The sequence below is a fragment of the Zea mays genome, chromosome 8, assembly GCF_902167145.1.
Source record: "Zea mays cultivar B73 chromosome 8, Zm-B73-REFERENCE-NAM-5.0, whole genome shotgun sequence".
Lineage (NCBI taxonomy): Eukaryota > Viridiplantae > Streptophyta > Magnoliopsida > Poales > Poaceae > Zea > Zea mays.
In genome coordinates this window covers 40,935,521-41,007,609 of record NC_050103.1, presented here as the reverse complement: position 1 = coordinate 41,007,609, position 72,089 = coordinate 40,935,521, and the positions used below count along the sequence as shown (strand labels likewise).

At 47.1% G+C, this 72,089-nt stretch overlaps 1 protein-coding gene across 1 annotated transcript; it reads left to right on the top strand.

The window, feature by feature from the left end:
• The first annotated feature begins 39,742 nt into the window (after positions 1 to 39,742).
• LOC103635111 (protein STRUBBELIG-RECEPTOR FAMILY 5) lies at positions 39,743 to 69,347 on the top strand. Its single transcript, XM_020542958.1, has 7 exons — positions 39,743 to 40,057; positions 68,238 to 68,252; positions 68,370 to 68,440; positions 68,535 to 68,606; positions 68,716 to 68,787; positions 68,956 to 69,027; positions 69,119 to 69,347. Exons 1-7 carry the CDS (start codon positions 39,743 to 39,745, stop codon positions 69,186 to 69,188), a joined length of 687 nt encoding a protein of 228 aa, XP_020398547.1. The 3' UTR covers positions 69,189 to 69,347.
• The last annotated feature ends 2,742 nt before the right edge of the window (positions 69,348 to 72,089 follow it).

The window sequence follows — 72,089 nt, the reverse complement described above, 5'->3', positions numbered from 1 at the left end:
AAGCACTACATGGTATATCCCATAGTGCATCGTCGGTACCAAACTTCAACAGTTGCCACGCTAGGTAGGGGCGACGACATCGATCCTAGATAGCTCCATGGCCATCAACTTCAACACCATCACCAGCTTCACTATAGGGGAAGTTTTCCATTTTGGATCCCTCTCGTGCATCACGAACTAAAATGGCGCACTACACCACGTGATGAATGCGAGAAAGGAGGCCTAGAGGTCTCGTGCCACCACCTCGACCAAGAAGGAGCCCTCGCTAAGGCCTAGGGCGACCTCGACGACGATCACGACCAAATCTCTGGTGGTCGCGATGCGAGCTACGCCGGCTCATGCCCGAGTTCAGGGGCCCCGTTTCATCTATGCGTCGCGCGGGACTACCGTTGCTCTGACCGGACGTAGAACTGCACCAGCACCTCCATCTCGGCCATATGTTACGGCAACTCCAACAGGGTGAACTCTGTATTGACCTCCCTAACTTGGGTCTAGACTCAAATCAGTTGGAAGAGGAAAGGAGTCAAGGGCCCTACCACCATCAAGACCCCTAGAACACGATTGATTAACTCCATGGTCACTCGGCCCGCGGGTCCAATCATCAAGCTAGTGGAGGCAGAGCCTCCCCTCTACTACCCCGACGTCCTATTCATCAAGGGGGTAGACAATGATCCCATCTCTGACGAAGAGCCCACCATACAAGGGGAGGAACCTTCGCAAGCGTGATGCACGTCTCCATCGAAATCGGTAAGCAGGACCCAACTCAACCTATTTCTAGGGACGAGGGGTTCGAGGTTGATGAGTCCCTGAACGAGAGGGGATTCCACATGCAAATGAATGGTAGGCACAGGAACCACCACATCGCTCAGGAGCGTGAGCTTGAGATGGCTGAATGCAACGCTAGGCTCCTGTGCGATCGTCTACCTCTCCCACGGAATCTGTAGCTTGAGTTCGCTCGGGACATGTAGACTCTTAGTTAGGTCGACAGTGTACTGGCTCGGATCATGAACGACATACCTCGCACGACCGACATGGAGGGTTATCGATCACCTTCTTCCACCAGCCCATCCGGAGGACGACATGCACCACTTCATCAACAACCATTGTGATGCGCGGAGCAACATTGAGGCATCACGAAAACGACGGCACAAGAAGGGTACGACCAGAACCATGGCGCCCCAACCATGGGGTGCTAGGGATCGGGCAGACTTCGCCGCTGCCTCGATGAATAGTTTAGCACCATGTTGCTCAACTCATGAGTGGATGCATGATCCGTGACATCATTCACCGCCACGGGATCGATGTCACAATCAAGCCTGGGCGAGCACTCGGGAGCTTGAGGCATGTTCAGGGTATCTGCCTTCATCTCTCGACTACGTGTGGTCCAGTGGCTGCTAAACTTCAAGGTCTCCAATGTTGACAAGTATGAGGCCAAGCAAGACCTGGGCGACTAGCTAGCCGTTTACTCCACGGCTGCCAAAGCTATCGGGTGATGGAGGATGTCATGACATCATATCTCCCAATCGTGATGGGGCAAGATGCACTCCAGTGGCTTCGCCACCTTTCTCACCAATGCGTCGACAACTAGGCTGATTTCATGGGACCGTTTTGTGAGCTTGTCACTAACTTCCAGTCGCTCTCCGACAATCCGCACAACCATGGGACCTCAAATCCATCAGGCGCAAAAATGATGAGTCCCTTCGCTCGTTCCTCAAGTGTTTCCAATCAATGAGGAATCACATCCCCAACATCGGCGAAGCGGCTATGATTGAGGACTACTATCGGGGGTCTCGTGATGGGGCATTCCTCCAAAAAGCTCCGACGACCTCCGAACAGCTCTTCCACAACATCGACATCTATATCATCGCTAACGAGCGGGCCCACGACCTCATCAACCAGTAGAGGCCTGACTTCTAAAGAAGGAAGGGACCTCGCTACAAGAGTGACGTTGATAGAAGAGACTAAGAGAATAAGTCCATGCCATGGGGCCACCATAGGCACGAGCATGTGGCACCCCTCGTAGCAACAATGCACAGACACTGGATGAGATCCTCGATGGCTTGTGCCCTATCACAAGGAGATGTGCCATACTACGCGTAACTGCAGAGACTTCAAGAACTTGTTTGGCCATGGCTAACCGTTCTAGGATCTTCCTCGGCCACCTTCTCGACGAGGCCAAGATCCGCTACCTTAGTGACAAGGAGGCAATGCTCCACCTTTCCCTAACGTTGACAGGAAGGTCAACATCATCTTCTGAGGCCATGGCTCACAACAAAACAAGAGACAACAGAAGCTATTCACTCGATAAGTCCTGGTGGCCACAACTAGCTCGCTTGCGTCATACGGGTGGTCGAAAACCTCCATCACCTTCAGTTGGGTAGACTAGTGGCTTAGCTTTGATCATCCAGTAATTTACCCTCTACTCATCAACCTAGTGATCTAAGAGAGCCGAGTTAGAAAGGTGCTGATGGATGGGGCAGTAGCATCAACTTTACATTCCCCAAGACCCTTCAAGCACTTGGGGTCCCTGTCACCGACCTCCATGAGTCAAACAGTCCCTTCTTCAGCATCATCTCGACCGAGGGGTAGTACCCCCTGTGCCATATTTACTTGCCCATGACCTTCGACATGCCTGATAAATACCTCATTGAGATTTTGTGCTTTGAGGTGGCTCGGTTCAACTGCACCTACAACACCATCATCGGAAGACCGGGGCTAGCCAAGTTCATGGCCATCCTGCATTACCCCTATATGATGCTCAAGATGCTAGGTCCTTAGGGTTTAGGGTTCCATGAAGGCTGACTTTCAGAGCGCTGTAGAGTGCTATCGAGGGGCCATTCAGATGGCCCTCGCAGCATGCACCTCGGTGGCATAGAAGCGACTAGGGGTGACAACAAGCTCTAAATTTTACACTATAAGATTTAATGATTAGATCAGATTAGGGTCGGTCCCTATCTCTATTCATTTTTGAACTAAATTTTATTTAGGGCCTTAATATGTTGTGAAGAGGCATTTGGATCGTGATCCATTACCACCCCTAGAAGCGACTGGTGATGGATGCCCACTCCCGAAGGACAACCTCCTAACCTCGACCTCGAAGGCAACCTTGTCCATTCATCCAGCAGAAGTGACCAAGAAGGCCAACCTTAGCCTCCCTAACACACATAAGACAACGACCATCACTTCCAGCTTCACTCCTAAATAGGAAGACACACTCATTTGGTTCCTGTAGGATAACCTGGATGTGTTTGCATGGCAACCTACAAACATGCTTGGGGTTACCAGGGAGATGGTCGAGCACAAGCTAAAGGTCTATCCTTAGGTGAAATTGATTTGGCAGAAGCTACATTGATTCACCCTTGACAAGAGGGAGGCAATCCGAGCAGAATTGACTCAACTAGTAATTGCAGGATTCATTAGAGAAGTTTTGCATCCTGGATGGCTTGTAAACCCCGTTTTTGTACTAAAAAGGAATAAAGTAGACCGGTGCATGTGCGTCGACTATACTGATCTCAAGAAACACTATACAAAGGATGCTTTCGAACTCTCTAGAATAGACCACGTGGTAGACTCCACCATAGGATGTTCCGTGCTTTCATTCTTAGATTGTTACTCGGGGTATTACCAAATTAGGCTGGTGGAGGAAGATTAGGAGAAGACCACCTTCATCACGCCTTTTGGGTCGTTCTGCTACACCTCCATGCCCTTCTACTTGAATAATGCTAGGGCGACCTACTAGCGAGCTATCCAGACGTGACTGGAAGACCATTGGGACAAAGTGCATCGAGGCTTAAGTCGATGATGTGGTGATCAAGACGAAGGACCTAGAGAATTTTGTTGATGACCTATAGCAGGTCTTCAATAGCTTGAGGCGCTACCGCTAGAAACTTAACCCGAACAAATGTGTGTTCAGGGTATTGATGGGGAAGTTGCCCGATTTTATTGTCAGCCACCAAGGAATTGAGGCAAACCTCGAGAAGATCGAAGCTATCTTATAGATGGAACCTCCCAGATCTCAGAAAAAGGTCCATAAGCTGATAGGATGCATGGCTGCCCTAAGCCGATTCATCTCGCGGCTTGGAGAAAGGAGCATGCTGTTCTATAAGTTACTCAAGAGGGTGGACAAATTTTAGTGGACTCTAGAGGCACAAGAAGCATTTGACACACTCAAGAAGTTTATAATGACTCCTCTAGTTCTCAAGCCACCCAACTGAGCCACCGCAGATCAGCCGGCTGAGGAATTGTTGTTATACATTTCCTTTATGACTCACATGGTGAGCATTATGTTGGTAGTCGAGAGAAAGGAAGAAGGGCAAGTGTAGGCGACTCAGTACCCGACCTATTTCATCAGTGAGGTCCTTAGATCATCCAAGATAAGGTATCCTCACGTTCAAAAGTTGTTGTATTTTATCCTCCTTATTACACACAAGTTGTGCCACTACTATAATGACTACAAAGTCGTAGTGGTCACTGATTTCCCGATTGGTGATATACTACGCAGCTGGGAGGCGGTGGGGAGGACATCGAAATGGGCGTGTGAGCTACAGGCTCATGGCATTAAGTTCTGGCCTTGCACGGTTACCAAGGCCTAGGCTTTGGTTGATTTCATCTTGGAGTGGATAGAAAATTAGGTTCCTGAAAACCCTGAGCCAATGGAAGTCTGGAAGATGTACTTTGATGGGTCCCTAAAGCAACAACGGGCTGGAGTAGGGATTCTCGACATCGCCCCTAAAGGAAAACAACTCAAATACGTGTTGCAACTTCTCTTCCCGGTGTCAAACAATGTAACCGAGTATGGAGCCATGATTCATGGCTTGCACATTGTTGTTTCACTTGGAATCAAGCAGCTGATGGTATATGGGAACTCTTTGGTAGCAATAAGTCAGGTCAATAAAGATTGTGATTATTCCACAAAGGTCATGTGTAAGTATTGTGTTGTAGTCCGCTAGATTGAAGATAAGTTTGAAGGCCTAGAGTTCCATCATATGTGGAGATATCGCAATATAGTAGCTGACACACTGTCAAAGCTTGGTTCCAGTAGAGCTCAAGTTCCTCTTGATTTTTTTGTGCGAGAGATACATCTTCCCAATTTTCCACAAGACTCGGGAGAAGAGTGCAAGGTGATACAGCATGAAATACTCCTTGCAGAAGAAGATCCGACTGACTGGAGAGCGACCATTGTCAAGTATGTCAAGAAAGAAGAAGAGCCAGAAGACAAAGATGCTTTCGAGCGCCTTGCTAGGTAGTCTGCCAACTAAACTCTAATTGACAATGACTTGTACAGACGTGGGGCTATGGGAGACTTTATGAGATGCATTGATACATCTAGCGATAGACACATATTGAGGGAGATTCATGTGGGGTAGTGTGGTGTTCATGTAGCCCTAAGAACATTGGTTAGGAAGGCTTTCAAAGCAGGGTTCTACTGTCCAATAGCCAATCAAGACGTAGTTGACCTGGTTCTGAAATGTGAAGCATGTTAGTTCTTAGCCAAACAACAACACTTGCCTACACAAAAGTTGTAAACTATCCTAGTCTCCTAGCCCTTTGCATGCTGGGGCCTGGATATGACTGGACCATTCAAGAAGGCTCAAGGAGGGTACACACGTGTTGGTGGCCATCGACAAGTTCACAAAATGGATCAAATACAAGTAGATTGTATCACTGACGGCAACCAAGGCATTGAAGTTTATTCAAGAGATTATATTCAGGTTTGGGATACCTAACAACATTATCATAGACCTAGGGTCCAACTTTGTAGGGACAAAGTTCTTTGCTTTTTGTGAGCAGAAGTGTATTTTTCTCAGGTACACTTCAGTAGCTCACAGAGGGCCAATGGTAAAGTGGAGCGAGTTAATCATATGATCCTAGAGGTGTTGAGTAAGTAGGTTTTTGACAAGAATGAGAATCTTGCTGGGAAATGGATCAAAGAGCTCCCATATGTCGTCTAGAGCCTTCGGACTCAACCAAGTCGGGCACTCCAAGGCAACATGCCATTCTTCATGGTATATGGGTCGGAAGCAGTGCTATTTGCAGATATAGCGTTTGGGGCACTGAGGTTGATGTTCAAGGATATAGCAAAAGTGAAGGCAACTCGATTCGAGGAAATTGATACACTCGAAGAAGAACGACTGAACACCATGATCTAGTCGGCTCGGTATCAGCAAATTTTGCGTCGTTATCACGATAGAGCAGTTCGATTCAGAGCTTTTTCAGTCAGAGATTTATTGCTTTGCAAGGTGCTATCAGGAGAAGGACGACACAAGCTATTTCCTCCTTAGGTTAGGCCATACATTGTCACGGAGGTCACTCGACCAGGGTCCTATAGGTTGTCCCATTTGGACAGAACTCCGGTTAGAAATTTGTGGAACATCGAGCACCACCCTATGTTTTACCCCTAATGCTAGAGATGTCAAGATCTCAGAATGACAACCCCAAACCTGTACTCTAAAGCATTATATTCAATAAAGAAGTGTTCTCCACAGAACTTCTAGTTGCATGCATTGAATTGCCTTTTTCCTATTCTATCCACAACCACTGTCATAGATCAAACGACTTAAGTCGTAGACCAACTTAAGCTGGTGTTACATGCTCACGCTTGTGAAACAAAAGGGTGACTTCTAAACCCTATCAAAGGAGCAATTGATATGAATCATCACCCGACTCATACGGGTGCTACATGCTCAAGCTTGCAGAACCTAGGGTGACTTCTAAACTCTATCAATGGAGCAATCGGTATAAGTCGTTACCTGACTCATATTGGTGCTACATGCTCACGCTTGTAGAACCTAAGGTGACTTCTAAACCATATCAATAGAGCAATCGATATGAGTCATTACCAACTCATACTGATGTTACATGCTCACGCTTACAGAACCTAGGGTGACTAAACCCGATCAACGGAACAATCATCCTAAATCATGAATTGGTTTGTGCTGGTGATACATGCTCACATAAACACAACACAGGTAGAATCCAAGCCTTACAACTGACTCAGCTCGGTATAAAGCTTTGACATTGACAAAAGAAAATTCACTCAGGCGTTCTCATTATAGGAACGACAAGCATACAACAGTCTGAGAAAGGCATCAAACAGTTCACAACACAATATAACCAAAAGTTCTCAAACTAACATACTCTAGAACTAAGTATCACTACCCTACACAGCTGTTGGGGGTCTGCTTCATCGCCAAAGGTCCCATAAGAAGAAACACCTTCGGAAGATTGACACAAAGCCGAAGCTATCAATCAAAAGGCTTCGGAGTACATTTCCAAATGCACCGACTTAAAGATGAAATGACCAACCGGCCCATGATAACTTGTATTATGATTGTAAACCTTTGTAAGGGGTATGAGTGTAATTTCTCACAGGCCGTATCCTGTGCCTATAAATAAATGAACAGTACCCCTATACTGTTCACGCTATCCTGTAATCGCTCGCACGCAACACTTGGATTTTTGCCTTCTGTCAAGCCGAAGGTATAGATGTAATTAAATATCGTATTTAAATATCCAAGTTTATATAATAATAACATATGAATGATATTATGTGTTTGTTCGTGTTATCTTTTATGTTCCATATGTTTCATCTTTTATTATCTTATAACCGTGATGATGAAGGTACGTCCTTCATGACCTTCGTCCGAAGATCATTATATCCTAAGGGAAATAATGCTTCGAAGGACGAAGGACTTTAACATTTAATATTTTGTGTTGCCTTGTTCTTGACTCATAGCATTTGAGAACAAGTCCCTAACATTGGCGCCCATCTCCGGTGAACTCACTTCCACTTTTGAGCTGATGGCTTCGTCCAACACCCAAGCTGAAGCTGCTTCGGCTACAAAGCTGGTGCTCCTAATAACAGGAGGTTCATGCTCAGAACCAGCCAACAAGAAGCAGAAGAAGGAGGCTCAGAGAAGGGTACAACATGTTGGGGTGCAGGGACCCTTCATCAAGTCAAAATGGTCCCACATCCCAATCACCTTCTCCCAGGAGGACCTCCAGCTCAAGGATTATCCTCATAATGATGCTATGGTCATATCTTGTGTCATCAAGGGATTTCTGGTTCACAATGTTTTGGTTGATATAGGCAGTGCAGCTGACATCATATTTGCTAAGGCCTTCAGACAGATGCAAGAGTCAGAGGACAAGATTCATGATGCTACACACCCTCTTTGTGGCTTCGGAGGAAGGCAGATTGCAGAGCTCGGCAAAATCACGATGTCAGTGACTTTTGGCTTCGTCCATAATACAAGGACTGAACAGGTTGTGTTTGATATTATTGATATGGAATACCCCTACAATGCAATCATCGGTCGTGGGACACTCAATGCTTTCGAAGCAATACTTCATCCAGCATATCTGTGCATGAAGATACCTTTAGAACAAGGACCCATTATTGTTCATGGCAGTCAGGAAGCTGGTAGAAAAGTTGAAGGAAACTGGACAGATTCAAAAGCAATCCACAACATAGATGGAAATGAAGCTTGTGAACAGTACAAGTACAGAAGAGAGAAGGCTGCTTCGGCTGATCAGCCGAAGCCTATGTTTCTATGTGAAGACATAGCAGAGCAGCAGGTGTTGCTGGGATCTCAGTTATCTGAAGAGCAGGAGAAAACCTTGATAAGGTTTTTATTCAACAACAAAGATGTGTTTGCTTGGTCAGCTAATGATATTTGCGGTTTTAACAGAGACGTCATTGAGCATTCACTCAATGTGGATCCATCTTTCAGGCCAAGAAAACAAAGGCTTCGGAAAATGTCCGATGACAAAGCTGAAGGTGCTCAGAACGAAGTGAAGAGGCTTCTTAGTGCTGGTGTTATCAGAGAGGTCAAATACCCAGAGTGGCTAGCTAACACTGTTATGGTGAAGAAGGCAAATGGTAAATGGAGAATGTGCATCGATTTCACAGATCTTAACAAGGCCTGTCCAAAGGATGAGTTCCCATTGCCAAGAATAGATTCTCTAGTAGATGCAGCAGCTTCATCAGAGCTTATGAGTTTATTAGATTGTTACTTAGGCTACCACCAAATCTGGATGAAGAAGGAAGATGAACCGAAGACTAGCTTCATAACCCCCAGTGGTACATATTGCTATCTTCGGATGCCTGAGGGGCTCAAGAATGCTAGAGGAAGCTTCAGCAGAAAGATAGCCAAGGTCCTTCATTCTCAGATAGGTAGAAATGTGCTAACATATGTTGATGACATCATAGTAAAAAGCACGAAGCAAGAAAATCATATCACTGATCTGCAAGAAACATTTGCTAATTTCAGGCAAGCTGGCCTGAAATTAAATCCTGAAAAATGTGTCTTTGGAGTAAAGAAGGGTAAGTTCCTTGGTTGCCTAGTTTCAACGAAGGGGATCGAAGCTAACCCAAGCAAGATCGAAGCCATACTTCGAATGGAACCGCCAAGTACGAAGAAGGGGGCTCAATGGTTGACAGGAAGATTGGCTTCATTGAATAGATTTATATCTAGATCAGAAGAAAGAAACTTGCCATTCTTTGAAATACTAAAGTCAGCCGAAGTCTTTCAGTGGGGCCCAGCTCAATAGAAAGCCTTCGAAGAGCTGAAGCAATACCTGATTGATCTAACAACATTAACTCCACCTGCGCCAGGAGCTCCGTTACTATTATATGTGGTAGCTTCGCATTCTGCAGTAAGTGCAGCGCTTGTGCAGGAAAAACTCGAAGGACAAACTAAAAAGCAAGCCCCAGTATACTTAGTCTCTGAAGTCCTCAGTTTATCAAAGAAAAACTATACATAATTAGAGAAGGTGCTATATGCTGTCTTAATGACCTCCAGGAAGCTTCAGCACTACTTTGAAGCATTCCATATAATTGTTCCTTCATCACATCCTTTGAAGGATATTATGAGGAATAGAGAAGCTACTGGAAGGATTGGAATGTGGCCTGCGGAATTCAACGAATTCAGCGTTGATTATGTGCATAGATCCTCGATCCAGTCCCAGGTGTTAGCAGACTTCATCGCTGACTGGACGCCAGGGGCTCAGGAAGAAGAAGCAAATAAAGATGCCGAAGCTTGGACAGTGTTCTGCGACGGTTCCTAGGGAACCTTTGGGGCAGGTGCAGCTGCTGTCTTAGTTGCACCTTCCAAAGTCAGAACATGCTATGCAGTAAAGCTTGACTTCAGCTGCACAAATAATATTGCTGAATACGAAGCTTTGCTTTTGGGGCTTCGAAAGTTAAAGGCAATGGGAATAAGAAGGGCGGTCCTTAAAACCGATTCCCAAGTTATTTCTGGTCATGTTGACAAGAGTTGTAGGGCAAGAGACCCGAAGCTTGAGAAATACATGGATACAGTTCGAAGGCTTGAAGCTTCCTTCGAAGGGTTTTCTGCCAAGAGTATTCCACGAGGAGAAAATGAGCACGCTGATCTACTAGCCAAGTCAGCGGCATAGGGGCTGCCTCTACCTTCGGAAGTATTCTTTGAGACAATAAAAGCACCTTCAGTGGAACTTCTTGAAAGAGCAGTGCTCAATATATCTCCTATTCATAGTGAGGATTGGAGGACTGGGATTATATCTTTTCTCCAAGGTAATTGCCTTTCAGATGACGAAGCTTATAACAAGAGAATGGAGGCAAGAACAAGACCATATGTAATAATAGAAGGGGAGTTATACAAACATGGAGTCTGCTCTCCACTTCTCAAGTGTCTATCTAGAACTGAAGGTATAGAGCTGATGAAGGAAATACATGCAGGATTGTGTGGATCTCACATTGGATCTAGACCTTTGCTGGGGAAGGTCTTCAGACAAGGATTTTATTGGCGGAAGGCAACTTCAGATGCAACGGATCTGGTTCAAAAGTGCAAAAATTGCCAAAAATGTGCAAGAGAACATAAACAACCTTCGTCATTAACCCAACTAATACAGCCAACTTGGCCATTGCAAAGATGGGGCCTGAATTTGTTAGGACCACTTCCACCAGCACAAGGCAATTTAAAATATGTTGTGGTGGATGTAGAATATTTTTCTAAGTGGATTGAAGCGAAGCCTTTGGCCACAATAACTTCAGTCACAGTCCAGAAATTCTTTTGGCAAAACATTGTTTGTCGCTTCGGCGTACCAAAGGCTATAACTGTGGACAATGGAACACAGTTTGATGCTGAAACCTTGAAGGAATTCTGTGATCAAATCGGCACGAAGATCCATTTTGCGTCAGTCAGACATCCAGAATCAAACAGACTTGTCGAAAGAGCAAATGATATTATAATGACAGGAATAATGAAGTTAATTTTTAACCAGCCCAGAGGAAAGTGGCCAGAAGAGTTAGTTAAAGTGGTGTGGAGCCACAATACAACTGTATGAAGATCAACAGGTTTTACACCATTCAAGTTATTATTTGGCGACGAAGCTATAACCCCAGAAGAAGCTAGAACAGAATCAATAAGAACAACAACTTCGGCAGAAGACAAAGCTGATTATCATGTGGCAAAAGACACTATAGAAGGGGTCAGACTTCAGGCTATGGAAAATATTAATAAATATCAAGCCGAAACAATAAAATGACGCGACAGAAAAGTCCAACTGAAAAATATCAAGCCAGGGCATTTGGTGCTTCGGAGAGTGGCTAATCCGGACACAGTAGACAAACTACAGCTGAAGTGGGAAGGACCTTTTTTGGTCGTATCTTCGTCAAGGCCCGGTTCTTACAGACTAAAAGATATGGATGGCAATGATATTCCTAGGTCTTGAAATACGAATGAGCTTCGGCGGTATTATGCATAGATCCATGTAATCTTTTTCTATTTTCCTATGGCACCCTTTTCCTTTCCAAAGGGGGAGAAAGGTTTTTAATGGGGCCATAATTTGTAATCTTTTCTTTTCTTATTCAGCTCCATGAGAGCAAAATCCCCCAAAATATGTAAATGTAAAATCTGAGCATGCACCATCGAGTGCAGAGAAAAAAGAAAAAACAGGGAGAAGCTCGAAAGTCGTCCCTAAGGGGATGCAGAGCATGACGAAGCTACAAAAAGCCGTTCCTAAGGGAGCGCAGCGTAAGTTTTCTGCTCAAAAGTCGTTTCTTAGGGAATGCAGAGCCAAATACCGCCGAAATATAAGGCGAAGCACGAAAAGTCAACGCGAATACCGCCGAAATAGAAGGCGAAGAAGTTCAAAAGACGTTCCTTAGGGGATGCAGAACTTACACCGAAAAATAAACGATGCAGCCGAAAAATAAACGGCAAAGAGATTTCAGTCATTCCTTAGGGAATGAAGGTTGTGGATGGAGCTTCGAATGTGTGTGTTCGGGCATTCATTTGCACGATACATTACATCGTACATTGCATACATAAACATTCATTTAGGCATACATAGGTTCATCATCATCATCATATCATACAGATACAGACAGTTGCTTCGGCTCTAAGAATGCAACTTCAAAAGCAGAATCATGCTTCATTGTGTACGAAAAGAAGGGAAGGTGTTTTTCGCCTTCGGCTCAAAAAATACAAGTTTCGTCCACATCGAAGCATTTCATACATTGACGGAAAGGCAAAAATATAATATATTACAAGGTATGGACAAAATTTACAAAGTAGAATCTAATTCTTAATTACAATATTCTTTATAAAGGTTAATACAAGAATTTTTAGAGATTTTCCACAGCTAGGTATTCAAGCTTCATCACCATCTATTGAGCTTCAGATCGTCTGCTAAGCTTCGGCTTTGTGCTCTTCGGCTTCGTCATCCTGTACACATTAAAGTGTTATAAGGAAAATTCAAGTTTAAAGGAAAAGGTAAGCATAAGGTATGATTTTGTTACCGGCTTAAGATGACTTCGAGCTTCGTCACCAGCTAGGCTCCGTCCACCCTTCGTCCATACTAGCTTTATAAATATGTTTCCTATGCTTCGGACAAGACTGGGAATATCAATCAAATCTGCTGGTGATAAGCTAAAGTTTGGTCTATTGACAATCTTCCCATGTGTGCAACCAGATTTCAGGAAGGCAACAGCTGTGCCCCAAGAAGCTACCAGGGCACAGAAATCGCCGTGTCCAGCTATAATTTCATCAAGAGCATCAATTTCACCCTCAATATGTTCGAAGGCCCCTGGCAGGTCTTCAATCAAAGGACTAAATTTTTCATAGCCGGCTCCATCCGAATTGAAGACCTGCTTCAGCCATTGCACACATCGGTTGCTGAACTCCAGACATTTATTTTAAAGCTCTGTCAATGATTTTTGCAAATTTGAACTTTTTTCGACCTCAGCTTAAATTTTGCATCAAATTTCTGCTTTTCTTGTTCGAAGCTTTCTGACTTTGAGAGAAGCTCCGTATTCAACTTTGTAATTTTAGCTTCAACTTCTGCCAGTAAACCCTCTGTTGTCTGAAGTTCGAAATCCTTCTTTTCAAGAGCAGCTGCTTGATCTTTTATTTTTCTTTCTAAACCCTCAATTATAACTTCATGCTTTTTATCTTCAAGATCTTGTTGCATCCTCAAAGCTTTACTCAATAGCATACTCTGTGCAGAAACAACCTTCGTTAGAAAACACCTTAGTTGCTAAAAACAATAAAAAGTTGAAGAAAAGTTTTTTACCTTGAAATTAGAATAGAATAAACTATCGACGATATGCTGTCGTCGGTAGCGGCTAATATCTGTCTCAAGCTTCGGGAAACCAATACTCTTCCATAGAGTACCGATAACCTTCGCTCCAGTTCGGTCTCGGAGACAGCCTAAGCTTTCATCATCCACACCGCCGAAGAGTAGCGCCCCTAGTTCATACCCACAGGATATGGCATAGTCTCTCAAATCTTCTTTCTCAACCTTCAACAATTCTTGTCCAATTAAGTTTTGAAAATTGAAATTTTCTTTTTCAGAAGCATCTTCGGCTATTTCCTTCTCTTTCTCAGGCATTGTGGCCATGGCCTCTTCAGCGGCTGTAGCAGCTTCTTCTGCGGCCATATCAACAAGTATCTTATCAATATTAGAGAGTGTGCTTTCTAGATTTGCATCTTCGACCGGTTCAGCTTCGGCAGTTGCAGCTTCAGTAGGTACAACTTCGGTAGCTGTAGCGCTCTCAATAGCTGGTGCCTTTGAACCCGAAGCTCGTCGTGGTGTCTCTTCAATAGCTTCTGTCACAGTTATAATCCTTCGTTTTTTCGGCCCAGCAGACTTCTTCGCTATTGAGGGCTCCTTCTTCTTCTATAAAAGCTTCGTCAGATGTGGCCCTAGTGGACTTAGCTTGATAGGCAAGGATTCAGTCATTACCTTTAGGATTTCTTCCACGTTGGCAGCAGAAGGTGTTGAAGGAGTTTCTTCTTCCATATCAGTCGCCTTCTACTTCGGAGCTGCAGCTTTCCTTTTCTTCGGAGCCACTGCCTTCGGCTCAGGGCTCAATTTTCTCTTCTTCAGGTTTTCTTCATCTTCTTTTACCATTCTAGCGGCCTGTCTGCCCACAACACTAACAACTCTTTTCCTTTTTTGCCCTTCGGCAGCTTTGTTCAAACGCTCATAATCAGGATATTCAAAATTCAGTGTATCCATTACCCGATTCAATCTTCGCTTCGGACGAGCGCCGAAGGCTGCAGTTAGCAACTGATCTTCTTTTTTCGTATAATTGCCTAAAATCTCATTGCACATAACTTCAATTGTATCCAACCATTCTTGGCAGGGTTCTTTGAAGTGTTTCTTGAACTTGAAATGATAGGGCAGCCGAACGAGTTCTTTCTTCTTTTTCTCTCCTTCAAGCTTCGGCATGCTCCATTCCCTTAGCGTTGGAAATACTCTGTTGGCTAAGTATTCCGGACTAGATCCCTAGTTCCAATATGTTCAGATACAATTCTAAACTCATATACAACATCTGGGCATGGTGTCCCTGGCGTCATGTTGCACTGAGGCCTAGTCAGCCCAAAGGATAGCTCCAGCGGGCTCTGAACTAGCTTCTCCTCTTTCTCATCAATTTTAACATAAAACCATTCAAATTTTCAACCGGTCAGCCATTTAGTACGATAGCTAACCACCAGTGTCTTCATATCCTTCCGATAAGCAAAATTATAGCAGCCAAAGTTCTCATGCAGTCCGTCTTCTCTAGCCTTCGTCTGATAGTGAAGTTCATGAACTCGGCAGAAGGCTTCGGTGAGCGGCTCCACCGCTTGACTTTGGAGAGCCCAGATGTACATGCTGAGCCTAACAATGGCGTTAGGGGTCAGCTGATGAAGGTAAATCTCAAAATTTTCCAAGACATATGCAATCATCCCGTGCAGAGGGAATCTCAGCCCTGCTTTGAAGAAGCTCTTAAAGACCACCACCTCATCATTTTCTGGTTTCGGGATAGTTTCTTCCCCACCAAAGTGAATCAACCCCTTGTCGGCTTCTCTGAAGTAGCCTAGCTTCGTCATCATATCCATATGAGCTTCAGACACAGTCGACTTTCCAAAATCCAAATGGCTGGGCTTTGATGGCATAATGGTATTAAAATCAATCTCTTCTTCACCAGCATCGCCCTCTTCAATATCTGCCTGCTCAACTTCAGTAGCGGGTGTATCTTCGTCAGAAGCGCCCTCAGTTTCAACCAATCCCGACCGCCTCATAACTTTGGAGATCGGAGCAGTTTCAGCAGCTTTGGCTTCCTCTCCATCGCGAGTAACCCTAGCTGTTGAGCGCACCCTGACCATTTGATGTTGAATTTCTTGCGTTTTGACGAAGTTGATAATTTTTATCTTTGCCGAAGCTCCCTCTTGTCACAAAGCTAGAGCAAAATGATCCTTCGATTGAGAATGCAGTGAGCAAGCTTCGGCTGTGGTTAAATTTTTTGGCAGCACAACGATGCAATAGCAGTAAATGCTGTGGTAACTTCACATCTACCTGTCTGTTTATATAGTGCTGTAGGTGGGAAGGTGAATCGTCAAGCCGCTCGCATCCGTTGAATAGTCACCCGCACTCGCTGAACGGTGGACCATAGTGCCCAAGAAGCTGAATCGCCAGATCGTGCGTACCTGTTGCATGGTAGGACCGTCCTTCACTCGGAATATTTTAATCGTTTCTCGGCAACGAGCTCAGAGAAGGTGTTTTTTGGACCTTCGGCATTCTGAAGCCTGAGAGAGTTTTTCACGGTCGAGCTCGTCACGAAAAACGATCTGGCACTGTGAAGGGGCTATTGTTGGGGGTCAACTTCGTCGCCAAAGGTCCCATAAGAAGAAACACCTTTGGAAGATTGACACAAAGCCGAAGCTATCAATCAAAAGGCTTCGAAGTACATTTCCAAATGCACCAACTTAAAGATGAAATGACCAACCGGCCCATGATAACTTGTATTATGATTGTAAACCTTTGTAAGGGGTATGAGTGTAATTTCTCACAGGCTGTATCCTGTGCCTATAAATAAATGAACAGTACCCCTGTACTGTTCACGCTATCCTGTAATCGCTCGCGCGCAACACTTGGATTTTTGCCTTCTATCAAGCCGAAGGTATAGATGTAATTAAATATCGTATTTAAATATCCAAGTTTATATAATAATAACATATGAATGATATTATGTGTTTGTTCGTGTTATCTTTTATGTTCCATATGTTTCATCTTTTATTATCTTATAACCGTGATGATGAAGGTATGTCCTTCATGACCTTCGTCCGAAGATCGTTATATCCTAAGGGAAATAATGCTTTGAAGGATGAAGGACTTTAACATTTAATATTTTGTGTTGCCTTGTTCTTGACTCATAGCATTTGAGAACAAGTCCCCAACAACAGCAGGGGGAGATTCTGGTTTGTCTCGCAAAAGAGCTTCCTCACTGTTAGAAATATGCCCTAGAGATAATCATAGAGATGAGCATATTTCTTTGTATCCATGATATATATATTGCTTAATTGAATATCCATGGAAGGCACCTTGTATTGATTAGCAATTATGTGAATTGTTTGTGAGATTCTTTACTTATATGGTTATTCTAAATGATGTCCCTAGTCAGAGTCGATGACTAGCACATGTATTAGTTGATGACTACATTTCACAAGTCATGAACATGGAGATGTTAAACTAATAATTTGGGCGCATGTATGACATGAGGCTGGACCGACCCAACGTGAGATATTGTAATATAGTTCTCTTCTTGCAACATGAATACTGTATCCTTAGACCTGAGATTGTCGCATGTTCTCAAGATGTGAATTGACTTACTTAGGGACTATCAAACGCTATCCCGTAACTGGGTAGTTATAAAGGTAGTTTTGGGTTTGTCAGGAAGCATGCTGTGAGGCATGGTCAGTCAAGATGGAATTTGTCCCTCTCTTTGTGAGAGAGATATCTCTGGGCCCCTCGAGTGATTGGATCAAGAAATGCATGGCCGTGCTAGGGTTAAGAGTTAACCATTGAAAGGATTCCAATTCACAGTATCGAGAAAGAGAGGTCAGCTTAGAGCCAGACCAAATATCGTGAGACAAAGGGAACAACATGTACGTAATGTCGCAATGGTTCGTCTGATATGATCTTTACGTACACATAGGAGTTGACATGTCTTGCTAGAGGCCGCTGTCAATTATTGGGCCAAGTAAGAGTACTCGGGCTATGTCTATTTATACGTGAACCTATAGGGTCACACACTTAAGGGGAAGGAAGCCTAATTCGGATTAGATCTGAAATTAGACTGGGCTTTAGGGTTAATGATGGGCCTCGGCGTCAGAAGCCCACCATAACGCCTATATAATGAGGGGCGGGGGCGCGGTTAAGAGATAACCTAATTCGCCACCTGCGAACTAACAGCCGCCGCCCACCTCTCGCCCTCGCCAAGCCGCCGTCGCGAACCTAGCAGTTCGGTACGCGGCGCTTCCTCCCTGTACGTGTGGATACCTCGGAGGTGCTGCATCTGGAGCACTTGGACGAACCGTGCGAGGACGTGAAGGACACCGGCGACTGCACGGCACTGCTCGACGCATTCGTCTACATCGAGACGTCTTCCGCTGCTCTGCGCGTCTAGTGGTAATTCCATGACCTATAACCGCAGTAGTTCTTGGTATTATGGGGTTGAAAATTTTGTTTTGCGCTAGTGTAGCCTCCCCGTAATCCTTCAGTGGTATCGGAGCCAGGTTCTGCGTAGTTTTAGGTCTGGATCTAGGTTCATGAGATGGATCTACTTGATGCACGGTTTGATTAGATCAATTGGTAATAAAGGGTTGAAGTAGATTACATCGGATATGACTGGAGAGATCAGTTCATCCTTCTCTGTTATGTGCGCGACTTGCCCCTACCGGCTGGAATCACCATCGGGGCTAACTGCGTACACAACTAGCAGATTGATGTAACAGATCAACATCATGAGTATAATCTTCTTCGGGTCGAAAGTCTCGGATTTGGGTTGATTTGATCAACCGCATGAGATTTCCAGTGGCTATCTGCTGAAGTGGCGAACGTATAGAAACGTGTTTGTCTAACCTGTTTTTGCAGGACATCTTGTGATCGGTATGGCTATTGTGTATATGATGCATGTTAATAAATTATTCATGACCTGCGTGTCGTGACCAGGGCAATACGGCTGGAGCCACATGTATTGTCAATGACCTGCGTGTCAACATGTGATGATCCAAAGCGTATATGTAATTTGTTTACCAGCATACGTTAGATAGGTCTTGAAGGACTCATCACCTGGAGGATGGCATACCTATATCATGGAGATGGAGATCATCGTGATGGACAGATTATTGGAGATGGGGATCACCATGTGACAGCAAGCCATACCGAATCACAACTGTTGTGTGAATGCCATTCTTATTGTTCTACTTGTTTATATTGCATATATGTCCTTGCGTGCGATGTTATAAGTAGGACGATCCCTCATAAATGTTTAAGCTTCAATGCCTCTCCAAACCTTGCACTATCATAAGTCTTGTACAATTGGTGGTGGGTCTATGAAATTAGGGTGCCACCAGTTTTCCTTGACTAGATAGGTTTGTATCGGATACGAACTGCAGAAAGGGTTGGTTAACTTAAACAAAGTCAGCTTAATGGTTAAGGACTTTGAGGCATAAGGTTGGGAGCCGAGACATAGAGATGTCACCCAACAACAGGAGTCATATATATGATATGATTAGCAAGGAGTTGCTTACCGATCTACCTCTTCTAGCGGTGATGCTAAAGCTCACTAGTAGACTTGTTAGTTGTGGGTTCTGAATCACTAAGTATCAATCGAGGGATATTGATTTTAGTGGGAGTAGACTATTAAATGTTTAATATGATTTACTCTGTCATGGATATTTTTGTCTTAGTATTTTGCATTATTTTGTTGTAGATAAATGGCACCTAGCACACCAACATTTACTTTGCGATCAATTCTTGAAAAGGATAAGTTAAATGGAACAAACTATACGGATTGGATCCGTAACCTGAGAATTGTTCTCAGGGCTGAAAAAAAGGAAGACGTTCTAGACACCCCACTGCTAGAGGATCCTGGTGAAAATGCAACTGCTGCAGCTAAAACCGCTTACAAGAAAGCAATGGATACTAATCTTGAAGTGAGTTGCCTAATGCTTGCTTGCATGGAGCCTGAGCTGCAGATGCAGTTTGAGACAAACCATGAGGTGCACGATATGATCGTGGCGCTCAAGGATATGTTCCAGACTCAGGCTAGGACAGAAAGGTTCAATGTGTCCAAAGCCTTTCTGGAATGCAAGCTAGCAGAAGGCGCAGCAGTTGGGCCACATGTAATCAAAATGGTTGGTTATAGTCAGAGGTTGGAGAAGCTAGGCTTCCCAATAAGCCAAGAGTTGGCCACTGACTTCATTTTAGCATCTCTTCCGCCCAGCTATGGAAACTTCATCACGAACTACCATATGCATGGGGCGGAGAGGGGCCTCAATGAACTATGTGGCATGCTGAAAACAGCAGAGGGGGACATAAAGAAAAGCGCTGGCAGCAGCGGCCATGTGATGGCGGTCCAAAACAAACCCAACTTTAAGAAGAAGGGTAAATCTCAAAAGAAGAAGGGCAAGGCAAAGGATACAGTATCCAAGCCAAATCAAAAGCCCAAGGCTGGACCAGCTGCAGATGCAGAGTGCTTTTATTGCAAAGAACTTGGTCACTGGAAAAGGAATTGCAAGCAGTACTTGGCCTCTATTAAGGATCGCGGCGGTAAGGGTACAGCCGCAACAGGTACACTTGCTATTCACATTACAGAAATTTTTCTTGCTGATTCTTATATTAATTCTTGGGTATTTGATACCGGATCGGTTGCCCATATTTGCAATTCGATGCAGGGAATGATAAGAACTAGAAGCGTGAAAAGAGGAGAAGTTGATTTCCGGGTAGGCAATAATGCAAGAGTTGCTGCGTTGACCGTCGGGACGATGCAACTCCACCTCCCATCAGGATTTATTTTGGAGTTAAATAATTGTTATCTAGTTCCTAGTATGAGTCGAAACATTATGTCTCCTTCATGTTTGATGAAGGATGGTTATTCATTTGCGAGTGAAAACAATGGTTGTGTGATCTCTAAGAATGGCATGTTTGTGGCTTTTGCATCCATTATGAATGAGTTATTCATTTTAAATCTTGATGATGCACCTATCTGTAATATTAGTGCTAAAAGGCCTCGGCCTAATGATTTAAGTCCTACCTACATGTGGCACTGTCGTTTGGGTCATATAAGTGAGAATCGCATGAAGAAGCTTCATTCTGATGGGCTTTTAACTTCGTTTGATTTTGAATCATACGAGACATGTGAAGCTTGCTTACTTGGTAAGATGACCAAGGCGCCCTTCACGGGTTTACCGGAGAGGACGTTAGATTTATTGGAACTCATACATACTGATGTGTGCGGACCAATGAGTACGACAGCTAGGGGAGGATTCCAATACTTCATAACCTTCACTGATGATTTTAGTAGATATGGGTATGTCTACTTAATGAAACACAAGTCTGAATCCTTAGAAAAGTTCAAAGAGTTTCAGAATGAAGTAGAAAATCAGCGTGGCAAGAAAATTAAAGCACTGCGATCAGATCGTGGTGGTGAATATTTGAGTCATGAGTTTAGCAATCATCTAAAGAGTTGTGGAATTGTTCCACAGCTTACGCCGCCTGGAACGCCTCAGAGGAATGGCGTGTCTGAGCGACGTAATCGGACTTTATTGGATATGGTTCGATCAATGATGAGCCAGTCGGACCTACCTTTGTCGTTTTGGGGATACGCTCTAGAAACAGCAGCTTTCACACTAAATAGGGTACCGTCTAAGTCCGTAGTTAAGACACCATATGAGATGTGGACTGGGAAGACTCCCAGCTTGTCTTTTCTGAAGATTTGGGGTTGTGAGGTTTACGTCAAGCGACTACAGTCGGATAAACTCACTCCAAAATCGGACAAGTGCATGTTCGTGGGATATCCAAAGGAAACTTTAGGATATTACTTTTACCACCGGTCAGAGGGCAAAGTGTTTGTCGCCCGGAACGGTGTGTTCTTAGAGAAAGAGTTTCTCAAAAGAGAGAAAAGTAAACAAAAGGTGTATCTTGAAGAAGTTCAGGATGAGCCAGTGGGACAAGATTCAACAAGTGATGCTAATGTAGCAGAACAAGTTGAGACGTCTATGGCAAGAGAATCACCACCACAACCACGAAGGTCAGCAAGGCTTCGCGAGGCACGAGGAGAAGTGTTATTGTTGGGCAATGGGGAAGTGATGTTGTTAGACAACGACGAACCTGCAACATATTCAGAAGCGATGATGGACCCAGATTCCGAGAAATGGCATGTCGCCATGAGATCCGAGATAGATTCCATGGGAGAAAATCAAGTTTGGAACTTGGTTGACCCGCCTGATGGTGTTAGACCTATAGAATGCAAATGGATCTATAAGAAGAAGAAAGACATGGATGGAAATGTTCACATCTATAAGGCTCGACTTGTTGCAAAGGGTTTTCGACAAGTTCAAGGAGTTGACTATGACGAGACATTCTCGCCAGTAGCGATGCTTAAATCTATTCGGATCATTCTAGCTATTGCCGCATATTTCGATTATGAGATTTGGCAGATGGATGTCAAAACAGCTTTCCTTAATGGAAACCTAGATGAGGACGTGTATATGATACAGCCCGAGGGTTTTGTCAATCCGATCAATGCTGGAAAGATATGCAAACTTCAGAAATCCATTTATGGGTTGAAGCAAGCATCTCGGAGTTGGAACATTCGTTTTGATGAAGTGATCAAAGGGCTTGGTTTTCATCAGAATGAAGAAGAAGCTTGTGTTTACAAGAAGGAAAGTGGGAGCGCTGTTGTATTTCTGATCTTGTATGTGGATGACATATTATTGATTGGGAATGACATTCCTATGCTGGAGTCCGTCAAGGCTTCACTGAAAAAGAGTTTTTCTATGAAGGACTTAGGGGAAGCAGCATATATTTTGGGCATAAGGATCTATAGAGATAGGTCGAAGAGGCTTATAGGATTAAGTCAAGATACATACATTGACAAGGTTTTGAAACAGTTCAACATGGAACAGTCCAAGAAAGGTTTCATACCTATGTCACATGGTAAACACCTTAGCCAGATGCAATGTCCTGCGACGGCTAATGAGCGGGAGCGCATGAGTAAGGTACCATACGCCTCAGCGATTGGATCAATCATGTATGCCATGATAAGTACACGCCCAGATGTTTCATACGCTATAAGTGCTACGAGTAGATACCAGGCTGATCCAGGTGAGGATCACTGGACAGCGGTAAAAGGCATTCTTAAGTACTTAAGAAGGACTAAAGATATGTTCCTGGTATATGGGGGTAAGGAGGAGCTCGTTGTAACTGGTTACACCGATGCTAGCTTCCAAACTGACCCAGACGAGTTAAAATCGCAATCAGGTTTTGTGTTCACAATAAATGGTGGTGCTGTTAGTTGGAAGAGTTCCAAACAGGAGACTGTGACTGATTCTACAACAGAAGCCGAGTACATTGCAGCTTCTGAATCTGCGAAGGAAGGTGTTTGGATAAGGAAGTTCCTCATCGAGCTTGGTGTGTTTCCTAATGCATCTAGCCCATTGAACCTCTACTGTGACAATAATGGGGCTATTGCGCAAGCTAAGGAGCCAAGGAACCACCAGAAAAACAAACACGTACTGCGGAAGTTTCACCTCATACGGGAATTCATTAGGCGGGGTGAGATAAAGATATGCAAAATACATACGGATTTGAATGTTGCTGATCCTTTGACAAAACCTCTTCCACAACCTAAGCATGAGGCACACGTGAGATCTATGGGTATTAGATATCTTCTAGATTAACTCTAGTGCAAGTGGGAGACTGTTAGAAATATGCCCTAGAGATAATCATAGAGATGAGCATATTTCTTTGTATCCATGATATATATATTGCTTAATTGAATATCCATGGAAGGCACCTTGTATTGATTAGCAATTATGTGAATTGTTTGTGAGATTCTTTACTTATATGGTTATTCTAAATGATGTCCCTAGTCAGAGTCGATGACTAGCACATGTATTAGTTGATGACTACATTTCACAAGTCATGAACATGGAGATGTTAAACTAATAATGTGGGCGCATGTATGACATGAGGCTGGACCGACCCAACGTGAGATATTGTAATATAGTTCTCTTCTTGCAACATGAATACTGTATCCTTAGACCTGAGATTGTCGCATGTTCTCAAGATGTGAATTGACTTACTTAGGGACTATCAAACGCTATCCCGTAACTGGGTAGTTATAAAGGTAGTTTTGGGTTTGTCAGGAAGCATGCTGTGAGGCATGGTCAGTCAAGATGGAATTTGTCCCTCTCTTTGTGAGAGAGATATCTCTGGGCCCCTCGAGTGATTGGATCAAGAAATGCATGGCCGTGCTAGGGTTAAGAGTTAACCATTGAAAGGATTCCAATTCACAGTATCGAGAAAGAGAGGTCAGCTTAGAGCCAGACCAAATATCGTGAGACAAAGGGAACAGCATGTACGTAATGTCGCAATGGTTCGTCTGATATGATCTTTACGTACACATAGGAGTTGACATGTCTTGCTAGAGGCCGCTGTCAATTATTGGGCCAAGTAAGAGTACTCGGGCTATGTCTATTTGTACGTGAACCTATAGGGTCACACACTTAAGGGGAAGGAAGCCTAATTCGGATTAGATCTGAAATTAGACTGGGCTTTAGGGTTAATGATGGGCCTCGGCGTCAGAAGCCCACCATAACGCCTATATAATGAGGGGCGGGGGCGCGGTTAAGAGATAACCTAATTCGCCACCTGCGAACTAACAGCCGCCGCCCACCTCTCGCCCTCGCCAAGCCGCCGTCGCGAACCTAGCAGTTCGGTACGCGGCGCTTCCTCCTTGTACGTGTGGATACCTCAGAGGTGCTGCATCTGGAGCACTTGGACGAACCGTGCGAGGACGTGAAGGACGCCGGCGACTGCACGGCACTGCTCGACGCGTTCGTCTACATCGAGACGTCTTCCGCTGCTCTGCGCGTCTAGTGGTAATTCCATGACCTATAACCGCAGTAGTTCTTGGTATTATGGGGTTGAAAATTTTGTTTTGCGCTAGTGTAGCCTCCCCGTAATCCTTCACTCACCTCTAGCCACATTAGACTCTGATTTCCGAGGTATTTAAGTCATAGTTCCTCTAGAAGCATCAACATTGGAGGCCACTGTTTTTGATCAAACAACACGCTTCAACCTATATTTGGCTTTGTGAAAGCTCTCTTGTGGGTTTTTGTGTTTGGATGACAACCCAATTAAAGGACTAACAAGTGTGCTAAGTGTTGAACAAGTGCTTAATGCAAAGCTAATAGGGTTCAACACAAGTGAACAAGTGTGATGGTCCAAAGACTAGATTATTTATAGATAATGGACATAACAAGTAAGATGGACATTGCTTAAGTGAGACTCGGTGTGCGTAACTCAGAGACAACCGATCAAGCCAAGGATGGAGGCAAGAAGAGCTTCGAGGTACCGAGTGCACGGGAGAAGGTCAAGGAGACCAGGAACCCAAAGTCAGGGGTGAAGAAGAAGACTAGCAAAGTCAAGGTTGATCGAGTTAAGAAGAGTTATGGTGCATCAAGGATCACTACATAAGGACATGACTTACAACCTTTGAGGTAACATCTACAGTTATGTGGTGTAAGTCATAAGGCTCAAGATCAAGCTCGAGAAGTGAACAAGGGGGTGGAGCTCAATATGTCAATCTAGATCAAGTTAAGTTGACTTGATGGTTTAGAGTCCAACATCGACCTCAAACATGCCAAATTGGGTAAAACAATGAAAAAGGTTAAGTATGTAAGGTTTGAGTGTTCAACCATGTTGCATACACCTCTTAGTACAAGTTTGGTGCTTTGGTTTGCTCTCTAACTCTTTCTGTAGAGAAAGTGCCATTCTAAGCTCTGCTTGAGGAGAAACAAAAAAGCTAGGAGAAGAACAAGAAAGAGGTAAGTTTCTAGGACTAAGTCAATTGGATTATACTCTAAATGTGTTTATTTAAGTCTTAGGAAAATCCTCCCAAAAGTTGAAGTCAAACGGAGAAAGAATGGAGGAAAAAGCACTTAGTGTGTTGTTGGCTGGTGCACAGGACAATGAATAGTAACTGTCCGGTGCACAGGATAATGAACATTAACATGTCCCGTGCATAGGACAGTGAATAGTTACGTGTCTGGTGCACAGGTCAGTGAATAGTTACCTGCCCGGTGCACAGGACAGTGAATAGTAACATGTCTGGTGCACAGGTCAGTGAATAGTAACTTGTTCGGTGCACCAATGGTTAGCTCTTCCAGAGAAGGAAACTATAAATCAGATCCGTTATTGTGCACTGTCCGGTGGCGCACCGGACAGTCTGGTGCACCCATAAACAGGGAAGGCTGGGAGCTTTCAAATGAAGCTCCAACGGCTCCTAGTCCCTTTAGGACTATAAAAGGGACCCCTAGGTGCCTCCAACAAGAGTACAAGAGCAGCCAACAAGTCCATACATCATTTGGATCAATTATTTCTCTCCCTCTCTTGTGTATCTCTCTAGTTTGTGTAGAGGCGAAGTTATAAGCCTTTAGAAAGAGGGGAAGTGATGCTGAGAGCTAGAGCAAAATCTTTGGCGCATTATTACTCTGCTGGAGTGCTGTTGAGAAGATTGTAAGCAGCCACGACATCGTTGTAACTGATATCAACATAGTGGAAGGCTCCATCTATCGCACTGATAGATCTAAGCAAACGGAGGAAGGAGTTTAAATAGACTCCAAGCCAAGGTGTGGCTAACTCCAACGAGGACTATGCAAGCATTTCAGGCTTGGCCGAAGCTCGGGATAAATCCTTGTGTCTGTGTGCTCTGCTCTGTGATGTGTGTTGTTTCTCTGCCTTATTTGTTGTTTGTACCTGCACTTCAATACTTATATGTGGTACAAGCTACCTTCGAAGTGCACGATATTTTAAGACAGGAACTTCAATTCTGTTGCAACCTACTCGAAGGGTCTTTCATTCCACTGCGATCCAGCCTTCGAGTAGAGTAAGAATTTCTAGTTTTAAAGTGATAATTATTATTTGCCTATTCACCCCCCTCTAGGCGACATCCAGATCCTGTTCCCGGGCACAGGGATCCTTCAATTGGTATTAGAGCTAGGCCTCTCCAGTGTGGGCTTAGCCGTCCGGAGATGACGATGTCGTCACAAGAGGTAACTATAGAACTTCTTAATTCTGATGGCTCTAACTATGCATCCTGGTCTTTTCATTTATATAATACTTTTAGGAGTTTAGGTCCTGAAGTAGAGCAAATATTTGATGCTAGTGTTTTGCCCATTAGTATTGATATGAAAAATCCATTTGAGCATGATCTAAGATGTTTGTGTCAAAATTATCAAGCCTATGACATCCTAGTCAATTCCCTTAGCAAAGATGTTTATTTTGCTATGATAGGTAGTAATAGTGACGTTCTTGTCGATGTCATGATCTATGGACTAGAATTAAAATAAAATATTCTGAGTCCAAATGTACTACTTCTACTCCCTATGTTGCTTGTGGTACTAACCTTTCGAAGGGAGAAGAAAAATGATGGCAACCAAACGATGAATCCACCTCACTGATAGGTTTGTCTTCCACTAGTTATAAATGTCTTATTGCTAACAATGATAGTGGAGACGAAAGCGATGAGGAGGAGGAATATGAGGATGATAGCGAGGATAAGTCTTCATCACCACAAGGTACATTTTCCTGTATTGCTTCCACTAATAATAATGAGAGGGGAAAAGAGACCGATGATGTGGAAGAAGAGGAGATTCGTCGGTTCTACACCCATCTCAACAAAAAAGACAAAGTGCTCTTGGTTAAGCTGTTGAGGAGGAACAAGGAACAAGGCAAGGCGCTTCTCAGGCTGGTGGAGACTCATCAAAACCAACGATAGCCTGGAGAAGATGACCAAAGAACATGAGGAGCTAAGGTGCTCTCATGATGATTTGGTCCAACGGTATGATTCAATTTTAATTGAGCAAAGAAATAATGATGATGCTTTTATCTTGTGTTGCTCAACTTAAAATGGAAAATGCCATGCTTGAGAGGCAAGTAGAATTGCTAAGTCATGATAAACTTGCTCTTACTGAAAAATATGATATGTTGTCTTATTATCATGATAATCTTTTGGATAGACATATCATGCTTGATGTTGCTCATGAGGTTGTAATTGCGAACTTAAATTCATGTGAACCTCATTCTTGCACATGTGCACATTTAGATAATATATCACCATGTGCTAACCCCTGTTGCTCAAAATAAAGCCAAATTTTGAATGAGCATCCAGCTGCAGGACCAAAAGATAAGTTGCTCATAAATAAAGAAAGGAATAAGAAAGCAAAGAAACTAAGGAGAAGATGCATTGTTCAACCTCCTTAAGATATCTACGGACGCGTGGTGAAGAAGCTTGAGATGGGAGAAACCGCAGCAAGTGTTAAACTCCATAAGAGGATGTTCCTGAAGCAATAAATGAAGCAATCAACATGAACAATGAAAAAGGTAAAAATTCAATTAGTCATGTTGTTTGCACTGATTGTCTCTCTATGTCATCCAAGAGCAAAAAGGGAAGAGGAAAAAGGAGGTGCTTCAAGTGCAAGGAATTAGGCCACTTCATTGCATCTTGTCCACACAAAGACAAGGATGAAGGAATGATGAGATGTTTTGGATGTAATGATAAGGACCATATGATCACTTCATGTCCGTTCATGAAGAATCAAAGACGTGCACCCTCCAAGATGACCCTCACTAAGAAAAAAGACAAACAGCAAGCGTCATGTCAGGTTGAGCGACGCTTCTACTACATGTGTGGTGAGCATGGTCATCTACCTAAGGTATGTAAGAAGGGTAAGGTTCCTAAGCAAGTAAATTTATCTCAATCTTATTCGCTTAGGGACCCAAATCATACACTTGTGCTATTTGGGTACACAAGATGACCCTCTCTAAGATGACCCTCTCTAACTCTTTCTGTAGAGAAAGTGCCATTCTGAGCTCTGCTTGAGGAGAAACAAAAAAGCTAGGAGAAGAACAAGAAAGAGGTAAGTTTCTAGGACTAAGTCATTTGGATTATACTCTAAATGTGTTTGTTTAAGTCTTAGGAACATCCTCCCAAAAGTTGAAGTCAAACGGACAAAGAATGGAGGAAAAAGCACTTAGTGTGCTATTGGCTGGTGCACAGGACAATGAATAGTAACTGTCCGGTGCACAGGACTATGAATAGTTACTTGTCCGGTGCACAGGACTGTGAATAGTTAACTATCCGGTGCACAGGATAGTGAATAGTAGCATGTTCGTTGCATAGGCTAGTGAATAGTAGCCTGTCCGGTGCACCAACGACTAGCTCTTCTAGAGAAGGAAACTGTCAATCGGATCTGTTACTGTGCACAGTCCGGTGGCGCACCGGACAGTCCGGTGCACCCGCAAACAGGGAAGGATGGGAGCTTCCAAATGAAGCTCCAACAACTCCTAGGCCCTTTGGGACTATAAAAGGGACCCCTAGGAGCCTCCAATAAGAGTACAAGAGCAGCCAACAAGTCCATACATTATTTGGATCAATTCTTTCTCTCCCTCTCTTGTGTATCTCTCTAGTTTGTGTAGAGGCGAAGTTATAAGGCTTTAGAAAGAGGGGAAGTGTTGCTGAGAGCTAGAGCAAAATCTTTGGTGCATTATTACTCTGTCGTAGTGCTGTCGAGAAGATTGTAAGCAACCACGGCATCGTTGTAACTGATATCAACATAGTAGAAGGCTCTATCTGTCGCATTGACAGATCTGAGCAAATGAAGGAAGGAGTTGAAATAGACTCCAAGCCAAGGTGTGGCTAACTCCAACGAGGACTAGGCAAGCATTTCAGGCTTGGCCGAACCTCGGGATAAATCCATGTGTATGTGTGCTCTGCTCTGTGTTGTGTGCTGTTTCTCTGTCTTATTTGTTGTTTGTACCTGCAGTTCAACACTTATATGTGGTACAAGCTGTCTTCGAAGTGCAGGGTATTTTAAGACAGGAACTTCAATTCCGCTGCAACCTACTCAAAGGGTCTTTCATTCCACTGCGATCTAGCCTTCGAGTAGAGTAAGAATTTCTAGCTTTAAAGTGATAATTATTATTCGCTTATTCACCGCCCTCTAGGCGACATCTAGATCATGTTCCCGGGCATAGGGAACTTTCACTTTGCCATAATAAATCTTCAACACCTTATAGTTGTTCTCAAGGACCTCATGGTCATGTACCAAGGTCTCCAACCTTTTGGATTGGTTTTCTGACGAGCTACATAGTTTTTGAGAGTAGACTTTTTGGAGGACAATGACCACTTGAGCGTTACAATTTCTTCATCCTAAGATTCAAACAACTCAACCTTTTTATTCTCAAGAATCTCCATTGCTAGCTTATGACTGCTCTAAAGGCTAGTAAGGGAGCTAACGACATCATTATAAGGGCAAGTGAGACAGTGAGTTAATCTAGCATATCCTACATAAGGTGTTAGTAAGTCGAGGATGAACCAATAAGAGTAAGGACTAATAGGCAACTGTGAAATTACCTTGAAGCCTACAAATAAGCTTGAGTCAGGCACAATTGGGAGCAACTAGGTTTCTTTGGTAGCAAACTTAGAAGCTTTAGAAACAATAGACATGAAATGGACGATTGGACCTTGAATTTATTTGCCATGGGGGGGGCAAGACTAGGGGACCTAACCTTAAGGTGTTGCTCATTTTAATAGCCACATCGCTCGGGAATTGCTTCTCAAAGGCAAGATCATGATCAAACTTGGTTGTTTCAATGACCCTTGTACTAACTGCTTGTGAAGGAATGGAAACTGGATTCTCAACCATCGGGGTCCTCATCTAGCATATCCTACATAAGGTGTTAGTAAGTCGAGGATGAACCAATAAGGGTAAGGAATAATAGGCAACAACGAAGTTACCTTGAAGCCTACAAATAAGCTTGAGTCAGGCACAATTGGGAGCAACTGGGTTTCTTTGGTAGCAGATTTAGAAACTTTAGAAACAACAAACGTGAAACAAATGATTGCGCCTTGAATTTCTTTGCCATGGGGGACCAAGACCAGGGGACCTAACATTAAGGTGTCGCTCATCTTAATAGCCACATGTAACACCCTCAATTTGGGGTTATAAAATTTCTTCTCTAATGCCTACCAAATTCAGGTGTTACCTCTTATCTCTCTCTAGACTTCTTCTCTCTTCTTTTTATTAGGATTATGTCAATTAGGTGAGGGATTAACTATTTATGTATTATATCAAAACCAAAGTGAGTCATGAAATGTTGTATCATGCTGAGCCTAAATTATTCTTTTGTTTGATGCACATGTGTGAAGTGGTTTGAATTTGAATTTGGTTTGAATTTGATTTGAAATCCATAGAGAAAATACAAAGAAAAGAAATTAGAAAATCACTAGACAAAGAAAACCCATTTCAGCCCGTTAAGACCAGCTCGGCCCAGCCTGCCGCTCGCGCGCCCGCTTCGCCTGACAAGTGGATCCCACATGTAAGCGTCAACCATGCCCGCGCGCTCTCCTTCTCTCTCCCTGCCCGGTGGGGTCGGCATGTCGGCGCCACCAACTTTCCCTCGGCGCGCGCCCTCTTCTCTCTGCGTGTGGGCCCCGCCTGTCAGCAGCTCACCTCGCGTCCTGGCCGAACCGCTCCCCCTGCGTGCAGCGCTCGCCCACATCGCTCGGTCCCACCTGTCAGTCTCTCTCTCCCCCCACGAAGCCCACTCGCCATGGTCGGCATCGAGCATAAAGCCCCCTCCCCTCTCCCTTCCCCACGTGTTCCTGCACCTGCTAACCACCCGCACTCTCGTCTGCGCGCTGGCCGTTGTCGTCGCCCTCTAACGGTCGACTTTCGCGCCGCCGGAGTTCCGCGCCACCGTGCTCGCCGATGTCACCCGCGGTGAACCCAATACTCCATCCTTTCTTCCCTTTTCTTCATCATTCGTCGTGGCCGTGTTGCCTGGTGAACCCACCGCGATGGCTGCAGCTCGCGCGCCCGGATAAATCCTTCCCACCGTCGGGCATGGCCAGCCGTGCGCCCGGCTCGGGGTTGAAGACGACTCCGACAGCCATGGCCCACCCGACAACCTCACTCCCTTCCTCCTCTCTTTTCCCTCGCGCGGTCACTGGCCCGTGGGCCCCGGTCCCGCGTGTCAGTGCTGCGCGCCGCGTCGAATCCCTCTTCCCTCGCTCTGTGCCACTGACTGGCGGGCCCCGTTCCTCAACGTGCATCCGGCTCCGCGCCCGCGTTTGCCCCATTCCGCTGATCAGTGGGCCCAGCCTCGTCTTGGCCCCGCCTGTTAGAGGCTAGCGCTCTGGTGCTTCGTCGTGAACTCCCCTGCCACGCCCATGCCGTTGGCCCTTGGACCCCGCTTGTCAGGCATCCGCACCCGTGTGCTCGCGAGCCCGTCTGCTGGATTTGATCTTGTCCGTTGCTCGGAGATCGGACGGCTGTCAGAACCTCGTACCCCTTCGCGTGGTAGATTTGCTAAAGACCCTCGGCTTTCTGAGAATCAACCCGCCGTCCCTGGTTTTCGCGCGCAGACCCCCTGTACTTTTGCAGAAAGACCCCTGATCTTTTAAATTATCACAGAATTGGACCTAGATTTGTATTTTGAACTCCAAAACTTGTTTATTTCATTTTGCATATGAACTCCAAATTGAGTGATCCAAATTGCAAAATGTTGATAAGATTATTCTCTATCTGTTTAAATTATAATCATTCATTGTGTGCACGTGCTAATTTTATGCCTAGACTATATGTTAGTGTAAGTGATGATTTATTTATTACAAGAAAATCATAATGGTATTTAGATGTTTTACTTTGTGAAAGTAATAATATGTAAAGTATGAACCTATCCCTGGTATAATTTTTATGTCTCATTAAGATAAATAAAGTTAAGTTATGTAATCTATTGAGATAAGAAATACTTAGAGAACCACAAACCTCTAGGTGTATTGGTCCACCCTAGATCCTAGACTTCACTTTTGAGTTTGTTACTTTCTTTTGAATTAGTGTTCACTTGATTGTACATGTTTGGTGTTTTGTTTCTTTGTCATTATCCGAATGTGTTGAATGCATGATCGCTTTGCATAGACAACGAGCAGCCCGTGGTTCCTGAGGTTGCCGCCGAAGATCTTCTTGAGCAACAACCTAGTGAAGGCAAGTGTCCTCTGACCCATTATGTCCCATTTACTTTATAATTCATTGTCCAGCATACCATGAACAACCTAAGGATTTACTAGTATTCTGTTTTCCTATCCTTGTTTACCCTTTGGGAATTGGTTACTATGGTTAGTATTATGCTACTGCTTTACTTTAATCAATGAACATGATGCGATTATTTATGATATGATGTTGTTATTCTATTTATGATGATGTTCTTATGACACTTTAGGGGACTCGGGGTGTTTTCCTGAGTACCTCTTCGTAAGGACCTGTTCGTTGAGTGACTACTCGGGATAACAGTGCAACTATGAGGGTGGAATGGCACACCCTTAGCTAAATAATTAGATGAACATGGGGGTGTAGTTGGCTTTGCCATAGGGCCGTCAATGGGGGCCAGGGAATAGTGCTCGCTCTGCTAAGGGTGGGTGCCGAGGTTCATTCGATTTGGTTTTGTTAGTCACCCACCTTAGGGAGGTGTACTGTGTTTGTGTGACCGACGAAACCTAATGAGCAGCTATGCACCAGGGGAGTCTTTGTAAAGGCTACGTAGTGAAACCTTGCCTACTCACCTTGGTAGTGTTTGAGGGTTTGATCGACCCAAGGAAAAAGGGGATCACGACTCGTGGGTAAATTGTGCAACCTCTGCAAAGTGTTAGAAACTAGTATATTAGCCGTGCTCACGATTAAGAGCGGCCTTGGGATCCTCATTTGTTAGAATCACTGTGGATACTTATATGATGATGATTATAACTCTGATCTCTAGTATTTCCTCTTGGAGGGAGTACTTTTGGGTAATAACTGGGTTTATTACTAAAACTTGGCATGCTACCAGTAATAAATACTTGACCAACTAAAAGCAACTGCTTTAACCTTAACTCCACATACAACTAGTCCACTTTAGCCAAATAGGACATTTGCTGAGTACGTTGATGTGTACTCACCCTTTCTTTAAAACCCACCCCACCCTAGGTTGTCCCCATTGCAATCAGTGCTCAGAAGGAGATGCAGGCAACATGGACGACTTTGAGGAGTTCCAGGACTACGATGAGTTCTAGTTGTGTTAGTGGCAAACCCCTAGTCAGGTGCCTGTCAAGGCCTTATCTGCTACTTAGTTTATATTATTAATTTATAGTAGAAAAAATATTTATGTTTTCAGGCAAGGGAATGATGATATAAATAAATTAAACAATTTCTTGAATAGATAAAATCTCGCCAAGTGTTTGATGCATTCATGCCGAGTCATAAATTTTGTTTGATATATCCAATCTTCAGACTTAATTTGTTGAGAAAATCTCATTTCATAAAATACTAATGATCTGTTAAAATAATGTTTTTGGAAAGTATGCATTTTTATTTGTTAATAACATTCTTGAATTCATTCTAATTGAAGATATATATATGAAATATTTTGGATTTATTTATTGGTGTGAACCTTTCCATAAAAATATAATGAATTGCTACAAACTTTTGTGAAAAATATGTATGTTAATAATATCTTTTATTTTGTTCTAAATTTTAGAATAACGACTTTTGGTGGCCAAAAGCTCCAAAAAGCTGTTGGTGGCCAAAAAATATGTATGTTAATAATATCTTTTATTTTGCTATAATGAATTGCTACAAACAGTCTGTAGCAGCTTTTGGTGGCCAAAAGCTCCAAAAAGCTAAAACTAACGGGGGCCATGTCCTCGGCAAGTGTTTGATGCATTCATGCCGAGTCATAAATTTTGTTTGATATATCCAATCTTCAGACTTAATTTGTTGAGAAAATCTCATTTCATAAAATACTAATGATCTGTTAAAATAATGTTTTTGGAAAGTATGCATTTTTATTTGTTAATAACATTCTTGAATTCATTCTAATTGAAGATATATATATGAAATATTTTGGATTTATTTATTGGTGTGAACCTTTCCATAAAAATATAATGAATTGCTACAAACTTTTGTGAAAAATATGTATGTTAATAATATCTTTTATTTTGTTCTAAATTTTAGAATAACGACTTTTGGTGGCCAAAAGCTCCAAAAAGCTGTTGGTGGCCAAAAAATATGTATGTTAATAATATCTTTTATTTTGCTATAATGAATTGCTACAAACAGTCTGTAGCAGCTTTTGGTGGCCAAAAGCTCCAAAAAGCTAAAACTAACGGGGGCCATGTCCTCGGCACTGAAGCGCACCGCCGATTCGTTTTAGCTTCCACCAACGCACGAACGTTTCTATTTCTCGCTATCAATGGCTCTGATTCATAAATCTCCCTGACGCCCTCGGTCTTCTCTCCTGCGCCTATAATAACACCTGCGAACTGAGCCCCTTGTCTCCTCAGTCTCTCACATCTGTGCTCGCCTCTGTATCATGTTGCTGCCCCTCACCGGCGCCGCGTCGTGCCATGCCTTGCTGCTGCTCGCTGAAAGTCGCGCCATCGTTGGAGCTTCGCCCCAAAGTTGCCATACCCTGCGCCGAGAGCTGTCTACTTTCAGACTTAAGCTCTACTCTACTGCTCCCAAATACCACCACGTCACTGCCATGTTTTGTCGGAAGCTCCCTACTACTGTGTGCTGAGCCGTCGCCGAACATGGTCATCGTGCTACCAAGTCGCGCTAATCTGCTTACAAAGTACAACTCGTCCTCAAGAGTTTTGAGGCATTGTTATGGATATAATTTCCTGAGGTGCTCAATATTTCATGATTTTTTCACTTCGGTGCCATCCATTTGAGCGAGCCGGTAGGATCCTGACACTACAGGAATCCAATTAATTCCCATCGGCTCAGAACCAACGGAAATAAGCACTAAATCGACGGGGATTACTAATTCTCGTCGGTCCTAAGCCGACGAGAATTAGATGTCGGGGTAAGCTAATTCCCGTTCTTTGCATTGTTTTGGAACACACGCTCAGCGTGCCCCATGTAATCCTCTCCGTTAGGCAACCGATATCGAAGCTACAACATAAAGAATACAAATACAATGGTATAAGTCATAGAATTACAATATTAAGAAACAGAACAAAAACAATAAAGAATTCATACCCAAAAGTCATGACGCACAAGTCCTTGTTTGTCAGGGTAGTTTCGTTCCTTTTTTAACTTATACTCGTCCCAGGTACTGACGAGCACCTCATCGACGCTATCTCCGTCTGACACCTTCACTATACCTGGGTAGTGAAGGCGGCAAAGAGAACCCAACATAAGGTTAACCTGAGTGCGGTGTCCCTTGCCGTCAAAGGACAGATCATCCCAATTCCTGCATTATACAAAAACATTAACAATACACATAATAGTTATATGAGACAAGTTAATATATTACACTCACCGATCTCCATGAGGCATGATTAAGATCCTATCAGCCTCTCGCTCTATCACGTGACGAGGCTTTACTGAGTGGATTTTTCTTGAGCGACGTGTGTGTGTCGCTGAAGAGCCTCTTGAGCCATCATCCATCGGGTTGTCAGCCGGTTGGGCCTGTTGGCCCCACTGGTCCCACACCTATTGCTGCTATGTCTGGTGGTCCCACTGGTCCGATGGCTAGTGCTGCTGCGCGGCCTGGTCCCATGTCGCGTGCTGCACCTCCTCATTGTGCTGCACCTCCTCATTATGCTACTCATCCTCATTGTGTTGCTCCTCCTCATTGTGCTACTCCTCAGTGTGCTGCTCATCCTGGTACATACAACTCAAGATTTAGATACAAGTAAATATGTAAACCAATTTATTTATACAAAATATGTTACCTCATCTCCATGTACAGCGCTCAACAGCTCTCGACATCTGCTGCTGCTCGAAGAACTGCCTTGAAATAGGCCCATGCCCTTGAACACCCCTTCAGTGACTTCTTCGACTTTGGCGGCATCCTGCATCAATATAAGAAATTATTCATTAGTGGAATGTTAAAATGACATAATAGAAACAAATGAAAGAGCAAAATAATTTACTTGTTAAATATCATCAAAATCAGGATCTATTTGTTCTCTTCTATGCAGAGGTCGCCATGTAACTTTTCTCCTAACATGTTGTCTTCTCCGTCTCTCGGGAAAAGTTAAGTCGTTAATGTCTGCAACTAGTGAATCTAATGCCGGTGCAGGATCAATATGAAAAATAGTTGGCAACTCTTCTTGAAACACCTCATCAACCTGCTCAAGGTGACCAAATTGATATTCATCCTCACTAGGAGTGTATAGGCGTTCGCGGGGATACATTGTACACAACCCTCCACGTAGACAACTTTTTGCATGGATATGTCGAGAAATAAACTTGGTCTGCTTGATGGGCAAGGATATATGTGTCGTGTCCTTGAAGCAATTTTTCAGGTTGGATCTGTGTCATCCCAAATTCGGTCCTATAATGCTTCGGGTCATACCATTTACACTCAAAGAAAACTAGCGCTAAAGGCTTATTTCCAGCAAATGTAATCTCAATTATATTTTTTATTCTTCCGTAATAGCAGACTTCATGTCCTTCCATGTCGGTTGCCCTAGTAACGACTCCACTATTTTGAGTGGCAGCCATAGGATGACTAGATTCGAAAATGCTTGAACGAAAGCGATATCCATTGACGTCGTAACGTCCATAGCTTTTGGCAGTTACGCTTCCAATAGATAACTGACGTAAGTCATCATTCAAATTCATTTCCTCCCTAAATTGTCAATTATGCCACAAAGCATTAGCAAATTCTGTAATATTAGTTAACTAAAATTAGGTCTCGGAGCGACATTACAGGCATGAGCCTTTCCATAATTATGTGGAAGTCATGGCTCTTCGTCCATTCATCTTCATTGTCTTCAAATTCATAAATCTTCTAAAACCAGCAGCATAACCATCGAGGAATTTTAGATCCTTCATCCACTTCATCACTTCTTTCCGTTGCTTAGGTTTCAGACAATAGTCAACTTTTGGTTTGCCTCCGTTTTCTCTAAGCACTTGGGTTGGATGATCACATATCACGGCTAAGTCCATGCGTGCCTTGTCATTGTCTTTTGTTTTATCAGGGAAATCCATGCCTGTTTTTATGAGGGCTTGGAAAAAGTTACTCTCTTGATGCATGACATCGATGTTGTGCATCAAAATCAATGACTTAGCATAAGGAAGCTCCACAAGCTACATATGTGAGTCTAGTTATGCTCCTCACCAAAACCTTGATACCTTTTCCCACTCTCGTCTAGGACAAGTTTCCTATGCTCTTCTGTAATTTCTATCCCACTACGTCGCTTGGGCGGTCCCTTCGTGACGATGGTGCCCTTCCTAAACTCTTTTCTCTGCCTTCTGAAGGGGTGATTGAAGGGTAGAAAACATCTATGGCAATCGAAGTAACATATCTTGCCACCAACACTAAGACGAAAACAATCTGTATCTTTAGCACAATAAGGACACGTCAATCTACCATGCACGCTCCATCCAGAGAAAATACCATACGCCATAAAATCATGAACCGAGAATAGCTACGCAACACGAAGATTGAATTTCTGCTTCTTGAAGCAGTCATAGGCTTCCACTCCTTGCCATAGCTTCTTTAACTCTTCAATCAGTGGTTGAAGCATCACATTGAGGCGTACGCCAGGATGCTCAGGCCCAGGTATAACAAGACATAGGAACATAAACTCATATTTCATGCAAAGAGCAGGTGGAAGGTTGTACGGTATGACAATGGCAAGCCAACATGAATACGACGCAGCGGTCATATTGAAAGGCGTGAAACCATCAGTTGCCAAGCCGATACAAACGTTTCTTGCATCGCTCGCAAACTCTGGATCAAAATTGTCAAGAGCCTTCCATGCATCACCATCTGACGGGTGCACCATTAACCCATCTTGTCTGTCTGTACAATCTTTATGCCATCTCATGTGCATAGCGGTCTTCCTCGAGAGAAACAAACGTTTCACTCTAGGAGTGAGAGGCATGTACCGAAGCTGTTTATGTGCAACCTTTGTCACCACCTTCTCCCCATCTTCATTTACAAGCTCCATGTACCTCGACTTCCCACATTTTAAGCATTTCTGCTCTCTGCTATGTTCCTTCCAAAAAAGCATGCAGTTGTCTTGGCAAACATAAATCATCTCATACTCCATACCAAGACCTTCAAGCAATTTCTTGGACTGGTACATGTCTTTGGGCATCTTGTGACCAGTAGGAAGAACCTCGCTAATCAAATCCACGAGCTCTTTGTAACAATTAATAGAGAATGCAAACTTAGACTTGCTTGACATTAGTCGTGTCATGAATTCGAGAACAGTCACATCGGTGTGCCCATGAAGAGGCTCTTCTGACGCTTTGAGGAGGTCGAAGAACTTCTGAACCTCCGGTGTTGGTGAATCATGATGATCTGGGGGCCAATTCAGGCTACAGATCCTCAAGCATATGGTCCATCCTATCCACATCTTCATCGTCATCAACTTCTACTTTTGTTGTTCTTTCAAGGCGTGCCTCCTCGTGGAGATACCAGACCTTATAGCCTGGCACAAAACCATGCGAGCACAGGTGTAGTGTGACCTGCCTCTTGGTGTGGCTCGTCATATTTCTATATTTGTTGCATGGACACCTAATATTATCTATTTGTGACAAAGCAGCTGCATGGTCCAGAAACATCTAAGTCATGGCAAACCATTCACTTGTGTGACACCCACCCTTCTTGAAACCTTCATACATCCAATCATGTCTATCACCCATTATTGTAGCTGTGTACGTACGAGTAAGAGTGCGTGTGAGACATTCATGTTTCTACATGTCACACATACCATGTATGGTATATATATAGTTTCAACAATGAGGTAGTATAATCAATACGTACATACATGACATTCATCAGTTAACAATATTCACAACAATTAATATTTGTAATAATTACTATTTGTATAACACATCACATTCACCATCAAATTCATTAACTAATAACATCAAACCACACAGTTTATATTTGCAACATAAAATTAAAAATAGCAACTACAATGTATAAAGTCATATGAAGACCAATAACACTATCAATTAACAAATTTAAACTAACTCTAATCACATAAATGTTAACTCCCGTCGGCCATAAAAAACCGACGAAAATAAAACGTCTTAATATACTTATTTAGCACCTCTAATTAATCACATATTAATTTACATTGTATAGGTAGAGGATTATACCTCGGCGACTCGAACACGGACCGGATGGCGAGACACCGATGAGCCCCTCGGTGGCGGTGGCTGACCGGCGCGTCGGGGCGCCGGCGGACGACGGAGTGGTGGGGACAGCAGACGATGGTGGGCTGCGGACGACGACAAGCTGGGGACGATGGACGACGGGCACGGTCGACGGCGGCGGGCTTGGCATGGTGGACGACGACGGGCTGGGGGCGGTGGACGGTGGTGGGCTGTGGGCGGTGCACGGTGGCGGGCTAGCCATGGTCGACGGCGGTGGGCTGGGCACGGTGGCTGGGGGCGGCGGTGTCCTGGAGCGACTAGAGCGGCGGTGTGTGGAGAATAAAAGAAATGAGTCCGTGCGTGCCGGATCGGCTCATAAATTGTTAATCCCTGTCGGCCAGAGTACGGGGCCGACGAGAATAACGTAATCCCCGTCGACCTTGACACAGGCCGACGGGAATAAGGTAATCTCCGTCGGCCCTGACATAGGCCGACATGAGTTAATATTATTCTAGTCGGCCGTTAGGGAGCCGACGAGAATTACCTTATTCTCGTCGGCTTTTGCCCTAGCCGACAGAAGTTATTTTAGCCGACGGGAATCTTTAGAATTCCTGTAGTGAGGTCGTGTAACCTCTGCAACGATGAATGGTCCTTCCCATGGTGGTGACAATTTGTGTCATCGCTCCCCCATCAGCACTCTGCGGAGGACCAAATCTCCCACTGCGAAGGCTCGATGCCGTATTGCTTTGTTGTGATAGCGCCTCAGGGTCTGCTGGTATTTGGCTGACTAAATGACCACATTTAGCCGTTCTTCCTCTAGTACATCGATGTCCTCCAGTCTAGTTGCTTCTGCTTCGGCTATGCTTTCGAATGTTAATCTGGGTGCTCCAAAGATCAGATCTACTGGTAACACTGCCTCCGACCCATACACCATGAAGAACGGTGGTGTTTCCGTGTAAAGCTTGGCTCAGCTGGGTTCGCAGGCTCCAGACTACATATGGTAGTTCCCTGATCCATTTTCCTACGAGCTTCTCGCTCTTGTCAAACACCTTTTTCCTAAGTGCATCAAGTATCATCCCATTGGCTCTTTCCACCTGCCCATTAGCTCTTGGGTGTGCCACTGATGCATACTTGATCTGGATGCTCCTCCGCTCGCAGAAGTCAAAGAACTCTGAGCTGGTGAAATTAGATCCCAGGTCTGTAATGATGCTGTTAGGTATTCCAAACCTGAACATTATTTCCTAAATGAACTCCACTGCCTTTGCTGAGGTCAAAGAGGCGATGGGTTTGTATTCTATCCACTTTGTGAATTTATCAATGGCAACTAGTACGTGTGTATATCCCCCTTGAGATTTCTTGAAGGGCCTAATCATGTCTAGTCCCCAGAATGCAAACGGCCAGGTCACAGGAATAGTCTACAACTGTTGCATTGGTAAATGCTGATGCTTTGATAAGAATTGGCACGCCTCACACTTCTGGACTAACTCGACAACATCATTCTTTGCTGTTGGCCAGTAGAACCCGGACCTGAAAGCTTTTCCTACCAGAGTCCTTGATGCTGCATGCACGCCACATTGCCCAGCATGGATTTCATCCAACAACTGCTTCCCGGTGGCCGAGTGAATACACTTCATGAGGACTCCCTTGCACCTCTTATGTATAGTAAGCCCCCTATAATGGTGTAGTGGGCCGACTGTCTCGCGATATGCTCTGTCGTAGCCTTGTCATCCGGTTCTTCCTCGTTTCCTATGTATCTGATGATTGGCTCTCTCTAGTCATTGGGATCTACCTCTGCCTAACTCAGAACGTGGCATTCCTCCATATGATGTTTGGTGACACTCGGTTGTTGTATTTCTTGGACGAAAACCACAGGTGGAACTTGGGCCCGACTGGACCGTAGCTTCGATAGTGCGTCAGCCACTGCATTCTGATCCCTTTCCACATGGTGGAACTCTAATCCTTCAAATTTGTTCTCCAGCTTCCGTACCGTTGCGCAATATTTGTTCATTGAGTCGGTCGAGCAATCCCAGTCTTTGTTTACTTGGCTTATGACCACCAGTGAGTCGCCATACACCATTAATCTCTTGATGCCAAGTGAAACAACGATGCTTAGTCCATGGACCAGCGCCTCGTACTCTGCAGCGTTATTGGATGCTGGAAACAAGAGCTGGAGTGCATACTTGAGTTGTTCACCTCCAGGAGCGATAAAGAGAATCCCCGCCCCTGCTCCTTGCAGTCTCAGCGAGCCATCGAAGTACATTTTCCATATTTCAACAACTTCTGGGCTTTCCGGGACCTGGTGCTCAGTCCACTCTGATATGAAGTCGACTAGTGCCTGGGTCTTTATCGTCGTGCGAGGTCGGAACTCTATATCATGAGCTCCGAGTTCACATGCCCACTTGGTTGTTCTCCCAACAGCTTCCTTATTGCGAAGAATATCGCCTATTGGAAATCCTATGACTACTATGACTTTGTGGTCATCAAAGTATTGTCGGAGCTTGCGAGCAGTTAGAAGTACCACGTATAATAGCTTCTGAACTTGAGGGTACCTTATCTTTGAGGTACCGAGGACTTCGCTGATAAAGTAAACCGGATGTTGCACTGGGTATGCATGTCATTCTTCCGTCCACTCGACTACTAACGTGGTGCTTACCACGTGAGTCATGCAGGAAATATATAGCAGCAGATCTTCAGCCGGCTGATTGGACGTAGCTCGGCGTGGTGGCTTGAGTACTGGTGGTGTGGTCAGGAACTTCTTCAGTGCATCCAAGGCTTCTTGCGCTTTCGTGGTCCACTGAAATTTGTCCACCTTCTTGAGCAATTAATAGAATTGCATTCCTTTCTCGCCTAGCCTTAATATGAATCTGCTCAGCGCTGCCATGCTTCCAGTGAGCCTTTGTACCTTCTTTTGTGATCATGGTGGCTCCATCCTCATAATGGTCTCAATCTTTTCTAGATTTGCTTCTATTCCCCGATGACTAACGATAAACCCAAGTAGCTTTCCAGCCGGTACTCCGAATACACATTTCTCCGAGTTTAGCTTCCAGCGGTAGCGTCTCAAGCTGTTGAAAACCTGTTGCAGATCCTCGATGAAGTTCTCTGAGTTTTCTGTCTTAATAACCAAATCATCAACATAAGCCTCCACTCGCTTGCCCTAGTGGTCGGCTAAGCATGTTTGGATGACCCTTTGGTAAGTCGCTCCAGCGTCCTTGAGGCCGAACGACATGGAGGTATAGCAAAAAGCCCCGAACGGTGTGATGAATGCGGTCTTCTCCTCGTATTCCTTCGCCAGACTGATATGATGATACCCAGAGTAGCAGTATAGGAAGGAGAGCATAGAGCAGCAAGTAGTCGAGTCAACTACCTGATCTATCCTAGGGAGTCCGAAGGGATTCTTTGGGCAGTGCTTATTGAGATCGGTATAGTCGACACACATGTGCTAATAAATTTTATTCTTTTTTAGTACAAGAACGGGGTTTGCCAGCCACTCAGGATGCAGTACTTCTCTAATGAACCCTGCCGACACAAGGTGAGCTAACTCTACGCGAATGGCTTCTCTTTTGTTAGGCGTGAAACGACATAGCTTCTATCGGATTGGTCTTGCCTGAGGATAAACTTTAAGTTTGTGCTCGGCCAGTTCTCTCAGGACTCCTAGCATGTCCATAGGTTACCATGCGAATACATCCCGATTGTCTTGCAGGAACTGGACGAGCGCGCTTTCCTATTTGTCGTCGAGGCTGGAGCTGATGATTGCAGTCTTGCGTTCATCAGAGAATCCCAGATTGATCCTTTTAGTTTTTTTAGTCGGCCGCATAGAGGTTGCAGCCTGAGCTTCGTTCGTGGTGATTGTGAAATTTTCATCTTCCAGTCCGCTGCCCACCTGTGTGGGAAGGGCTACCGGGGGCCCAATAGTGAGAGCCGTTTGGATGGTGCCCCGAAAGCATTCCGCGGCGCCTTGGAAGTCGGTGCGCACGGTGATAATCCCCTGAGGTCCTGGCATCTTGAGTATCATGTACGAGTAGTGTGGGATAGCCATGAATTTCGCTAGTCCTGGTCTTCCAATGATGGCGTTGTACCCGCAGTCGAAGCAAGCCACCTCAAACCTCAAGAACTCGGTTCTATAGTTTTCTGGGGTTCCAAAGGTGACAGACATGTAGATGTGTCCAAGCGGATACTCCCCTTCGATCGGCACGGTGCTGAAGAAGGGAGTATCCGACTCAGTGAGGTCCTTGATGGCGACCCCTAGGGCCTGGAGCATCTGAAGGAAGGTGACGTTGATGCTGCTTCCCCCGTCCACCAACACTTTCTTTACCCAGCTTTCTCGGATCACCGGATCAACAAGTAGCAGATATATGCCGAGGTGATCAAAGTTAAGCCATCGATCAGCTTGGCTAAAGGTTATTGCATGTTCCGACCATCGGTAAGGGGCCGGAGCACTGGTCGTGGCTACCAGGATCTGTCGATCGTTGAGCTTTTGCTGCCTCCTGTTTTCTTGTGCCCCATGGCCTCCAAATATGACGTTGACCTCCCTGTCAACACGCGGGAAAGCTCCACTCCTCCCCTCTTTGTGTTGCTAAGGAGGCCTAGGCTCGCCAGGCTCTCCTTGTGGCGGGGGAGGTGGTAGTGGCTGGAACGGTCGGCCATGCCCGACGGAGTGTTTGAAGTCTCTGCAGTTCCGTAGGGTGTGGCGCATGTCCTTGTGATACGGACACCGGGAGTCGAGGATTTCATCCAGTGTTCGCACTCCTTCGCAACGTGCACCGCAGGCTCGAGCGGCAGGTGGCTAGGTAGTGTGCACCTCCTCACAGGGCCTTTTTTCCCAGCGCTTGTCTGGATGCTGGTTTGTATCCTGTTGCGGTGCGGGTGGCACAGATTTTGTGCCTCCGATGAGGTCCTAGGCCCGCTCATTTGCGGTGATGTAGAGGTCCGCCTCCCAGAACAATTGTTTGGAGGTGGTTGGCGCCTTTTGGGGTATGGCTCGGACGAAGGCCGAGTCGTTGGATTCCCAATAGAAGCCTTTAATTACGACCGCCTCAGCGACTTTGGGGATGTGATTTCTCATCGTTTGAAATCTTTTAAGGAACGATTGGAGGGTTTCATCAATCTGGCACCTAATGGATTTGAGGTCCCATGGTTGCGCCGGCTTATCGAAGAGACTAGAAGTTCGCGATAAATCGGCGACTAAAGTCACCCCAATTGTCGATGCAGTGTCGAGGTAGGTGTCGGAGCCACTGCAGCGCGTCTTGTCCCAAGACAATGGGTAAGTACGCCGTCATGACGTTCTCTTTTGCCCCAGCAGCCCGGGCGGCAGTCGTATAGACGACCAACCAGCCTCCCGGGTCCTGCTTAGGCTCGTACTTGTCGACGTTGGAGACCTTGAAGTTGGGAGGCCATTGGATGGCCCGAAGACGGGGAGTAAGCGCAGAAACTCCGCACGTATCCTCCTACCAATGTTGGTGTCGTCGATCCCAGGGAGGGGAGTCGGTAGTAGGTCATCTCTACCGTCATCGAAATGGACCACTGGTTGAAGCTACCGCCGACTCAATTCGGGTGGCATGCGCGCCAGTACACCATGATCTCGGTCATACTCCTCTCGGTGTGTCATCTCATTTTCGTGCCATCGGTCGCGCGAAGCGCTGATGGTGCTTCGTGCGTCTCGTCGGTTGTTGATGGCGTGACGCATGTCGTCCGCAGGACGAGCGAGGGGTAGAAGATGATTGGCCATCTGTGTAAGCAGCTGTCAGTAACCTTCCACGTTTGTGGTTCACGGGAGTCCGTCGGCTATCTGCGCCAGTACTCCTCCAACTTCACTCGACGTGTTTAGTGCTCGAGCGAAATTGGGGTATAGGTTTCGAGCGAGGAGAGGGTTCTCTTGCTGGAGCCTAGTGTCTTGTTTGGCTAGCTCTCGCTCTCGATCCTAAGCCTGTCGGCGATCACGGCGGTGAGAGTTACATCTTTCTCGGTGTACTCGTTCGTCGGGAGTTTCTCCCGCTTCCGAGGCTTTGTCCCGAGACACAGGCTACGCTGGATCCCGTTCCCCGACTTCATGATGTCGTCACACGTTTCAGCGTTTGTTTCTTCATTGTCGGGCATCACGCTGGGGAGGTTCCTCCCCTTGCCTGGTAGGCTCATCATCGAAGATTGGCCCTGACTCCAATCTCCCCTGGATGAAGAGGATGTCAGGGTAGAAAGGAGTCGGTACGACGATGTTCTTCTTCCCATCCTCCTTTGAGGGCGGAGGTATCAGAAAGGTGGCTTGGCGTGTTCTCCTTCCCTGACTCAGGATGTTTATTTCCTTCTTCCGAGTGATCCATGTCCACTCCTTAGTGGGCGAGGTGGACACCAGAGTTTTTCGAGTTAGTGAAGCCCCGACTGATCGATTTTCCTTCTCCCGAGGGCTCCTGAATCCCGGTCTGGAAGGGACCATCTTCCCCCGAGCTGTGAGCGGGGGCGCTGTCCGCAGTCTTGCTTTGGCTTCTCTCGGGATTCCCGAGGAAGGTTTCTTCTCGGGTGGATCTGCTACGCGGTGTAGAGTCCCTTCTACGTCCGCTATGCATGAGATGGTTCCGAAGCAAAACCTAGCCCCTGGGCTGAGGGTGATCTTGTTCTTGAAGGTGACGGCCATTGAACTAACTTTGACCAACGACACACCCTCTACCTGGCGCATGAGCTATCGGTGTCTAGTGTCCGACCGCACACCCGGGGGTACCCTCGTCGTGCTTTTGGGTAGGACGGTGTTGTTGATCGTAGCTCGATGGTTCGTGCCGGAAGCACAAGAGGGGGATAGAGAGAAAGAGAGAGAGAGTCAGACAATTTTCTATAGGTTCGGGCCGCTTTGAGAGGCGTAATACCCTACTTCCTGGGGTGGCTTTGTATGTGTGGTGTGTTTACAAGTGGTGTTTCCCGTATGGAGAGGTGCTAATGAGATGAAAATGATGGGCCCCCCTAGGCCTTATACACACGACCGTGGGACACTTCCTACACACACGCTGATCACACTCTTCCAGCTTATCTCCTAGCAAATAGCAAACTAACTTAGCTTATCTTAAGGAAAACCCGACGGCTTCATCCCGATCCATCTCCGACGTTTGAGGGCGCCAGGCGTGGGAAAAACGGACGACTCCCTTAAGATTACACATAACCCACGGACAATCTGGGCACGAGCCCATTGCCTTCTTGGGTCGGTCCATTTCAATTGTAGTCTTTGCCCAGCCCACGACGAGACGACCTTGTGGGGCGACTGTTCCATGGCCCCATGCAAGGGTTTTCGAATTCTAGTGGACCCGGGGGATATCTGTCCCCCACACTAAGTACTACTAGATATGTCTAGTGTGCCACTAGATATGATACTTAGAGAAGTCCTCATCTATGCATTTGAGCACCATACCATCGACCATGTCTAGTGTGGCACTAGTGCTAGCACCGGATGCCATGTACAGTAACAACTAATTTAGGAAATAACCATTGAAGAGCCACTAGCATGTCTAGAGAAGTGGTTAAGTTGGCACTGGAAATGTTCGATGTTCGAGAAAAATTGAGTAGGGTGCTAACAGCTAGTTCCACCTTTTAGGACTATTCATACCCTAACTTAGCTTCTTAAGGTGTATTGCCCCTTGCAATAGCTAAATCACCCACATAAGAGTGAGGAGAACCCTTTGCATAGTTGGAATATTAAAGAAGTGATAACGACATGATTAGCGACTTCATTAGTGCATAGAGTGACTTGTCTGCAACCACCACCCCTTTAGAATAACTATGGTCGAGTGAGAGTCTAGTGCTTGTTACTCTTGGTGATTAGCATCACCTAGATGGCGATTAGAATGTCGCACCTAGATTTAAGAACAAATCCAGTTGCGTCTCATATGTGTACTAGGATCAAGTTTCACACAGATGATGATTCAGTGTATAGAAACTAATGCCACAAACTTTATTATATAAGTATAATGTATTTAAAGAAATAACTAAATAAAAGAAATTAAATGATGAAGACAATCCCGATAATGAGCCACATGCATGTTGACCGGAGCGATGGAAACCTAGAACTCCTCAAACTCTTTGTAGTAGACTTCATCTTGATGACCTAATTCTGAGCAACAAATCTCGCAAGGGTGAGCTCACTTACAGTGGGGGCTCAGCAAGCATGTAGGAAAAAGTGTAGTGTAAGCTTACCATGGCATAGTCTAAGACTGAGCATTTAGCTTTTAATTTTGTTGGTCATAATTTTATTAGCAATTACTAAGTATAAGTATATACCATCCCAATTAAATAAAATGATCATAAATGCAATAGTTACAATAAAATACATGTCCGGTTTAATTTAATTCTATAATTTAATCATGTGAGGATTTGAGTCGCTTTTGACCATGAGCACGATTGATATATCAGTTTTACACTCTATAAAGGTTGTACATCTTGACCCACAAGTCGCATAAAACTTCAAAGAACTTTGCACCCTAAAAGGGAAATGTCCTTAACCATTTTCTCTAAGGCCTCGTTTGTTTCCCTTCATTTTGAGGAATTGGAATCCAACTAATGGAGTAGGATATTGTTTTAGAATGTGTCATTCCACAACTTTCCAATGTTTATATATAAACCTATCTCAAATTCATGGGGTGAGAGATGGAAATTGATCCTATAGATTTACATGCTACTTTTTTAATGTACAACTTATAGCACACTCTTCTACTTGCTTCTCTATATCATAAATATAGTGTATAACTATCTCATATGGTTTAGGATAATATACAAATATATTACATATACAAATATATTACACATACAAATATATTAACTTAATTAGTTTTGTCTAAATTATAATTATTAGAATGGAATTCAATTCCAACGAAATAAACGGGGCCTAATTCATTTTGGTGCTTGATGACCATCACAACCATATGGACTAATTAGTCTACCTAGTATTTGATTCACAACTGCATAAGTCCACTCAACTTAGTTCTAAGTCAAAAATAGCTCAAAACCAACCACAAAGGGGTAAAACTTGAAAAATGTAAAGAATACCTAGTTTCACAATTTAAATAAGTTGCATACACCTTACGAACCTATTTGACACATCTAAGGAGGTTGGAAAGCTTAGGTTTGCAAAGTTGCACTTTTGGAGCAAGTTTGAATTAAAAAAGTTTCTAAGTTGGAGAGATCAAAAAGTTCAAAAACCTTGACTTAGACTAGTTGTATTGTCATCACATATGTTTGTCTAAGTCATAGCAACACCCTCGAAGATAGTAAAAAAGATTTGGATAAGAATTGGACAAAAGATAGACAAATCTGTGTTGCAGCCTAGTGCACCGGTGGCGCACCGAACCATCAGGTCCAAGGACTTGGACTCAGTCAGTTTTAGGTCAGCGCACAGGGGCTCACCGGATCGTCCGTCGTGAATTATAGCTTGCAAGCCAACTATGGGTATTCTTCGGCCTAGCGCACTAGACCGTCCGGTGGCGTATCAGACCTTCTGACAAGGGACCAATGGCTACTTGCAATATCAGAACGGTCACCTACCATGCAATGTTCACTGTCTAGTGGTGCACCGGACCTGCACTGTTCACGGTTCGTGCACCACTCGACTGTGCAGTTTTGGCAGGTTTTCTCCAACGGCTATTTGGGTGGTTGGGGGCTATAAATACCCCCAACCAGCACATTGAAGACACATGAGCACTCCCAACTTTCCAAACATTAAAGGCAATATCTCCACGCATTCAAAGCCATTCTCGCGTCGCATTTGATTGATTTGTGTTTGAGAGACATAGCAGCTAGCGCATTTTCGTGTTGCATGGTCTTGTGATCATTTGAGCATTGATTGTTCTCGTTCTCTATCCCCATTCTGTTGTTGTAACTGTGAAGCAAGAGGCTTCGATTCTTTGTGTGGAGGCCCTTGCGGGACTATGTGATCCCGAGATTGAGAAGAAAGCTCAACCAGTCTCCATGACTGTTCGAAAGAGGGAAAGGGCTGAAAGGCCTGTCCTTTGTGGACACCTCAATGGGGATATACATTCTTCGGAGTGGAAACTCGAGAAACAAATCACCATATCTTTGCGTTGATCACTCTTTGCGATTTGCTTTTTCCTCACCCTTCTCTCTCTAGTTCTCTTGTTTTCTATTGTTTTTAGTTGGCTCCCAAAGTGTGACTCCCCAGGTGTTTATTTCATCTTTAGCCGTGAAATTTGACCTAATCACGGATCAATCAGTAAAGATAATGCTTCTCGATCACGTCTATCTCTGTTGATCAAGATTAGTCAAGAAAGTTCCACCAAATTCGGAGCTGCTCGATCTCGAGAAATGCCGAATTTTTATCATATTAAAACTTTTATTTCTCGAAATGAATGCGAACTCGAAAATCAATCTCATCTCGTAAATCCCATCCAACTTGTTTATTCGAACTCTCGACGATTGTTATCCGACCTATGCTCGAATCTGCTTTCTTGATATTCGGTCTACGTCCAAATATTAAATCCACATCCGTATTCTCCCATGGAATTTCTAAGAGTCAACCTCTAATTAATTCTTATCCGACTCGGCTTAATATCTCTGTGTCCAATCTGAATTCGAAAATCAACATCGACATTGATTTTTTTTAAAAATATCGCAACTTGCCTTTTTCAATCGTAGATCCGAAAGGCAGTCGATCTCTAGTAATTTTGATTTTCTATTCGTACGGGAACAAATTTCCAAGCGATGCTAAAAACCAAATTCCCAGTTCGGATAAGTCTTCGGTCTTCCATTCAGAAGTAAACATGTGATGCCTAAGAGGGGGTGAATTATGACTTATAAAACTTTCTCTAAACTAGGCCATAAATAAATCCCTAGAGCAAAACCTATGCAAATAAACAAACTAGAATGTGCAAGCTAGGTTTTGTATAAGTGTTGCTATCTCTACCTGTCGAGGACCATAATTAGGGGTACCCCTAAGACTCCTAATCTCAGCTGGTAACCCCCATCAGCACAAAGCTGCAAAGGCCTGATGGGCGCGATTAAGGTCAAGGCTCAGTCCACTCAAGGGACACGATCTCGCCTCGCCCAAGCCCAGCCTCGGGCAAAGGCAGCCGACCCCGGAGGATTCGCGTCTCGCCCGAGGGCCCCCTCAAGCAACGGAAACACCTTCGGCTCGCCCGAGGCCCAGTCTTCGCAGAGAAGCAACCTTGGCCAGATCGCCACGCCAACCGACCGTATCGCAGGAGCATTTAATGCAAGGATCTCCTGACACCTTATCCTGACGCACGCTCTTCAGTTGACAGAGCCGAAGTGACCGCAGTCACTTCGCCACTCCACTGACCTACCTGACAAGAAAACAGCGCCGCCTGTGTTGCTCCGACTGATGTGCCACTCGACAGAGTGAGGCTGACAGCAGCTAAGTCCAGCCTCGGGCGCCATAGGAAGCTCCGCCTCGCCCGACCCCAGGGCTCGGACACAGCCTCGGCCTCAGAAGACGGACTCCGCCTCGCCCGACCCCAGGGCTCGGACACAGCCTCGGCCTCGGAAGACGGTCTCCGCCTCACCCGACCCAAGGCTCGGACTCGACCTCGACGCTGGACGACGGACTCTGCCTCGCCCGACCCCAGGGCTCGGACACAGCCTCGGCCTCGGAAGACGGTCTTCGCCTCGCCCGACCCCAGGGCTCGGACACAGCCTCAGCCTCGGAAGACGGTCTCCGCCTCGCCCGACCCCAGGGCTCGGACTCAGCCTCGACCTCGGAAGACGAACTCGACCTCGACTTCGGAGGAGCCTCCGCCTCGCCCGACCCAGGGCTCGGACCGACCACGTCACAGGGGGGCCATCATTACCCTACCCCTAGCTAGCTCAGGCTGCGGGGAACAAGACCGGCGTCCCATCTGGCTCGCCCCGGCAAACAAATAATGATGGCGCCCCGCGTGCTCCATGACGACGGCGGCTCTCAGCCCCTTACGGAAGCAAGGGGACGTCAGCAAGGATTCGACAGTCCCGACAGCTGTCCTTCCATAGGGCCCAAGCACTCCTCCGACGGCCACGACATCACATGAACAGGGTGCCAAAACCTCTCCGACTGCCACGACGGCATGTACTTAGGGCTCTAGCTCCTCTTTGCTAGACACGTTAGCACACTGCTACACCCCCCATTATACACCTGGACCCCATCCTTATGCCTATAAAAGGAAGGTCCAGGGCTCTCGTACGAGAAGGTTGGCCGCGCGGGAGAACGGGCCAGCGCATAAGGCTCTCGCTCTCTCCCACGCGAACACTTGTAACCCCCTACTGCAAGCGCACCCGACCTGGGCGCAGGGCAACACGAAGGCTGCGGGTTTCCCCTTTGCCTGTTTCTTCCCCCCTTCGTGCTCCATCTCGCGATGACCCATCTGGGCTGGGACACGCGGCGACAATTTACTCGTCGGTCCAGGGACCCCCCGGGGTCGAAACGCCGACAGTTGGCGCGCCAGGTAGGGGCCTGCTGCGTGTTGACGAACAGCTTCCCGTCAAGCTCCAGATGGGTAGTCTCCAGCAACCTTTCCAGTCTGGGACGATGCTCCGTTTCGGGAGTCTTGAGTTCATGTCCCTCGACGGCAGCTACGACATGATACTCCTTCCTCCGCCGCGCGACGGCGACAATGGCGGCCGTCAGCCCGCCCACCGGCGGCGGAATCAACGACGTCTTCCCCATGTGGCGGAAGAACAACATCCGAGTTTGTCCCGTCACCTCCCCCGCTGACGGAGGAGGAGGCGGGGCAACCATGGCCAAGCAGGAGGCGGCACCTCGTCGGCTGTCGAGCGAGTCGACGGTGCCGGCGCCCCAACGGGGACACGTCGGGCGTCGACCTTGCGTCTGAGACGAAGACGAGCGCTGTTTCCCCGCAACACGCCAACCCCAAGCGGACGAACGACGCCAGCGCGCTCGTGAAGGACTTGCTGGGCGTCGCCCTCGTACCTGAGACAACGGTGCAGTCCGCCCCTGACGCGACTTCGTCACCGCCCGTCGATCAAGAGGTACCGACCGATTCCCATCTCGTGCCTTTTGGATTCAGCTTCGACCCACCAAGCGACCTCGCTTCGGTGGAAGCCTTCATAGAGGCATGTACCAGCCCACCGGGGTACCATATGCGGTCGCCCTGGGACAGACTGATGGCCGTCTCGACCTATGGACCCTCGGGTTCCGAGGAAGATGACGAGCCCGACTTTTGTTGGGATTTCTCCGGGCTCGGCAACCCCAGTGCCATGCGGGACTTCATGACCACATGCGACTACTGCCTCTCTGATTGTTCCGATGGTAGCCGCAGCTTCGACGACGGGGACTGCGGCCCAAGTCGTGAATGTTTGCACGTCGATCTAGGGGGTCCCGGCGAAGGCAACCATCTTGGTATGCCGGAAAACGGTAATCCCCCTAGGCCTACGCCTCGTGTTGACATCCTTCGGGAGCTAGCTGTGGTCCCAGTCCCTGCGGGGGGTCAGGACGCACAGCTCGAGCAAATCCGCGAGATGCAGGCCAGGCTCGACGAGGGAGCAGGAACACTTGAGCAGTTCCAACAAAACATCGGGCAGGGATGGGCAGACCAAGCTCTGACCGGAGAAGCGCGTCATCTACCCCAGGGCATCCATCACCGCATTGCCGACGACGTCAGGGCAAGGCCGCCACCGGCTTCCAGTGGGGTCGGCCAGAACCTGGCTGCAGCAGCAATACTACTCCGCGCGATGCCGGAACCATCGACCACCGAAGGGCGGCGTATCCAGGGAGAGCTCAAGAATCTCCTGGAGGATGCCGCGGTCCGACGGGCCGAAAGCTCTGCCTCCCGAAGGCAGGGGTACCCTTCGGAGCATCGCATCGCGACTTCCCGATTCATGCGGGAAGCCTCGATCCACACCGGGCGCACGCGCAACACGGCGCCTGCAGCCCCGGGTCGCCTCGGCAACGAGCACCACCACCGCAACCGTCGAGCCCACCTCGACGAGAGGGTGCACCGAGGCTACCACCCTAGGCGTGGGGGACGCTACGACAGCGGGGAGGATCGGAGTCCCTCGCCCGAACCACCCGGTCCGTGGGCTTTCAGCCGGGCCATACGACGGGCGCTGTTCCCGACCCGGTTCCGAACCCCGACTACCATCACAAAGTACTCGGGGGAGACGAGGCCGGAACTGTGGCTCGCGGACTACCGACTGGCCTACCAGCTGGGTGGAACGGATGATGACAACCTCATCATCCACAACCTCCCCCTGTTCCTCTCTGACACCGCTCGAGCCTGGCTGGAGCATCTGCCTCCGGGGCAGATCTCCAACTGGGACGACCTGGTCCAAGCCTTTGCCGGCAACTTCTAGGGCATGTACGTGTGCCCTGGGAACTCCTGGGATCTCCGAAGCTGCCTCCAGCAGCCGGGAGAGTCTCTCCGGGACCTACATCAACCCTCAGTCAAGACAAACGACACGCCCGAGCCCGAGAGGGTCTCGGCCCTGCCCAAGGCACCCTCGGCTCAGCCCGAGGCACCCTCGGCCCCCGAGGGTGAGGCACTGCGCGTCGAGGAAGAGCGGAGTGGGGTCCCGCCTAATCGAGACTGGCAGACCCCGTACCTGCAATATCTCCACCAAGGAGAGCTTCCCCTCGACCGAGCCGAAGCTCGGCGACTGGCGCGGCGCGCCAAATCATTCGTCTTGCTGGGTGACGGGAAGGAGCTCTACCACCGCAGCCCCTCAGGCATCCTCCAGCGATGCATATCCATCGCCGAAGATCAGGAGTTATTACAAGAAATACACTCAGGGGCTTGCGGTCATCACGCAGCGCCTCGAGCTCTTGTTGGAAACGCTTTCCGACAAGGTTTCTACTGGCCGACCGCGGTGGCCTACGCCACTAGGATTGTCCGCACCTGCCAAGGGTGTCAATTCTACGCAAGGCAGACGCACCTACCCGCTCAGGCTCTGCAAACAATACCCATCACCTGGCCGTTCGCTGTGTGGGGTCTAGACCTCGTCGGTCCCTTGCAGAAGGCACCCGGGGGCTACACGCACCTGCTGGTCGCCATCGACAAATTCTCCAAGTGGATCGAGATCCGACCCCTAAACATCATCAGGTCTGAACAGGCGGTGGCATTCTTCACCAACATCATCCATCGCTTCGGGGTCCCAAACTCCATCATCACTAACAACGACACCCAGTTCACCGGCAGAAAGTTCCTGGACTTCTGCGAGGATCATCACATCCGGGTGGACTGGGCCGCCGTAGCTCACCCCATGACGAATGGGCAAGTAGAGCGTGCCAACGGCATGATTCTGCAAGGACTCAAGCCACAAATCTACAACGACCTCAACAAGTTCGGCAAGCGATGGATGAAGGAACTCCCCTCAGTGGTCTGGAGTCTGAGGACAACGCCGAGAAGAGCCACGGGCTTCACACTGTTCTTTCTAGTCTATGGGGTCGAGGCCATCTTGCCCACAGACTTAGAATACGGTTCCCCAAGGGCGAGGGCCTACGATGACCGACGCAACCAGACCAACCGAGAAGACTCACTGGACCAGCTGGAAGAGGCTCGGGACATGGCCTTACTACACTCGGCGCGGTATCAGCAGTCCCTGCGACGCTACCATGCCCGAGGGGTTCGGTCTCGAGACCTCCAGGTGGGCGACTTAGTGCTTCGATTGCGACAAGACGCCCGAGGGCGCCACAAGCTCACGCCACCCTGGGAAGGGCCATTCATCATCGCCAAGATTTTGAAGCCCGAAACATACAAGCTGGCCAACGGTCAAGGTGAGGTCTACAACAACACTTGGAACATCCGACAGCTATGTCGCTTCTACCCTTAAGATGTTTTCAAGTCGTTCATATACCTCGTTTACATATGAAGTCTACCGATCAAGGAAGGGTCAGCCTTGCCTCGGCAAAGCCCGACCCTCCCTCGGGGGCTAGAAGGGGGGAACCCCCTCCGCGTCAAAATTTTCCTTGAAAAAAGTCTTTCATCAAAACGACTTTTGTGTCTCCCGGCCATATCAGTAACAGGACCCCAAGAAACGAATAAGAGTGCATGTAAGTGGCAAGGCCGACCGAGCCGAGGGACTCCTACACCTCTGGGATACGGACACCTCACTCGTTGCCTACCACGAAAAATAACTCTTACTTGGGTAAGTAATCCTGCTACTGACGAACGAGTCCGGATACGCAAAACAAGAGGAAAAGAGACACAACCTTATGTTACGATGATAAAGTGTTCGAGCCTCGGTGGCCGCAAAAGACACATATGCATTCAAACTAAACTGCTCCGGCAGAATCAGGCGTCGCCCGGAGAAGGAGCCGCGCCCTCGGCTTCGTCCCCACCCTCGTCGAGATCTGCCCCGGCCTCGGACGACGGCGCAAGCGGGAGGATCTCTGCTTCGAAGGTGGTCGCCAGCACCGCGCTTGGGCCCGCGGCGGCCGCGTCAAGCCTCTGGACTTCGGCCAGGGCAGCTTCATCTTCGTCGGGAAGGCAATACCCCTCGTTGACCCGCTCCAGATCTACGTCGTAGTGGGAAGCGAGCACGGCGAAGGCCCACCTGACGCCGTGATGCAGCGCCTCACGGAGTTTGCCGCGCACGTGGTCACCTAAGGCCTGCAGGCGACTCTGAGGGGAGCTTCCCGAGGGGACGTCGTCAAAACCAAAGACCCGACAGAAGGCCGAGATGGCCTCGGACATGGCCGCGTGGTCGGCCTCCCTCTGCTCGGCCTCCTGGGCAAGTGCCTTGGTGGACTCATCGAGGGCAGACTCGAGCTCTGCAAACAGCCAAAGCAGAAGGCTTCGAACATGAGTTAAGGAACGAAGCTGAATCAAAATCTTAAAGCAGCCAATACATACCTTTGGCTCGGGCACGCTGCTCCAAGGATGCGGCTTGGGCCACGGCTAGGTCTGCCGCAAGAGCTCCGGCCCGAGCAGACGCCTCGGCTAACTGGGCTCCAAGAGCCTCAGCCCGGCTTTCAGCCTCGGCGGCCCGGCCCCGAGATTGGTCCCGCTCGCCGATGACCTGGCCAAGTTCCAACTGCTGCCGCTGCGCCTCTGCGCGTGCCGCCGCTGCCTCTGCTCCCAGATCGACACAGAGCAATCGAAGGTCCACCACCTCGGCGCTACGTTGGGAGAGGCGCTCGGTAGCCCCGGCAAGCGTGGTCCTCAGGGACCGAAGCGAACCCCAGACATCGGCCTCGCGGCGGATGAACGACGACTTGGCGGCACTCAGATCCATCAGATCCTGAGGAAAGGAAGCAGGGCGTCACAAAGAATGCCTTGGTCACGTGAAAGGTATGCTTGAAATCATTACCTGGAGGATCTTGGGAACGTCCCTGCAAAGGACCTCCAAGGTCGACCGAAGCGACCCACCGTTGCCTCGGCACACTCGCGAAGCCCGTCCCAAGACTGCTCCTCTCGCTCATCGTCAAGAACGAAGAGGGGATCCGAAGCCCCACTGGTCTAGAACCGGAGCGACTGACGCTGCCCGTTGGGACTGTGCCGCGCGGGGACGAGGTTGCCGCTCCCCAGGACGGGTCGCGGTTCTGCGCCCCCCTCCTCCGAGGCATCAAGCAGCGACGCCTCGGCCATCTCAACGTCGGCGGCGACGGGTGCCTCCACGGCCAGAACGACAACCACCTCGACGGAAGCCAGTGCCAACGCCGGCAACGCGTCTGGTGGGCTCGAGGCTGCAGCCGCACCAGCAGTCTCCCTCGGCGCGACGGCCACCTCAACGGAGGAGTCGGCCTCGGGAGCTCGCCCCACGACAACTTGTGCCGCCTGGGCCCCCCGCTTTGGGGCATCTTGTAAAAAGGCCAGCTGGCCGGCGAGGCCCGGTGCGGCACTGGCTGCAGAAGCCGGCGCCGTTTTGAGGACCTTCCGGGGAGCTAGACCGGTCGAACCATGCCTCCGTTTGCTAGGAAGAAAAGGAAGAGCAGGATCAGGACACACGAAGGAGGAGCCAGGACGAAGATATCCTAAGATACTTACCCACTACGGGCCATGATCAATCGTGCCTGTGGGGAGGTCTCTCGAGCCTCGACCCCCGAAGGTACCACCGAAGTCAGCCCCGCTGCCGGCTTCGGCACCATCCTTGCCTTGGGCGCCCGAGGCACCAGAGGGATGGACTGCCCAGGCGCAGCCACGACGACCCGAGGATCACCCTCCTGCGCAGTCGGCACGGGCAACAGTTCTTGGGGAACAGGCAGCTCGGCCTGACTCCCCGGGGTCACCTCGACTACTTCGGCCAAGGGGTCAAGTACCCCCTCGGCCTGCCCCCGTTCTTCGGACCGGGACCCCAATGCCCCGGCCCTGGATACCGACGGCGCCAGCCCGCTCGGGGGCTGGCTCGACGACCCCTAGCCCAGCCTCAGATCCGGGCTGAGGCCGAGGCGGGCAGCCATGTCGTCGTCTTCATCATCGTCTTCATCGTCGTCGTCGTCATCAGGCGTCTCTGGCGATGGCTCCCTTAGGAGCCCATCCCTCTCCTGCCGACGACGGAGCCTTTCCAAGGCATCCCGGGCCCGCACCCACTCGCGGGCCCGAGCCTTCTTCGTGTCCTTCTTCTCCTTCCTCTTCTCCGCGGCGACCCTTCGCGCAGCTCGGTCCACCGCGTCCTCCGGGACCGGCGGCAGGGAAGGCTTGTGAAACCCCACCTTCTGGAGACGGACGAAAAGTCTCGGCTGTGAGAACCAAGGGCAATCCGACACAAGAAGAAAGAAGGAGTGGACACTCACCAGGGACACACACCCGCGATCGGGACGCATCGAGAGCTGGGAAAAGGCGCCGGCGTCTAACTTCCCTACCGTGCCGGCTACCCGCTTGTGGAGGTCATCGACGGGAAGGGGGTCCGAGGACATCTGCAAACCCTCCAAGTCGACCCCCGGCGTCATCTCCCAAAGCGGCAGCCGCCGCTCCATCAAGGGGAGCACCCTCCGGCGATGAATGGCGGCAACCACCCCCGCGGCGGTGAGCCCTCCTTCTTGCAGCTCCTCCAAGGCCTTCAAAAGGGGCTGGAGATTCTTTTGTCTATCGCGCGGGGCCCCGTAGCGCCAGTTATCGCTGGCGGTGGTCACCACTCGTTGAGAAAACGACGGGAGCCTCCCGTCGTCATTTCGAAGATAAAACCACCGGCGCTGCCACCCTTTGTTCGAAGAAGCGAGGACGACAGGGATGTACTGCAGCGCCCGCGCCTGCCTCAACTGGAGGATGCAGCCACCGGCCCGCACCGCCATGCGAACTCTCCTTTCCCCCATCGACGAGGCAAAAAGCTCCGCGGAGAAGAGATGGGTCCACAGGTCCCAGTGGGGGGCAATCCCCAAATATCCTTCGCAAACCGCCGCGAAGATGGCTGCTTGCAAGATGGAGTTGGGACTGAGATTGTGCAGCACCACCCCGTAGACGTGCAGAATCGCCCGCATAAAACGGCTTGCCGGCACTCCGAACCCCCGCTCGTGAAAGGAGACGAAGCTCAGCACATATCCCGGCGACGGGGACGGGGCGGCTCTACTCGGAGGGGCCATCCACTCCGGCTGCGAGTCAACGGAGAGAGGGCGAAGCAAACCATCAGAAACAAGGGCCTCTAGATCATCCGCCGTGACGGTGGAGAAAGGCCACGGGTCGCGCGGCGAAACAACGGTCACCCGATCGGCCATCACCAAGCAGAAGAGGTGGCGGCGGAGAGGACGAGGTGTGCGGTTTCCTTTCTCTGGCTATTCCCTCGGGTTGCGAAAACCTAAGTAGGAGGCGAGCAGCAAAGTAAAGAACCGTCACCAGTCCCTCTCCCGAATATATAAAGGCCCAGGCGAGACCCATTCAACACTTTGCCCGAACCCGCCGTGAGATTCAAAACTCAAAGCGAGACGCCCGTTCCTCGAACGGTTCGCGCACGCACAACGGCTGCCCAGCGAACTACTCGTCCCGTTGCATTAACTCTGCGGCAGGACAGGCGGCACCTTTGGCAGGCGAAGCAGGCGACGCTTCACCTCCGCCATAATGACCGCGTCAAAAAAGGTGTGCCACGTCATTCGATTTCGTATCCTTTTCCACTTCCTCTTTCTCTCTCTTGCTATAGGGACCGAGAAAAGGGATACTCTGGAAGGGATCCTTCTCCACGAAGGAAGCGGGCCCCGAGCCCCCCTACTGATCAGAGGTTCGAAGGCTGGCCCCTCGGAAGGGTTCAACAGCCGCCTCAGAGCACTCGGGCTCCACGCCCACTCTGGTCAGAGGTTCGAAGGCCGACCCCTCGGAAGGGTTCAACGACCGCCTCAGGCCACTCGGGCTCCGCGCCCAGTACTGATCAGGGGTTTGTAGGCTGGCCCCCGAAGGGTTCGACAGCCACCTCAGAGCACGCAGAGCGAGGGATGACCCTGGGTACATTCGATACATAACCAAGGCTCGGGCTACGCTCCCAAGGTACCCTAGGACATTTCCGAGACCGACGAGAACGATTTTGTAACGGAATCCCACCAGAGGGAGGCATCGAGCCCTCGGACCCTGTCAAAAGGGGACCGGGTCCGGCGAATCACCCGCAGGTACTTTTGGAGCGCGCCTCCGGGCCACTAGCCGACCCCTAACGAATGGGGCACATGCGTCCACTCGGATTACCCATTAGCAACTCACTGGAGACACCATGTTCGGCGCCCTCCGAGGGCAACATGGCGCTTCCCCCCCCCCTCTTCCTTGCGGAAAGGCGATGCAAGGGCGTATGAAAAAAGCCAAGTCTGTCCTTGACCGTCCTCTCGCTCTGTGCGGAGGCTCGGGGGCTGCTCTCGCAAACCCGGCTCTGGCCAAACCGTTGACAGTGTCAACATACCAGCCCGAGAACTTGGGACTCGACTATGCACCCGGGCTGCGGCCAGTTCGCATGAGGGAACAACCAGACCGGCCGAAGCATCACGAAACGCGTTAAGACCTCGAAGGAGTCAAACCACTCCTCCGAGGCCTCGGGGGCTACACCCACCGGAACGAAACGCAACCGAGAAAGGCCGGTCCCCTTGCAAAAAAGTGTGACAAAAGCCTCCAAGCGAGTGTCAACACTCCCTTCGAGGCTCGGGGGCTACTGTCGAGGACCATAATTAGGGGTACCCCCAAGACTCCTAATCTCAGCTGGTAACCCCCATTAGCACAAAGCTGTAAAGGCCTGATGGGCGCGATTAAGGTCAAGGCTCAGTCCACTCAAGGGACACGATCTCGCCTCGCCCGAGCCCAGCCTCGGGCAAAGGCAGCCGACCCCGGAGGATTCACGTCTCGCCCGAGGGCCCCCTCAATCAACAGACACACCTTCGGCTCGCCCGAGGCCCAGTCTTCGCAGAGAAGCAACCTTGGTCAGATTGCCCCGCCAACCGACCGTATCGCAGGAGCATTTAATGCAAGGATCGCCTGACACCTTATCTTGACGCGCGCTCTTCAGTCGACAGAGCCAAAGTGACCGCAGTCACTTCGCCGCTCCACTGACTGACCTGACAAGAAAATAGCACCGCCTGTGTTGCTCCGACTGCTGTGCCACTCGACACAGTGAGGCTGACAGCAGCTAAGTCCAGCCTCGGACGCCATAGGAAGCTCCGCCTCGCCCGACCCCAGGGCTCGGACACAGCCTCGGCCTCAGAAGACGGACTCCGCCTCGCCCGACCCCAGGGCTCGGACACAGCCTCGGCCTCGGAAGACGGTCTCCGCCTCGCCCGACCCAGGGCTCGGACTCGACCTCGACGCTGGACGACGGACTCCGCCTCGCCCGACCCCAGGGCTCGGACACAGCCTCGGCCTTGGAAGACAGTCTCCGCCTCGCCCGACCCCAGGGCTCGGACTCAGCCTCGACCTCGGAAGACGAACTCGACCTCGACCTCGGAGGAGCCTCCGCCTCGCCCGACCCAGGGCTCGGACCGACCACGTCACAGGGGGGCCATCATTACCCTACCCCTAGCTAGCTCAGGCTACGGGGAACAAGACCGACGTCCCATCTGGCTCGCCTTGGCAAACAAATAATGATGGCGCCCCGCGTGCTCCATGACGACGGCGGCTCTCAGCCCCTTACTGAAGCAAGGGGACGTCAGCAAGGATTCGACAGCCCCGACAGCTGTCCTTCCACAGGGCCCAAGCACTCCTCCGACGGCCACGACATCACATGAACAGGGTGCCAAAACCTCTCCGACTGCCACGACGACATGTACTTAGGGCTCTAGCTCCTCTTTGCTAGACACGTTAGCACACTGCTACACCCCCCATTGTACACCTGGACCCTCTCCTTATGCCTATAAAAGGAAGGTCCAGGGCTCTCGTACGAGAAGGTTGGCCACGTGGGAGAACGGGCCGGCGCATAAGGCTCTCGCTCTCTCCCACGCGAACGCTTGTAACCCCCTACTGCAAGCGCACCCGACCTGGGCGCAGGGCAACACGAAGGTCGCGGGTTTCCCCTTTGCCTGTTTCTTCCCCCCTTCGTGCTCCGTCTCGCGCCGACCCATCTGGGCTGGGACACGCGGCAACAATCTACTCGTCGGTCCAGGGACCCCCCGGGGTCGAAACGCCGACACTACCGCAATGTCTAAGTTTCAATCCTAAACAATCTAAGTATAAAGACAAGATTGAAACTTAAATGCTTAATATAAATGCGGAAGCTAAAGAGAGAGGAAGAGATGCAAACTCTCGTACATGATGCTGGTATTTTTATCGAGGTATCGAGAACCATGCAAGGTCCCGACTAATCCTCGTTGGTGCCCGTACATAAAGGTAAGCCCACGTGAGGGCCAAGCACCACGATCGAGTAACTCCGTAGAGAGCCGCAGACCTTCTCCACGCACAAGTGGTTCTCCGCTTCCGACTCCTCTCGGACGCTCCCCGCCGTCTCCACTATCGAGCTTCTGGCTGAATACGTCGCGGGTCTCGTTCCCACAGGTACACGGTGGCGGCCGTGACACAAATGCAGTTGTCATGGTCTCGCAAGACTCTCGCCCCACTTGGTATAATTACAATGGCTCGTACAAGGGCTGAAGGGTTATGTGGTTTATTTGAACTCACTCAACTAACTAGGATTCACCTAGAGCAAGCACTAAAGCGGTCTAACTAACCTAGGCACTTTGCAAATCATCTACGCTAATCACCGAGTGATTCTATTAAGCACTTGTGTGTATGAGCAGTTGGAAATGTCTACTATATGACTTGGTATGTTGCTTTGTGCTCCCACACCTTGGAATGGCCGGTTGGGGTGGTATTTATAGACCCCAACACAGAACTAGCCATTGGAGAAAAGCTGCTGCTCTCTGCGGCACACTGGACAGTGCGGTGGGGTCATCGAACAGCCTGGTGCCCCTATCCGGTGCGCCTAGCCGTTGGACTGACACCACAGGTGACTGTTGGTGTTGCAGGCTTTTGCATTGGATTGTCCGCGTGTCACACCGGACAGTCTGGTGGCTTCTCTCCACCAGTGCCACCTAGAACTAGCTATTGGACTACTGTTCCTAGGTGCACCGGACAATCCGACGTGTGGCACCGGACAGTCCGGTGTGCCACCGGATAGTCTAGTGCTCTCAGCTGGACAGTCCTCCAGTGGCAGCACTTGTCTTCGTTTCTTGGACTTGTTTGATATTTGTTGATCATCTTGTGATCTTCATAATGTCTCCTTTTGAGGTGTTGCTTTCCTCAATGCCTTAGTCCAAGTAACCTTAGCATCCTGTGAACTACAAACATAAACACTAGCAAATACATTAATCCACATGTTATGTTGATCATCAAACACCAAAATCTATTGAGCCAAATGGCCCGGGGTCCATTTTCCTTACACGTTCAACCGAGCATCAGCTCACTCTATCTCCACACTGATCAGTACCGCGGAATATTTTATTTTCTTGACTGATGATTCCTTAGCCTCGAAGGAATCCCTTGCTTAGCCTTGAAGCAACCCTCTTGCTTCCATCCTAAGCAACCTCCAACCCTAACCCTAGCTCTTGCCTATAAATAGGAGCCTCCTTCCTTACAATTGGTGGCATTTTCCACTCCCACCGCTAGCCCCAAGCAGGCGCCACCCACCACTACTCCCCCATGCCACCTTACCCCTCCTCTCTGGTTCCCCCCGACAGCAGCAACACCCATGGCGTGGCCTTTCCCCTATAAGGCGGTGACCTCATCCCTGCTCCCCCATGCATCTGTCCCCCCATTGCTTCTCCTTCCCAAGGCACAGGAGCAGGAGTTCCCCATTCAACGCCCTGCTCCATGGATAGCAATAGGCCACCCTCTGCTCGAGTTCCCCAAGCCTGCACATATGCTTCCCATGGACGCCGACACAGGGAATAACAACCCCTCTCTATCTTCCTCTTTGTGCTTGGATGGATGACCAGCAAGGTGCTCATCGCCCCTCCCCATCTTCTCTGTCCCAGTGCAGGGAAGCAGCGGCAGCAGCTTCCATGGTGCCCTCCCCAGCAGCTCGCCTCCTCCCTGTCTCGGCCTCCCCCATGTGAGCACGCCCAACCCTCTGCAGCGTAGCCCATCGCAGCCGAGTCTTTCCTGCAGCCCCACAATGACGATGCTCCATAGGTGTTCGATGGAATGCCCGTGGGAAGCATTGTGATGTGTGCAGCCCTACCCGTGATAACATCGACCCTCGATGAGACTCCTCGTTGCACTCGTTGTTCTTACGCCCGACAAAATGACCAAGCCATTAAATTCTTGTGTTGTCACAGCAAGCCGTCGACGTCGCGCTTCGCGCCTTGCTCATTCGACAAAATGCCGAGACAAGCGGACAGCCCATGCGACTAGTCTCGATTCGTCCAGGTTGATTCCGTGTGGCTTGTTTTATTTGCAAATTTGTCGGTGTCATGTGATTAATGTGAGGTCATATGTGTGCAAATGTGTTGCACGCAAAGTTTGTGGAGGAGAACTGAGTACTTGTGTGTTTGTGATCGGCAAGTCGATGAGTTGTATGCGTGGATGCCTACGAGAATTGGAGAACCGACGAGTTGCGTTGTTTGATGTGGCGAATAGATTTAAAACTCGTAGGTTGGTATGCTGGGTATATATATTTTTGATGGGCGTATGTATGCCAAATATAGTGGTCATAGGAATGCACCATTTAAAGTTTGTTGAAAGGCCTCCTTGCGCATAGAGTATGACTTTGTTATAAATGAGTAGTAGACGCGTCGTATTGTGTTAGTGACATCCGTGATAATTGAAATCAGTGTAACATTTGTGCATGAGGAAGTGTGCTTAAATTGGCTTTCCGTATGCATGATGTGGCGAAAGTGATAGTACGAAGGATAGGCTAGTTTTATAAACAGTTAGTCGACGGTTCGGCCAAAATTGTTAGAATAGATTTTTGCTTGTCTGATGAAGTAATGACATACCGCAGTAGTCATTGTGTCACCTGTCTATTAACTTAGTTAAAAGTCGTTGAGAAATATTATTCTCTACTTGTTCCCGTGGGGTCTAAGGAACTCATGATGGAAGATGCGTATGAGTGCTAATGTTGGGTGTTTAAAGTTGCGGTCTCATAGAACTCTAGGGTGTCATGTTCTAGCTAAGAAAATGTGGCGCTCGTGTATGGTTTACTACTTTCGTGTTGGGATTAGCTAACTTGTGTGAATCGGAAAGGGTTATTTGCATTACGTAATTATCGTATATATGTATCGCTAGTGCTTTAAGTGGGTTACGAGTTAATTAGTAGACTCTCTATGTGACGCCTGACGCTGGGTAAAATTGTGGGAATTGTAGTGCTCAAATTGCCGAGTTAAAGGTTAAGTTGATCGATGCTGATTAAGTGGTTAAAATGATTAATAAAGTAAGCATAGGTATAAAACTAGAAACTGGTGTTCTTATATCCTCATGGAATGCGTGGTTGCTTGATGGCATTAAAATGGATGTGTTGCAACTTGCAATATAAAGTTTGGAATTAACTTAACTTCACATGCTAGATTACATTGGTAAAGTAAGGTATCCCTTTCATGGTAGTCAATTTATATAACATAAGTATGTGAGATTTGGACCTTGTTATCAATTAGAAGTTTGATAACTAAGTCATGATAATTTTGACCTAAGAATTGGTGGTGGTATCTCTCTATAATTTTGCTTGGTGATTGAGTTAAGTGCTCTTGTGCTAGTAAACTGAAGCTTCCTACATTTATAGTTTTAGTTGTGCGATTAATATAGTAAAGTAAAGTGTGATATATATATATATATATATATATATATATATATATATATATATATATATATATATATATATATATATATATATATATATATATATATATCATAAATATTTACCTACAAAAATGTAGAGTAAAATACATTGATTATATAGGTGTTTAATATATGAGTGACGAGATATAAAAGTTACTGTTAGAGCTAGTTTGAGAATTATATTTTTTCAAGAAATTTCTATTTTTATAAAGGAAATTAGTTTATTTTTTTAGGAAAAAAATCTATTAGATAAATGAAGTTTTCAAACTAGCCCTTAAAAAGAAATATGACATAAAAAGATTTAAAGGAGTATGTAAAAAATATGAATATAAAGGATATATATATATATATATATAATCTCTACTAACTATTAAGCGCTTACTGTAGACTGCCCCCGCCCCGCCTCCGCCTCCGCCCGCCCGACCTCCGCAAACTGCCCGTCCACAAACCTCGCCGCAAACCGCCTGTCCGCAAACCTCCGAATGCCGCGATCCTCAAGCCCGCAAATCCCTCCGCGGTCCTCAAGCCCGACCTCCGGAAACCCCGCAGCCGCCCCCGAGCAAACCCCGCCGCAATTCGTTCGTCGCGTCCCCGAGCAATCCCAAGCCCCCGCCACAATCCGTCTGTCGCGCCGCGACCGCCGCATACTCCGCCGCAAACCGAAAGCTCCGAGCTCAATCCCCCACGCGCGGCCCCGAGCTCAATCCATCGTCGCAAGCACGAGCAAGCCTTTGATTGTCTCTGGCGGAGAGGTTTGGTACGCGCTCAATCCTACTCCCCCCGCCTCCCCCTACCTGCCCTCGCCAGTCCACCTACGCATGCCGCGACCTCTCCCTCCGCGAAAGACGCGACCGCACCAACCACCACCGCGAAGGTATCAAGGTGCTGCTCTCCCTCGAGGATGGCACACTCGCAAGTTGAAAGCCCAGACGAACGATCGATTCAGACACTGGCGACAGCACTGGCGTGTTCAAGCTGTCAGTTTATAGTGCCCGCACATCGCAAAACTGGGAGAGTGGCGTCTGCCCGGCCGATTCTTGCCGGATGCCGGGTGGTGATTCCTTCCGGTGGGCTCCCGTCAGTGGACAGTGGCGTCTGCCCGCTCCATCTGTGATCCTTGGTCCCCTAAACACTGCTTTCTCTCTCTCGTTTTTTCGCATGATTTTGATTATCGAAAATGATCGCGCTTATACTAGAGGGTAAATGAGCGGGGACATATTTTGGTATTCAGTTTCGTTTCTTTCTGATTTCGAGGAGGGAAGCATCTGCATGTAAAAAAACCTGTAATTTCTGAAGTTAGGAGGGGTTTATCTTTAGGACGCGCAGTAAACTCTTGTGAGGTGTTCTTTGCAGCGAACAGTGATCTAGATGGATTCGGATCTGTAGTTGTTGTTCGAATTGTTTTTTTATATGGTTTGGTTTTTATTCGCACCCTTTCAATCCACGGACGGGACGACTTTATTCCAAATGTGCGGTGTATCATGTAGATCAATCGAGCTTTTTATCAGAGAAGTGATTAGTTTCCAGAGGAGTTGGAAATTTGTGTGATGCTTTCTCAGAAGCAGAAAAGGATCGATTTCTCAACGAGCAAACAAGGAATGGTCGAACAGGGTAGCACGCACGAGTGGTTGGGATATTTAATATTTTCCCCAAAAGATCGAGTGGTTGGGATATTGGAGCATTGCTCATCTACCGTCTTTGCTTTTGGTTCTAAAAGTTGTTTGGAGTTTAGGCCAGGCGAGATTCTTTACTGTGTTCCTTCGGCTACCTTTTGTACCTTTCTTTGTATTGATCTCCTTTTATTCGACGACTGGTATCATGTTGCTGCTTTCTTGAACCTGATGTGCCTGTGCTGTCAAGCAATTGGTTGGGCCTGTCTTATTCCATTTTTTTAAAGATCCATCATAATCAATTCATTAATTTCTCTTTAGTTTCATTAGTAAGCAACTGGCACATTAGGTTGTGATCCTTATCTTATAAGTTGAGTATAGCAGCGAGAGAGCGTGAAGTGACCTATGGGTGGTCTCACACAATTTTTAGACCTAGCTAACATATGTAAGGTTGCTGTCGTGTGAGTATTAAAGAATATATCTGTACACTTTAGTTTAGCACAAGTCAAAGAAGTAAAGGCAGTCTCTCTCTCTCTCTAAGTTGCATTGTGAATCATGTTCTTCAGAAGACAGTAAAAAGACTTTATGCCTAAAGATTCTCAGAATGGTTCTATTAATTAGAATGAGGTACTTCCTGTTTATTTTTTTTAAGTTTTGTTGAAACTCAGGATTGGGGTGATGTGCCTTTGTTACCATCTTGGGGCTTCAGTTTTACTCTGCAATAATATTTCACATTTTTTTGTTTTATGTACAATGCCCATTGTGTACAGGAGTTCATATTTTTTCTATTGATATTTGAACATTTCACAATATGCATGTGACTGTTGCAGATTGATTTGCTGCTGGTAGGACTTTTCTGAACGTAGATTGAAATAAGTAACCAAATTGTGAGTTCCCCAGAGATTTCCTACATTGACCATCGTAGTAATGCAACTTAGTTGAATTTTCCTTGTTTTACGTAGTACAGTGATCTCAGGAATAACAATCTCAACGGCGATCTTCCATATCAGCTTCCACCAAACGTGGTTGAATTGTGAGTTTACGGTTCTCATCCACATTCAACTTTTTTGCGTGGGTTCGTGCCTAAACCAACACATTCTCTTATATTTTTTTTCTTATTCATGCAGAAATCTTTACGGAAACTCTTTAACTGGAGGAGTTCCTTATTCGATATCTCAGATGGGTGATCTGGAAACACTGTAGGAATTCCAATTCGCATTGCACTCTATTTAATTGTTTGCTTTATGTACCCTTCAGATTTTTGTTTGCATCAGTCCTTATATAATTCGTCATCTGATTAAACTGCAGAAATTTGGGCAAGAACCACCTAAGCGGGCAGTTGACGGATATGTTTTCACAACTTCCAAAGCTCTCAACATTGTAAGTCAAGCAGCGAATTCCCCAGTTTTTTTTACTGTCAAGGGGGGGGGGGACCCACCTGATTTCCCCAGTTTTTGGTATCTAACAGGAATTTGTTTTCTATAGTAGTTGCTAGAATGTTATTTCAGTGAGTCTGTCTTGTACGACTAACCTCGATTGTTTCATCAGGGATCTCTCCTTCAACCGCTTCTCAGGCAGCCTGCCCAAGAGTTTTCAGCACCTAAAAGACCTCAAGACGCTGTGAGGGAACTGAAATTTGCACATGGTAGTAATTCATCCATACTTTATTTCAGATCTACAATCAGTGCCATTGTTTTCAAAATGTATGTAGGAATGTGGAGAGCAACCAATTCAGTGGTCATATAGATGTTCTAGCGAAACTTCCTCTCGAGGATCTGTAAGTATATCTCAAATTAAATACTCACTGCATAAAACTACTCTTTTTCTCAAGTACATTAAAAAGCAAGATTATCCTGACGACTCCATATATGCATTGCGGTGCCTCGGCACAGCAGTACAACATAAATAATTCTGTGAAAAAATGCGAGCTAAAAAATGTGTTGCCACTTTTAGCCATGTAATGGGTACACTATAGCCTGTTTACTGCACTCAGATAGTCGAACATGCAGTGGTTCATGGCCAGGCCAACCATTCATGCTGTAGTAGCATGTAAAGCGGATAATATGCCGTCAAGAATTTTTTGGACCAACGAGTGATAAAGCAAGCAAAACATGTTTGTGCAGCTACCACTGGATCAGTGTGTAGTAGGGCAAACACAGAGAGTAGTTTACTGCAACAATCTGACAGTGTTACCATCTGATTGAAGCTATTTTACTTTCTACAAAGAAGACTCAGAATTGTTTTACTTTAGTTTCGATATACCATGTAAATTGTAATGCACAGTGTCCGATGTGCCTGTCTCAACTCGATTGATATTGTGTTGTGTGTTTAGTGATTCTGGTTTATCCTTTGGGATGCTTTTGTGATAATATGTTTGCAATGTGTTTTTCCCGCTGAGGCATATAATTGACCTAAAAAGGCACTTCAAGCGGGCAGGAGAATCCAAGGCCCTTCCCAAGTACTTCCAAATAAGTAGCCTAATCGCCATCGGACATACTTATTCAACATTTTTGTTATCACATCCTAATCTGTGGAAAGCTTTATATGTGGCTGATGTGTACTGGATATTTGAATGTTGGCTTTAGGTCGGTACGGTCGTTGAGCCTGCATCTGAGTTCTACTCAAGTAGGCTAAAAAATAGGGAACACAAGGCAATATTGGTTGATGAGCTGTTATCAGATTAATCTCTGAAGAGCTACATGTATGCTCATCATACTTTTGCCGTTTTGCATGTACATCAATGGACAGTGGCTTGTTTTTCAGTGCAAGATTTTCTGTAAAAATTGCATATGGTCTTTTGCAAGATTTTCTGGTGCCTTGTTTCAAAGTCCAACCAGCATAATAATTACACGACTCTCGTGTGTTTATCTAAAATGGGTTTCACGGGTTACAACTAAGGTGTTACATAACTGATAGTTAATTAGTACTTTTTATATATATCCATTCCAGATAGATATGAGTCCAACAGTTTTCTTCGAGATGCAATTAGCACTTATAACAACATTGATTTTCTTATATACCCTTATTTTTGTGAAACCAATTTAATGATCTATGTTATCATTCAAAATTGTCGTATGTTGACACTACGTATATATGCTATTCACAATAACATAGCCATTCATGCTGTTGGGCGCCTTGGATGAACTACCTTTTCTTCAACAAAGATGAGCTCATGCAGATTGATTTAGTCCCTTTCTTGCAATGTAACACATATGTTTCATACAAATTTTTTACTCCCGTCGCAACGCACGGACACTCATCTAGTATGTTTGAAGATAGTGTCAGTCTCTTGCGACGGGCGGGGCTCTGCGACCCGTCAAATCCGGGATAAGTATACAATACTACTGGCTACTGCTACCAGACTAGCGTGTCAGGAAAGAGGTGCACGCCACGGGCATGATTCGATCTTCGCAACCACGAGCTTTCTCTACAGACTACAGTTCTTGTTGGGAAGACCGTTGCCCACATGTCTTTGAGTATCCTGTCGTTCCGTTGCGTACGCAAAAAGGTCGGTCTGTCACGTGTGCATGCACCGCCCACCGCTCCGCCCCCTACTTCATCTTCATGAGCCTGTGACGCGATTCCGCCGATTTGTTTAGTCGGAGCAGGTCATAGCCACTAGAACCGCCAAGAGTCCATGCTGTTTGAACGATGTTTTATTATTATATAACTTTATTAATAGAAGTATATTTGGTATATCTCAAAATAGATACACATCATACATTTGAGTGAGTCGGTCGATCTTAAAGTTCGTTCATTTCTTGTCGTGCAGTTCTCATTCCCCCTCCCGCAAAGCTCATTCTCATTCTCACGTACTTCCCACGCCTAACTAAAATTAAATTAAAAAAACAAAAATGGCTCCAAAGAGATTTGAACCTGCGAACCCTCAAGCAATTATGCTCAGAGCTACCACTACACCAAATGTGTGTTTTTATTTATAACTATTATAGTAAAAACATCTACTACATCTCTCACGAAGTCCACCTACTACCCTTGCACAATGTGTAGTAGTAGATAAGTATCACCGAGATTCTTGAATTATATTTTTGGATGCAAAGAATAGTATTTAAAGAAGAGCCTTGCACGCAATTTCTTTTTTTGAATAATGTTTTCAACTTAAATTCCTTTTTGGCATATGTGACATTTATTCTCCGTAATATTTTTTCATGGATCTGATTTGTGAGTCATTTTAATAAACCAACGCCAAAGATGAATGTATGTTTCTTACTTGGAAACCCCGAACAAACACCACTAGGAGGAGGCGCTCGCGTTGGCATCACTCATCGACGACGAGAAGAAGCTTGACGACTGCCAGTTCGACCTCTGGAAGCAGTCCTACGTGGTTGCATGTGCCGCTGTGTACGGTAAGCTCCGGCGCAGCCGCCGTTTGGACGCGGTCCTGAACAGCTGCACCGCGTTGTCCATCGTCAAACAGGGTGACCTTATGGTCGTCGCCAATGCCGGCGACTATCGGGTTGTTATGGGCACCGCATCCAACGACGGCGCCATCACGCCGTCCAGCTCATCATCCACCTGAAGCCCAACCTACAACGTAAGTTGCTACTGACCGGCCATGAGTTCTTGTGCGCTAGGACGACGGTTGTTGCTGACGTTGCGTGAGTGACCTCGAACAAGATTAATGTAGAGGAGTAGCACATCCGGTGTTGCAACGGCTAGGTGTA

Bases quoted from the DNA above. Each gene is read 5' to 3' on its own strand.
- LOC103635111 (XM_020542958.1), top strand. From the start codon at position 39,743: ATGAGCCCCTCGGTGGCGGTGGCTGACCGGCGCGTCGGGGCGCCGGCG. The intron at 68,607-68,715 runs GTAGGAATTCCA...ATTAAACTGCAG, and splicing joins ATGGGTGATCTGGAAACACT to AAATTTGGGCAAGAACCACC. The intron at 69,028-69,118 runs GTGAGGGAACTG...AAATGTATGTAG, and splicing joins CTAAAAGACCTCAAGACGCT to GAATGTGGAGAGCAACCAAT.